The sequence below is a fragment of the Pangasianodon hypophthalmus genome, chromosome 15 (assembly GCF_027358585.1).
Source record: "Pangasianodon hypophthalmus isolate fPanHyp1 chromosome 15, fPanHyp1.pri, whole genome shotgun sequence".
Taxonomy (NCBI): domain Eukaryota; kingdom Metazoa; phylum Chordata; class Actinopteri; order Siluriformes; family Pangasiidae; genus Pangasianodon; species Pangasianodon hypophthalmus.
This window is the reverse complement of record NC_069724.1, coordinates 13234175-13306263: the sequence shown is the minus strand read 5'-3', so window position 1 is coordinate 13306263 and position 72089 is coordinate 13234175. Positions and strand designations below refer to the sequence as shown.

At 38.7% G+C, this 72089-nt stretch overlaps 1 protein-coding gene across 8 annotated transcripts; it reads left to right on the top strand.

The window, feature by feature from the left end:
• The first annotated feature begins 22213 nt into the window (after positions 1-22213).
• On the top strand, positions 22214-59543 carry cpeb4b (cytoplasmic polyadenylation element binding protein 4b). 8 transcript variants are annotated; one of them, XR_003404381.3, is made up of 13 exons: positions 32463-32917; positions 33581-34724; positions 46523-46613; positions 50323-50373; positions 51910-51933; positions 52710-52880; positions 52969-53058; positions 53872-53990; positions 54935-55049; positions 55218-55399; positions 55678-55946; positions 57767-57838; positions 57959-59543. XR_003404381.3 is itself a non-coding variant. In XM_026940936.3 (12 exons), exons 2-11 carry the CDS (start codon positions 33621-33623, stop codon positions 55903-55905), a joined length of 2175 nt encoding a protein of 724 aa, XP_026796737.1. In that variant the 5' UTR covers positions 32463-32917; positions 33581-33620; the 3' UTR covers positions 55906-55946; positions 57959-59543. The 8 variants fall into 8 exon arrangements, 6 of the variants coding, with proteins under 6 accessions (XP_034166967.1, XP_026796737.1, XP_026796736.1 ...); XR_003404380.3 differs by having other exon boundaries at positions 55678-57838; XM_026940936.3 differs by lacking the exon at positions 57767-57838.
• The last annotated feature ends 12546 nt before the right edge of the window (positions 59544-72089 follow it).

Below are 72089 nucleotides of genomic sequence, written 5' to 3'. Positions count from 1 at the left end.
TATTAACTTCCTTCTACTTAATTCTGACAAGACAGAAGTACTTGTACTAGGACCGTATGCAGCTAGAAGTAAGCTTTCTGATTACATAATATCTCTGGATGGCCTTTCAGTTACATCATGTACAGCGGTAAAAGACCTTGGTGTGATTATTTACTCGTCTTTCATTTGAAGCTCATGTAGAAAATATATTTAGGATAGCCTTCTTTCATCTCAGAAATATTGCTAGGATAAGAAATATAACGTTACTACCTTATGGAGAAAAACTAGTTCATGCTTTTATTACCTCTAGGTTGGATTATTGTAATGCCTTGCTGTATGGATGTTCCAGTAGGTGCATAAACAAGCTCCAGTTAGTCCAGAATGCAGCAGCCATAGTCCTTACTAGAAGCAGAAGATATGAGCACATCACCCCATCACCCCTATTACCCCACACAGCATTGGCTCCCAATCAAATTTTGCATTGATTATAAACTACTTCTATTGATCTATAAAGCAGTAGGTCTTTGAATGGTCACGTGCCACAGCACCTGTACACCACGACTACTTTGATCAAAAGGTGCAGGCTGTTTGCTGGTACCTTGAATAGTGAAGGATACAGCAGAGGCAGAGCTTTCTTTTACAAAGCCCCACAGTTATGGAACAGCCATCCAGTTAGCGTGCAGTACTCAGACACAGATTCAGTGTTTAAGACTAGGCTAAAAGCATATTTGTTTAGTCCAGCCTTTTGTTAATAGCTTTTTTCCCTTAGGTAAAGGCACAGATCTGAATGGTTCATGGGCATAGAGAGTTTTGTTAAACTGGGATGTTTTGGATTCTGTTGCACCCCCCCACTCTCACACATTCACTCAGGTTTGGAGTGGTCTCAGAGTGCCCTCATATCTGTGTTACCTTCTGGCTCTTTCTTTTAGTTATGCTGTCATATCTAGTATTGCCAGAGTCTGGTCTTTAACCAGACAGATTTCAAATAGGACTGATACATACAGATGCCACACCTCCTCCCAGGGACTGACAGATAGATAAGCCATGTCTCCTCCTACAAGACTGACAGACAAAGAATCTACTCCTCCTCCAGTTGGAGCTGAGAGACAGAGAAATCATGTCTTCTCCAATAGGAGTAACAGCAACAGAAGCCACATCTCCTCCAATAAGACTAATGCCATATCTTCTATAGTTGGACTGATATATAGAAGCCATGGCTCCACCAATAGCCTCCTGCATATAGAAGCCAAACCCCCTCCAAGGGACTGACAGACAGAGAAGCCACACCTCCTCCTGTAGGATGGGCAGGCAGATCACCTATCAGATCAGTCCTGAGGACTGATAGACACATGACTCCTCTAAAAGGACTGGTAGACAAAAGCCACACCTCTTCTCTTAGGACTGATAGATACAGGAGTCACAGCTCTGGCAATAGGCCCGATAGATAGAAGACAGAAGGTGGTGGTGGTGACATGAATGGCTCTCTGATCCAGTCATATCTGGCAATGTCATCCAGAAGGAAGTGTTTCAGGAAATAAGTTTTCAAGGCTGAGGTCTCTCACACATGGAAGCACTCTGCTCTTGCTCATTGGTTTCAATGAATGATTCTCAAATGTATCAATGTCTCTTTCTTCAAGTCTCCCACCCCACATGTCCAGTGTCCTTGCGAATGATTGTATCCTATCTGTCTGCTGTGGCAAGTGTGTGTGGTACTATGAGACTGGAGATTCAACTCATTGAGATTGTCAAACATGCCAATTCAATTCAATTCAACAATGGACATTTTCATAAAGTAGCTTTAGAGAAATCCAGATACGCATTTAGATTTAGATCCTTAATGAGCTAGCCAGAGGCAACAGTGGCAAGGAAAAACTCCCTGACATGACATTGAGACAACATTTCCCGAAGAAACCTTGGGAGGAACCATTCTCTTCTGGGTCATTACTCTTCCACAACTGTATAATGTTAAGTCAAACAATACTGAGTATTTTGAAAGGATCCTCTGTATGAGCATCAGAGTCATTTTTGATTTCATTAGAGTTTTAGCTATAAGTCTATTGTATTCAAGTGAAGTTATCCACTGAATAATAAAAGAGACACTGGCATAGACTGTTTTCAGGCTATCCAAGTAATAGCATCCACAGCAATCTTTATGGTATCCATGTGACCACAGCAATCTCATGGCAAACTGAATGCCTGTTTCATCAGGCATTCTTCATCAATAAATTTCTTGCAAGTTCATTCCCTTCCTCTTCCAGAAATATTCAGAATTCTTCCTTCAGTGTGAATACCTTGGACAGCATCTTTCCACACGAGAGCCACCGGGACTCGCTGTGAAGCAGCACAGCAGTGTACTCTCCACCTACATGATACTGCCAAAAGTATGTGCACACCTGACCAATCATACCCATTTATGCTTGATGAACACCTCATTATAGACTTAGTCCCCCTTTGCTGTTATAAAAAACTCTTCAGGGAATAGGAAATTTGTGCTCATTTGGCCATAAGAGCATGGCATGCACAAGAAGTCCTGGCATGCAGTTAGTGTTCCAGTTCATCCCAATTGTATTCAGTGGGGTTAAGGGCAGGGCTCTGTGCAGTCCTCTTGAGTTCCTCCATATCAACCTTGGCAAACCATGTCTTTATGAACCTCGCTTTGGGCACAGGGGCACTGTCATGTTGGAACATGTTTGGCCCCTTAGTTCCTGTAAAGGGGAATTCTACAGCATACAAAGACATTCTAGACAATTGTGTACTTCTAACTTGTGGCAACAGTTTTAGGAAGGCCCACATATAGGTGTGATGATCAGATGTCCACATAATTTTGGCAATACAGGTTATTTCCTTGCGTAATGCAGAAAACATGCCAGCTTTCATTGGTCTTGTTTTAATGTAGTTTATGCCATTAATTACATCATTCAGAGCATTTTTAAACTCTGAACGTAGCTCTGTTTTGATAGAAACACCTCATGGTGGATAATACAGTGTGTCTACTCAGCTCCCAGTGCAACACACTTCATAAGTACCCTCAGACCTCCTTGTCTCCCCGCCATGACCAAATCCCCCGTTGGTGTAGATCCCCACACAGTCTTCCCATCTCAAATCTGCTTGCCTCACATACAGTGGATATTCACCCCTGTTACAACTGCAGGTTTTTTGATGTAAAAAAAAAAATGAAAACAAGATAAATCATCAGATCTTTTCCACCTTTAAGGAAAAACACTAAATTGATTAGGACCATAGTTTGATGACATAGACAAGCCTAGTTTAGTGATAGTGAAGTATAGTTGGCACAAACACATCCTTTTGGCTTCAGTTGTCTCTTAAATCAATATGAATGCAGGACTATTGAACCCTGCTCTATTTCAGCATTACATGCACAAACTCAGGCAGTGCAAGAATGTCCTTGACAGAGGCTATAAAATAAGCCACTAGAGGTCATTAATTTCCTCAGCTTTTAAGTTACATAGCAATTACCACATAGTCTAAAATAAGTCCCTTGTTCATAGACAAAACAGATCCATCATAACATAGAATCTGGATTTGACATTTAGATGCAAGGGAAGTTCTGAATGGCACTTGAACACACACTTAATGGCCAAAAGTATGTGGACTCCTGACCATCACACCTATATGAACTTGTTGGACATCCCATTCCAAAACCAAGGGCAATAATATGGAGTTGCCCCCACTCCACATTAATAAGCTAACAGCCTCCACTCTTCTGGGATGGCTTTCTGCAAGATTCTGGAGTGTGTCTGTGGGAATTTGTGCCCATTCAGTCAAAAGAGCATTTGTGGGTTCAAGCACTAATGTTGGATGAGAAGTTTACTGGAGTTCCTCCACACCAGACTCCTCAAACCATGTCTTCGTGGACCTTGCTTTGTGCACAGGGGCACAGTCATTCTGGACCAGGAAAGGGCATTCCCCAAACTGTTGCCACAATGCTGGAAGCATACAATTGTCTCAAATTCTCTGTATGCTGTAGCATTAACATTACCCTTCACTGGAAATAAGGGGACCAAACCCTGAAAAACAGCCCCAGACCATTTTCCGTCCTCCATTACACTGTTGACACTATGCATTCACTATGCATTCACTATGTATCACTCCAGAGAACACGTTTCCAAGGCTCCAGAGTCTAGTAGTGATATGCTTTACATCACTCCAGCCAATGCTTGGCATTGTACATAGTGATCTTAGGTTTGAAAGCAGCTGCTCTGCCATGGAAAGGTATTTCATGAAGCTCTTCTTGTGCTGGTGTTGCTTCCAGAGGCAGTTTGGAACTCTGTAGTGACTGATGCAACAGAGGAGAGGAGATTTTTATGCTCTATATGCTTCAGCACTCAGTGGCCCCACTCTGTGAGTCTACCACTTTATGGCTGAGCACTTGTTGCACCTACATGCTTCCATTTCACAATAATAGCACTTGCAGTTGACTGGGGCAGATCTAGCAAGGCAGAAATTTCAGACCTGACTAGTGGTAAAGGTCGCATCCTAAGACAGGGCCATGTTTAAAGTCAATGAGCTTGTCAGTTTGACACAATCTACTGCCAGTGTTTGTCTATGGAGATTGCATGGCTATGTGGTTGATTTTATACACCTCTTAGCAATGGGTGTGGCTCTACCACCTGAATTCAATAATTAGTATGGGTGTCATACTTTTGGCCATATAGTATATGTAGTTGGATCATAATTGACCTTGTAGTGTTGCCATCTCACAGGTCCAGAGTCTCTGATTCTGAGGTCTGAACTGGTGTCCCATCCAGGGTGTTTTCCCACTGAAGATGAATGCATCAATGAATCACTCATTTACCTGGGCATAAACAGTTTAACTAAAATGGGTGATACAGAATTATGAATAATTTGCTTTTTTAACAAATTGCTCACAGCTATAATAACCAAAACACTAGAAAATGAAAGTAACATTGAAGCCTAGCCAGATGTTTTGATTATTACACTACATTAAACTGTTCAGCCCTGTCTATGCCTCTTTGTCTGGATATGACACTGTATATTGTAAAACACTTTGTTATAGAACCCTACTATGTCTATTGAAAATGACGTAATTTGTTATAAAACGTGAGACATAACACATAGGGCAAATGCAGGGTATAGTGTCACATCAACTTTAGTCCGACAATGCCCCCTCGTGGGAACCCTAGGGAGTTTTGATTCAAACACTGCATATAGTGTATGATAAGATTCAGATAGAGAATCTTTCTTGTGTATTCACTGTGTTAATTTCTGTGTGGAATCAGCCAATCATTTGTTCTGTCTAATGTTTTCATCACTTTCTCTGTTTCTTTCCCATCATTTGCTCCACTCTCCTTTTCCCCCTTGTGTTCCTTTATTTTCATGCTCTTTCTCCCTTTTCTCACCTGTTCGTCTGCAGACTAGGGTCTTTCTCTGCTGTGGGCTGTTCTAGAAATAAAGCCAAACTGGGTGGTAGGAGCTACTGTGCACAGCATATCACACTTTGGCCCGTGATATCATTTTGTCTTTTCATTACCATATGAATGGTATGTGATCAACATAACTGATTGCAGCATATGGTAAATGCTTATGTGTGTTTTACTTATCATGCAATGGCATTTCAGGGAAATTGTATGTGTGTGTGAGCAAAAGAGAGAGAGAGAGCAGTTTTCTCTGCCTCATGCATCTTTAAAGATGGGCGGGAGGCTCAGTTTTCTCATGCTGCACGACAGAGTGTGGGAGGGAGGGAATGAGAGACAGGTGGGAGGGGGAGGCAAGAGAGATGACAAGAGAGAAGAAGTAGGTGTAAAATGAAAGCCCACTAAAGAAACATTCACTCCCTCTCTCTGTTTTCATCCCTCTCTCTCTATCTCCATGAGGGTATTCCCCCGCTTGCTTGTGCTCTCCCCTGCAAATCATGCTCTCTCCCTCTACCAGCATCATCAGGCTTATTATTTACTCTCAGGCATCAGAGGCATGAGAATCTGGCTATCCTTCTGTTGACCTCCACTCCTCTTCTCCTCTTCTATTTTTCCACCTCCTCTCAGCTGTTCTGTCCTTACCTCTACTCTGATGCATTTCCTTTGAGGGAGAGAACTGTTAAATCAAACTCCCTGATAGAAGGAGAGTGGGAGAGAGCGGAAGAAAGAGATAGTGTTAGTGAGAAAGAGTGTTAGTGAGGTCTGGAGAGGTACACTGTTTTGAGGGTTGAGAGACTGTGGGAATGATTAATGAGAGAATTAATATTTGGCTGGTGAAAGAGCAAGAAAAAAACTGGTGTAGTAGTATCAGAGCACAAGTATCATCCATCCATCCATCCATTTTCTGTACAGCTTATCCTACACAGGGTCGCGGGGAGCCTGGAACCTATCCGAGGGGACTCGGGGCACGAGGCGGGAGACACCCTGGACCTGGTGCCAATTCATCTCAGGGCACAATCGCACACACACTCGCACACCCATTCACTCACTACAGACAATTTAGAGATTATATACCTATCAGAGAAGCCCTAATATTAATAATATATCTAACCTCAAAACACAACAACTGTTCCAAACTGTAGACCTTTCTGTTGCTTGCAGAATTGAGAGTAAGATTTGGAACATTCTAGATAAGTATTAAAATGCATTATTCCAGAAAACTGGCAGTTTTAGTCACATAGTAGTTGCCTCATTTCTCCGGCGACAAGCCATTTACACAATGACATCAACTGACCACAGTATCAGGTTACATGCTTCGCTGAGTCTAGAATCTCATTGGCTCCTGCTCCCTTGACTGCTAAGTCAAGTTTACTCAAATCAATTAAGGAAACTGATTGCCTTAAACCATTAAAGTTTAAAAATTGATTGCTTCGATTACAGCTAACATAAATATTTGAGTTTACTTGACTTATTCTTTGTTACACTTACTTAAATCCACTAAGTTAAGTGTAAAGTGCAAATTAAATACACCACCGTGCCACCAAAATACAGCTGTAAAATATATTTGATGTGTCTTATTTTATTGATTAGTAGCCATTAACTAATCATTAATGGTCAAGCATTAAAGGTAACTGTTGTCGCCGTTCAGTCATGAAAGTCGTATATCCAGACCTTTAAAAGGAAGGTCTGGATATCTGACTTTCATGACTGAATGGCGACACGGTTCCATTTAATGCTTGATCATTTATTCATTTTATTTGAATATATCTGACCTATATTGTTCACTATTTATTAACTAACTGAATTGAAGTGAAGGTAAAGAACACACCAACAAGGATTTTTTTTGTATGAGGTGTTTAGGTGAAATTGGAAACAAGAAGGTTGGTCTAGGTTTAACCTAATATTATTTGAGTAAATAAAAAAATCTTTTTGTTGATGTTGCTGCTTTCAGGTTTGGTAAGTGGTCCATATTATATGTTGTGGTTTTTGCAACACTCATTAAAACGAAGCAGCTTTATAGAAATGATTCTTTTAAATCACATGGATGGGCAATGTGTCACTAACAACAGTTTTGGGAAGTGGCCGGACAAATCATGTACACGTCATTATGTATAGGAATTAAGAGATTCATCATTTGTCACAGACATGCTTAATGATGTTTAAAATAACGATCATAAAGAATGTTTACTGACAATGTAATATAGATAAAGACAAATGCACAATCTACATCTCTTGTCACTAGCTCTTTGTATATGGCCTAATATGGTAATAAAATATACTACATAGTGTAATTCAAAGAGGATGTACTTGTTCACTCACTCTTTTTCTGCTCACCTGAATGTCGTGTAGAGTCAAAAACAACTAAAACTAGCATTACAAGTCAGTGGTTTCCAGTGTGGAAATCAATAGGGTCCACTGATTAGTGTGTGTGTGTTTGTGTGGGGGTGCACACAAAGCATGAGTCAGAACTGGAGGAGGAATCGATAGGGGCTGTAAGTGATTGCCCTAATGGGGACTGTCTGCTAATGGAGACAGCAAGACAGCAGTAGAGGAAAAAGGGGGGGGGGGGGGGGGGGGGGGGGGGGATAGAGAGAGAGAGAGAGCTATCACCCTGTCCTGATTTCTCTTTCTCTCTTTCTGTATTAGGGTAAAAGAGAGGATGCTGTGTGTGTATGTACTTGTATGCAATGGGTGCCACAGTGTGTGTGTGTGTGTGTGTGTGTGTGTGTGCACACATGCATGTGGATGCAACATAGACTTAGCATAGGTGTGCATATCTATTCTAATCTTGAGTGCCTCATTGCATTTCATTGTGCCCAAGCTTGAGGTAACACGAGCTCTAGTTGGTCATTTTCATCCCTCTCCCTCTTTGCAGCTTCTGATGAATAAATGAAGGAGGAATGAATAATTGACATGGCCAAGCACAATGTTTATTGGATGATTTGGCAATGCAGTTCAAAGGTAACTGCATATATCCTGCCAACCTATTCAGGTCAACACATGATCCTCTATAACATCTACTCATTTGTATGTACTCATACAGCAAACATACACATGCACGCACACACACACACACGCACACACATACACAGAGTCTTGTAATACTAACCTTGAGGGGTGCTTCCAATGACTGTAGTTAAATAATGCTATGGCTGACTTTATATTTGAAGTTAGTTATGCAAGCACACTATGTTGATTGTGAACACCTGACCATCACACCCATATGTGTGCCTTCCTAAACTGTTGCCACAATTTTGGGAGCACACAATAGTCTAGAAAGTCTTACTATGCTGTAGCATTACAATTTCCCTTCACTGGAACTTACAGCCCTAGCCCAAACCTGTTGACAGTGACACCAGCATGACAGTGCTCCTGTGCACAAAACAATGACCATGAAGACATGGTTTGCCAATGTTGTTGTGTCATTTGAGTCACCTGACCGCATCAGACTTCCTTGTTCAACATCAGTGTCTGACCTGTCTAATGCTCTTGTGGCTGAATGGGCATATCCTTATAGCCATGTTCCAAAATCTAGAGGAAAGACTTCCAGTGGGGGACCAACTCTATATTAATGCCCATGGTTTTGGAAAGGGTAGTTTAGTAAGCACATCTTACATCTTATCTGTGATGGTTAGGTGTCCACATACTTTTGGCCATATATGTTATGCAAGGCGATGGCAAGGGAAGTGAACAGGGGGTCTGGAGGGGGCCTAAAATTGCCAATAGGATGTCTAAATATATTTAATATATACAAATTAAAGGCAGTGTGGGACCCAGAGCAATACAATCCTAGCTATGTCCTAGACGCAAATATATTAATGTGGATCAGTTCCAAAATAACAGTGAGGGCAGTATAGCATGGTGTGTGTCACATACTAATATACTGCTATATTGCTATATTGTTCACATTACTTTAACATCATTTCTACAATAAAACATTTAATGTTTGAATTTGACCATCTAAAAATATATTCTAGATACTACTCTTCTCGATCTTCTAGATTAATATATAGTGAAAACTTTCGAGCACAGGGTCATAGCATGCAATCTGAGACACAGATTATGAAAACAATCATGACAATGACTGTAATTGGAAGAGAAGCTAACAGAGCATGTCCACATTTGAATGTCATTTCCATACTGCTGTATTGTGAGAAATGTTCATCCCTGAATAGTTGGTCTGAAATGCTAATTTTACAGGTCCTCACATCAAAACAAAGAGCAGAAACTAGCTGGCAACTTTCAGCTCTGAGAACATATTTCAGTGAATTAAACTCATATTTGTGTGTGGGTGTGTGTGTGTTTAATTATACTAAATATTGTTTTAGGTTTGTTAAAACAGTCCAAATCTATTACTAGACTTGCATGCTATGTTTTCACAACACAATTGGCTGTCTTATTTCAAGTAGGACAGTCAAGATTTTGCACCAAAGATATTTGTGTGTGTTGCTTTGGTGAGCAAACCCATGAATTAGTCAAACTCTTATCGCATATTTTCCCTCTCCCTCTTCCTGTCTCTGTCTATGTATCTCTCTGTAACTATGCTGTAATTATTATCACTGAATGGATGAGAGCCTTGACAATGTTATGAGTAAAGGAAGACTCTTGTTCTCTGGCTTCTTCTGTCTACTTGTCTTTCTCTTTCTCTGTCTTGCACCCCCTTGCCTGTCAGTCTCACACACAGACACAGAGATTATCACACTGACACCACATGCAAACAGAAACCTTGTTTATAGACACCTTTCAACCTTTACTTTTCACATTCACTCCCCCTTATTCACTCCATTGCACAAATATGCATGCAAGCCTAACCCCTGTAGGATAAATGAGCAAACCCCATTTGCACATGCATGTTGACTATGTGGATAATGCAGACACGCAAGCCTCTAAACATGGAGGCCTGCCCACACATAGACACAACAGGACTAGGTGCATTCCAGCAGCTATTTTACTGTGAAAACAAGTGGCTTCAGCACTGTGTTAGTCACAGAGCTGATGCACGTGTTCCGTATGTGTGTGTGTGTGTGTGTGTGTGTGTATGCCAGGTGGCTAAAGGGTGAAGTTTAAAAGGACTCCTTCCTGCCACGTCTGTCTAAAAATCTACCACAAAATAAACAAGCACAGGCCCATGAATTACACTGCATCTCATTTATTTACACTCTATAGTTACAGGTCAGTCAAAAATGGCTTTCCAACATGACACTAACTATAATCCTTCTTTCTAAACAGCAGTGTCTCTCTCTTTCTCTCTCAGTTGCAATTTCGTGGTAATGTTTTAGGTTTTTCAAAGGAGTTGAATCATGGTTTCATTTTCTATACCTCATTCTTATAGCCACCCAAGCCATCATCCATCTTTTGTCAGTATGAAATTGAAGAACACTTCAAATTCCACTGTTATGAATCTTTAAATTCTTCCCTTCTCTGTGCAGTCAAACTGTGATTGATCAGCTTTGTGGCCTTTTTTTATGCTCCTGTTCAGGAGATTTGTGCAGGTGTAGTCTGCTCTGCTGCACCACCAGTGCATCTCTCTCTGGCAGTCACACTCTGTGGTGTTATCCTGCAGGCGATAAGCCATTAGCTAGGAATCCTCACCCTGGCAACTGAAGTGTTCCCACAGCAAGTGTTATAGCCTGCCATAATAAAAATATACCATAATGTAGTATCTGCTGTAATGTCTGTCTGATCTTTGCTCTTATTTCCCACCTTATTAATTGTTCACTTTGCTCCAACACTGTTGGAACTAAAGAAGAGGCAGTAGTTATTCCTATTCTTAAGACGCCTGACCTAGATTCCACTGTGCTAAACAACTACAGACCCATATCTAATCTACCTTTTATAGCTAAGGTCGTGGAATGAGTTATAACTTCCCAGCTGCAAGGCCACCTTGTCTTCAATCTGGTTTTCATCCATCTTATAGCATTGAGACAGCCACTCACCACTGATTGGTGCCCTTAATATTCTTATCCTCCTTGATCTTAGCTAAACTTTGACACGGTTAATTAAGACATACTCGCCGATTGTCTCTCTGCAATTGGTATAACTGGTCTTTTGGTTTAATTCTCTTTATAATTTATTTGCCTCCCACTGGCAACATTATCCAGCGGCACAGTCTCAATTTTCACCTTTATGCCGATGACACACAGAACTACATTTACACCTGCCCTTTTTCAGCCATGTCACATCCCACATTAAGTGCCTGTACCAGCAACATAAAGCACTCCAAATTTCTCAAAATTCTCATAAAAGAAAAATCCTATTAGTTGATCCAAAAACCTTTGTTAACAGCTGCTTTGATTTAAGCATTGACATAGATGGAATGCTGCCTAAAGCCTTTCAAAACTTTCAGAACCTAGGCATAATTTTCAAACCACTACTCACTTTCAAAGCTCACATCAACTCCCTGGTTAAGGCTACATTTTTTCACCTTCATTACTTCATACTTTGGTACGTTCTTAAAGAGAATGATGTGGAAACTTTAGTTCAATTTCTGCTAGTACACATCTTTGCACCATACTAAGATACTGCCATTTTTGTATTTTTTTATTTATTATTCTAACTATTCTTCTTATAACCATAAGCTCTTCCCTTGACTATCACAATGACTTTTTTTTTTACTGGTGTACCATCCAAAACCCTTGGCAGATTATAATATCTTCAAATATCAGCAGCTAGAGTACTCAGACATACCACGTAACATGCTCGCATGCATGTCTTTTATAACATACACTGGCTACAGATTACAGTTCAACCTCAGTTCAAAATTATTCTTTTTCTTCAAAAGCACTTCATAAGCTCCTCAATATCTGACTGAACTGCTGTATTTCCATTGTACCATTTGTACATACCCACTTGGACTCTCAAATCCTCTAGACATAGTTTGGATTCTCGTGGGTGATCTATCATCTAGCATTGGCACCAAAACTCTGGAATTCTCTCCCACAGAGCCTCAACATCTCCTCTATCACAGCGTTCAAATACCCATTAAAGATGTACCTTATGTCACAGTCCTCAGCTATTTCTGCTGCTGTATATTCTCTACAATCACATTTGCATGTGTAGTATGTATTTTTGCCGTGTGGTTTGCACTTTTGCAGTCTGTTTGTCATTTACATGTCATGTTGATACCCTTGTGTTCTGCGTATATAATTTGCCTGTCCTTGGGAAAGGTGCTATATAACCAAAATGTAACAACAAGAACAACAGTCATAATTTTTACCCATCCATTTTCCATACCGCTTATCCTACACAGGGTCACGGGGGCCTGGAGCCTATCCTAGGGAACTCAGGGCACAAGGTGGGAGATACCCTGGATGGGGTGCTGACCCATTGCAGGGCACAATCGCACACACATTATGGACAATTTGGAAATACTAATCAGCCTGAAATGCGTGTCTTTGGGCAGAAACTGGAGTACCCGGTGGGTATCACAGGGAGAACTTGCAAACTCTGCGCACACAGGGCAGAGATGGGATTCGAACCCCCAGTCCCAGAGGTATGTGGTGAATGTGCTATCCACTAAGCCACGTGCCTTAATTAATTAATTAATTAATTAAGCAGTAATGGGGTCCAAGTACCATAACACCACTTGGTTTCTCAATGTAAAGCACTAGACATTTCTGGCTTCCTCTCACCCTCTCACAAATACCAGGTGCAGAGCTTATCTGAGGAGGTTGAAGTACGGGTTAATGCAAGGGTGTGCTCATTCTATAATTACACTTGGGAGAGCCCTGGTTTGTTTTCCACTCTGTCGGTGAGGGGTGGCTTTTTTAAGGGGCTGGTTTGACTCGAATAGAAACGAATTTCCATAATTAAAATACAAATTAGGGAAGTATGTGGACTGTATGATCTCTGTTATCATTATTGTAGTGTTTAAACAGCAGAGATGGGTGTGGATTAAAGTGGAATATGTTTTTACAGAACCAGTCAAGCGAATGACTTTGGAATGTACAGAAACAGTAAGAGGAAGAGAGAGAGAGAGTGTAAAAAGACACACACAATTATATGCACTGCTTTCCTAAAGCTGACTCATGCTGTCCAGTCACAGCAAGCTTGGCACTTGGAAAGGCTCAGACTGAACACCAAAACAGCTTAATGTCTGCAAGTTATCTGTCTTAGCTATTATGAGGAGGGCTGTACAGACTCCCGTTTGCTCTCCTCCCCATACCCACACATAGGCATACACTCCCCCTCCCCCATTAACCCATAGAGTATTGGTGAGTATTCCCAATATTCTCTCCTCTGTGTGTGTGTGTGTGTGCGCGCAAGCACTTGTGTATGTTTGTGGGTGTGTGTGCATGTGTATGTGTGCGTGTGTGTTTGTGTGTGCCCTCATGCACGGGGGTGTGTGTGTGTGTGTGCTCATATCTGATTGTATCCTGACACACCCATGAGGTATAGAGTAAATTGGGAGTGACCCTTCAAAGTACAACTTTAATTTCAGTGTCTGTTTTCAAAAGTTTGCAAATCTTACAGCTAAACTTCCAATCCACAACAGCCTATGTAAATTTTGCCAGTAAATGTAAAGAAATCCTCTAATACATTTATGAGCCATGATGCTAGACTGGGTAAACCAGTTTTTGTCTATAATGCTGTGTTCGACTAAAGATTGTAACTCATAGTTTCTGACCACTGACTAGGAAGAAACAAAGAAAATGCCCCCTCAACTCGGAAATCCTATGCAGGAACTCGAGATAGTCTTCTCAACCCTGAGTTCAGCAAGTGACATCAAATCAACATGGCTGCTCACAGCATGAACAGTAAACAAAGTGGTTGCATGACCTTTAAATGAGTCACGCTATATATAGAAGTATCTGCTTTAGATCAATCAACATACAGACATATTCACTTGTTAAATCTGAAACACTGACTACACATTCGCTGTCTTGAGGAGGAAAGTATATATCACGCATCACATTTAGCTGGTTAGCTTGTTGCTACCAAAACACGAACACGAAGGCATCCATAGTTTTTTCCCACATTGTAGCTTGAGCGCACGGAGGTAGAAAATGATATAATTCTGAGCTCCCACATCCCATTTTCGAGGTAAGTTGAATGCAGGATAAGTATCAGGTGCTTTGACTCATATGCAGTACATTGATGGCTGCTGACACAAGTGGGCAAGAGAATGCACATCATGACTGTAATGAAAGTGGATTTTTTCCATTCCATTTGTGATATCATGCATTAACAGCCATGCAAACCATGCCTTTAGGAATTGACACACTGACTATGTAGAATACAACTGACTTAACAATAAGCATAGGGCACACTTAGGTTTTTTTTGGACTGTGGCATAGTGATTGTCCACCACCAGTCCCTATGAAAGATCAAGAGACAGTCCCAGCCTATGTGGAATTAGTATTAGTATGGTAGTATAGCAGCTTAATGGTAGGCTATACATTTGAGGTTAGACGTCATGTGGCACACACACACACACACACACCCAGGGTGTCACCCGCTTGCTCCTCATTCCACAACAGTGTGTGAGGGAGAGGGCACTTATCAACTCTGGTTATCATGCACACCACACACACGCACACTGTCATGTGACAAGGCAAGAATGATAAGACACAAACACACACATTCCCACTCATATATAAGCAGAAATGGAAGTTAACACACTTCATTACTATACTTAAATATAATTTGAGGAGATTTCTAATTTGTCTGCATATTAATACTTGTAATCTTTTTCAATTATATTTCTATTTTGTTTAAACATTCATCTTACTTCTTTCATTTTCCTTATATTATATTAAGTCCTCATTTCAAATCTCAAATATCTTTTACCAGGCTACTGATCCAGTAAATTGTGTTTCTGTGCATACTGACTTTATTAAATTTTTTTAAACTATAGATATATGTTTATTTTTGGAGCTAAGTATGCTACTGAAGCAAACCATGGAGCCAAAAAAAAAAAAAAGAATCGTGTGCCTCTAATTTGTAGTTGAATGTTCTCTTTGTCCCTGCAAGCTTAATAATAATGCCTTTAGTATGTATGAATTATTAAAGTAAAAATCTCCCACTTTTGTGACTTTTTTTGTTGCATCCTGTGGGATTCCATTCTTAATGCACACATCGAGTGTCAACCAAACATCCTGCAAACCTTTCTGGCAAGCTTTATGAAAACAAACTCTATTCATAACTGTATTTTTATTCAGTTACAATGCATTATTTGTCAATCTGAATAATATTTTCATATTCAGTTACACCCCTAGTACGTATGTATATGTGTATTAGGGGTGTAACTGAACACGAATATATTATTAGGATGGAACAGATAATGCATCTTAAACGAATATAAATGCGGAGCCGAACAGTAGGTGAAGTGTTTTTTTTTTTTTTTTTATTTAGAAAGCTTACCAGAAAGCTTCACACTAGGTGTGTACAATGGGATTCCACAGGATGGGGACCACACAAAAAGACATGAAACTAGCCCAAGGTGTTTAGGAATTGGAAAAAGTGATGTATTTTTCTTATTTTCTGAGTCTTTTTCAGGGGAACAAGTTAACAGTGGTATACCAAATACCAATTATTACTCTAATTATATGAATGGGAGATACATTGTTCGGTTTTAACCCTGGCCTAAACACTGCCTTACTGAGGTCCAAAATAAAATGACATTTCTACCATATTTGTGTACAAACAAAAGAAATATGCTCAAAAGTCATTGCTCAATATAGCTCAGGGAGATTGCACAAAAAAAATTAATTCATTTCTAAACAAAATAAAAACAAATAAATCTGGTAAAATATTATTAGATAATTCTCAACTGTAGCCTATATAACAGTTTCTCGATTTGGGAAAAACATCAGTGCTTTGAAACAATCACATTAAATAGAAGATATAAAGCTTGCTAGAAATTTCCACAGAGTGTCTGGTGCACAAATTCAGTAGTTTTCAGTTGTGAATTTTGTTAATTCCTGTTTGTTGTAATAATTTGTGAATGAAAATGATTTCTTTTTCCAGCAATGTTTCCAGGGGACAGTGGCAGGATTAACAGCAACAACAAACAAACAAACATACATACAAACAAACAAACAAACAACAAAAATCTGGTATAGACCATGCCCACTTCCAGTTTAAACCTGAATACAGATATGAATATTTTGAGCACTATACAGATACAGATACAAATACAATTTATAATTGTGTTACACCCCTAGTATGTTTGTATGTATGTATGTATGCATGAACTGTATGTGTGTGTATATATTTATCCAGCCATAAATAATAATGTAATAATAATGTACCTTACACATATTGTTCTATTATTAGTTATGAGTTTGCATTATTAGGTGTCATGAATATATCATTTGAAGCTCAACTGATTGCCATATAACACTTTTTGTAGCACTATTGTGTTTACTTAAGGTATTGCTCCCTCTGTTCTTCCTATAACTATCTTGCTTTTGCTTCAGATTAATTGCTGAAAGTTGGTTTATATAAAAGCACCTGCTATAAATAAATAAATGTAAATGTCATATGCATTTTATTGGCCACTTCTAACTTATTTGCATTATAAGAATAATTAACTGTGTAAATAAACTTAATCTATAGACTGGCCTATTAATGTGCATTAGCCGGTGTGGGATGTAAGGTGTTGGATGGGATGCACAGCATGAAACTACAGTAATGCTCTTTTTGTTGGTCTTCCTGCTAAACTCCAAAGTAAATTACAATATACTAAAAACTCTGCTAGGGTCCTCACTCACACCAGAAAACCAGCCTACATTACACCTATTATACATAGACTGCACTGGTCAACTACCCCTTTCCATACTCCATACGAAGAGCTTATATTAAACTTTAACACCGTCCATGACTTGTACCACGGTACGTTGCTACATCCTCATACCCCAGCCTGCATTCGTAGATTCTCTGCTCCAGTCTTCTTGTGGTTCCCTATTGTAGACTGGTGTCAGTAGGTAGTAAGGCATTTAGCCCCCAAACTTTGGAATTCATATTTCAGATTTTAAAGGTGAACTAGCAACACATCTTTTCACTCACTGCTGTTGCAATTCATTTCCATCTAATGCTGATGTGTGTGGTGGCCCCCTTACTGTATGGGTACTGCATATGTTTCCTCTGTCCTTTGGTTTTTGTCCAACACATTCTATCCTTGCTTTGTCGCTGTGTTTATGGATTTGTCATATTTAATTGTCCTTTATTTTGTTCCTTTTATTTTACCCTTTTATTTTGCCACAGAGTAAGTCAGGCCTCGTTACACAGAATATGGTGATAATATGGTTATTTATGATGATGTAATATGCCAAATTGGTTAATTGCACCAGACGGACATGCAGATAGTGTATATGATTTGGGCATCATTTGCATTCACACATTCACTTTAAGTTTTAGCTATGATCTATGACACGCCTATAATTATGTTGTGTGATGATAGAGAAGGCTGTATTTTATATTTGTGTGCGTCTGTGTGTGATTGAGTGACTGAGTGTATATATCACTGTTTGCAAAGAGTTTTTCCTAAACCCTGCTGCTACAGAGTTATTAGTTTAATTTTATTGAGGCCAGAGATGTTTTGATTTCCCTTAGGTAACAACAAGTACCCTCTTCAAATTTCCAAATTGATGGAGACAAAGCCGCTTTGTACATAGTGTACTCTCCCAGAGGTCAGTAAAAGTGAAAGAACAAGCTGTTCTATATCTCTCATGTAACCCTTTCCCACTGACCCAGGCTGGATCAGGCTAGCGCTTTATCAACCCAAGCACTAATAAAGAGTTGCAGTGCAATGACACTGAGGTTGAGAGTCTGTTTTGTGTGGAAAAAATATACTCGATATGGATACAATTAGGTAAATATATATAGATAATTAAAATATAGATAAAGAGGCAATTCAGGAAGAAAGAGGCAATGTATACTTTTGCTTGCCTAGTCTTTGTGTGTGTGTGTGTGTGTGAGTGTGTGTGTGTGTCTTTCTTTCCTTATGAGAGTTTGAGATCGCTGGTGTTTGTCATGCTGCAGGCTATGCAGGCTGAGAGAGAAAGACAGGGAAGGGAGAGACTCACATGGCCTAACTGTATGGTCACATGGGCCCTCCATGTGCAGCTGCTGTGTGTGTACGTTTGTGCACATGAGTATACACACAGGCACATGAGCAGCAGAGTCTGCAAATGTGTAAGATGATGTTCATGGAAACTTGGCTGTCTGGGGTCAAAGATCTGACTATCACTTGCCCTACACAGCATTAACCCTTTCATCAGGTGGAATACTATGCATGCCAGTGCAATCATCCATGTCTCCTTACCTGAAAAAAACATTGTTTCTGTTATGTCAACAGCTTGATGATGTTATCAGTATTTACTGTTGTGTCCTATTCAATTACCTCTTCAAAACATAGTTACTGATACTCTGTCTCATTGGGTGATCCAATCATGATTAACTTCACAACTCTGTGTAGCATAGCTGCTGTAGCCTGTGCTACGAATTTCAACTGATGAGGTGGAAATAAAAAGTAGAAGGCTGTGTGTCATAATAAATGTTTTTTGCTCTGTTGTTGCTGCTCCTGTTCCCTGCCAGCATTAACAGTCCCATGGTTGGCAATCACATAGACTTTGCCTTTAGACCTTTGTGTTCACACGAAAACAAAATAAAAAAAAAAAATCCAAACATGCAAAATACAGGTGGCAAAAGGAGGTTAGTATCCTTGTAGGCTCTTTTTTTTAAACCTTATGTTATTCTGTTCATCCAACCAATGCTACTGTTGCTAATAATGAACAAAAACTACTAGAAATATTTAACCAGCAGTTCACAAATGTTACAGATAATAAATTCAAACCAGGTAAGGCACCATTAGCATTATCCCAGCTAACAATTTCACAGCAGAATGGTTTCCAAATGTTATGCTTATAGGAACTTTTGGTTCAAAGAACCTTCAATTTCTGGATGTTTTGAGAACTTTTATATGTAACTTTATAAATGTACCTACAACCTTTCAAGAACATTGTGGAGGAAACTACGGTATCACTTTTTCAGAACATTGCAGAAACTCCCATCCTGAATTGTATTTGCCAATGATTACAGTTTATGATTTATTAATAAACTACGTCATACTTTTTATCAGTTTATAGTTACATTTAATGTTGTAGAACGTCTATGAGACAAGTTAGTTCCTGTTATCACTTGCAGTATGTTATAGCAGATCTAAACAGCCATTTCATCAGCAGCCTGTATTTTTTCTCTTACTTGAAGTTCATCAGATAAAAAACAGAGCTTGTCATGTTACTGAGAAAAACACAAAGTGTTCTGTCATGAAAACTCTCGCATGGGAGAAAAAGTACTGACTATTACAAAGCACTGACACCCACATCTCCTTCCATAAATGTGAACAGAATCGCGTTCACCGTGTCATCTGGAGATTGCTAATTTGAATCCTGGTGATGCCACAGCCACCCATGCCCTGTTCCTCTCTGGGTGAGAGGAATGGGATACTCTCTCTCCCTTGTCAGTCACAGCATCTAATCGTGGGTGTCTTTGAGGTCATGTGTGCGGAAGAGGGCAGATAGCACTTTCCTCCGAGTGTGTTACATTGCCCTGTGACGCTGCATGAGCAGCAGTTCGAAAAGATGCCGAGGTTGGCTTCACATACCTTGGAGGAATTATGGGTTTACTCCACCCTCCCTGGTATGTAGCTGTCATGTGATGGGGGAGCTGTTAGCTGTTGGGTGTGAATTGGCAAGACCAAACATTTTCACATTAGATGAAATGCTGAGTACTAGTGTAATATCATATTCAACTCCAAAATTTCAAGAGAGGTGGGTACATGATTACATGCAAGCTGGTATGAAGAAGCTGTAGCAATTATGAAGCAGTTTACTACTATTATGCAAAGCTAAATATGCCAACATAATTCATGCTCATACACAGCTTAATGTTGGAGAATTAGAAATGGCCTTCACACAGAGCAGGGTGTGCTTAGAGTAACAACAGCACAGAATAACGCAGAAGTGTGAGCAAGTTGTTTCCAAAGAAACAGTCTTTGCTAGTACCAAAACCTGAAAACAGATATTTTTACTGTTATTTTTGCTATCTATATGTACATAAAGGTTATCACCTGATAATGTATACAGTTAAATAATGTAATCTGGTAGGCCTTCTTTTAAGAGTCTAGATTATTGATCTACACTTGTGTTAATCTTTGTTATAGTTTATAACCCATCAAGGGCACACAAAATGGAAATGTGCCCCAGCCAGAGATTTTAGGAATTTTTGACCTGATGCCATAAATGGTATATGTAAATAAGGGTATCTTATCTATCTATCTATCTATCTATCTATCTATCTATCTATCTATCTGTCAGGCCTTTATTTTAGATTAGCCAGACAGACGCCACTTCTCACTAAAAGGCACCAAAGGGTCTCTCAGGACATGAATCTCTGGAGAGACCTTGAAGATAGTGATACAACAACAGTCTCCATTCAGCCTGACAGACCTGGGAGAGGATTGCCTAGTCTGCTTTTGCCGTGTTGGTACTGTCATACCCAAGAAGACTTAAGGCTGTGATTGCTGCCTAATGGTGCTTTAACAACATAATAAATAATTTTTAACAATAAAATTTACAAAACAAGTACTTTTTGATTGTGGAGAATTTCTTGCAGAGTGATACTGCCATAATGGAACAGAATGAGGAAAGAGAGAAGCACTCTGAATATTTCCTGGCAGGCAACACATTGTTGCTTCTCCCTGATATATGAAAGATATATAGGGAAAAAAATAGAGATATGTAGAGATCAGAGTACTGAGAACATCAAGGACACAGGATTCAATTGCTGTCTTATTTCTCTAATGTGCATTCTGGCCTTCCTAGCTCTTTGTGTATGGTGGGATAGGGTGGTGTTGTGAGGTGTTGTCCCCACAAGGATAGGAATATCTGACAGTTTTGACCTTGTAGGGATATGTTCATTTAAAAACATGGTTACTGGTTAAGGTTAGTTTAAATTAATTAATCACATTAATAATGTCAATTGAAGGTTTTCACAAGGATAATAAGACAAATGTGTGCGTGTGTTTGTGTGTGTGTGAACAAGGTTGACACAGAGTAAAGGAAAACAAACCATGAGGCAGATTGTAAACAGCAGCTGTCAGTAGGCTCTACACTGAACACAGTAGAGAAATCCTTTCAAACAAGCTGGACTGTGTGTTTGTGTGTGTGTGTTTGTGTGTGTGTTTGTGTGTGTGTGTGTTTCTCACATTACCGACACACTCTGTCCCTGCTTTGAGCCAGGGTCCACCTGCACATTACTGTTATCTGCCATTGTAATTGTCTAATAAAATCTCATTCCATAATTCTACCTGAATCACACAATACAGTTGCAGTCCTTAATTTGTCCCCATGTAGTCCATACTTCCTCTAATGAACAATTTAAAAAATCATATTTATATGACAGATTGTGATCATGTCATCTAAAAGTGACAAAGTGAAATAAGAGTTAAAATGACTTTTGATATTCTTGGTAAATCTATAAAAAAACATGACTGATTTCTGTCTCAGCCACATGACCTCCACCTTATTTACACTCTGACCTGTAAAACATACAACTGGCATCAGGAATACCCCATAATAATGTGAAATTTATTAAATGTGTTTTATATTGATAATAATTGAAAATCAAGACAATCTGAGTCTGAATCTGAGTAATGTTATCACGTCTTATCAAGATTGCAGCAAGTGGAAGAGAACCACTGGTATATTACTCACAGTTGTGTCCTATTAAAGCTCCCCATCTCTACACCCTACTGCCTCATAGGGTCGCATATTACATAAGCAGATGAGCTCCAGGTGTTATGACAGAAGCCTCCTCGGCCTTTGTACTTATTTCCGACATGGCTGTTTAGTTTTTCTGCTCTCACAGTGGGGACTCTGGTAAACAGTAACTCAATCTCTGTGCCATTCAGTAGATAGCAGCACTTAATTGTGAGAGCTGAAGAACCATTAAGGAGTACACTAGATTAAGTACTCTACATCTCAATGATGGTAAGTGCATTTTGTGTTGGAGTACAGAAACCTCCTGTAATATTTGAGGACTGGAGTTAGTTATTTAGTGTGGTGCATGTGTGTGTGTGTGTGTGTGTGTGTGTGTGTGAGAGAGAGAGAGAGAGAGAGAGAGAGATAGATGGGAGTGAAACACATTCCTCAGGGCAGAGTGAGGACTGTGTATGGAGTTGATTGTTTCTAATCTGGTCATGAGAGATACTGGATTACATGAAGCGACAGGATTCTCTTGGACACACACACACACAAACACACACTTACTATGCTTGTAAGGACCTTCCACTGACATAATTATTAAAGCAACTAATTAATAGTATGCCTACATCTAACTATAACCCTAACCTTAACCTTAGTAACCAGGTAATCATTGGTACCAGCTAAATATCCCCACAAGTTCTCCAACAAGATGTAACACACACACAGACACACACACACACACACACACACACACACACACAACTTAATTATAATTTAAATTATAGTTTATAATTTAATTATATTTTAAAAATGTCTCAGTACTACTTCTACATTCATAGCTGTATTAACTTAAGGTACCTTTGGGCATTGTTGGATTATTTGTGTGGATTATGTTTGATACAAAAGAAAGATAATTGTTCTAGTGAAGAAATTGAGGAAGGGTTCTATCTGACTATTAGCCATCTGCTGTATCAAACTGCTGCTCAACCAGTATTCTGGTATTCAAACACGTGTCACTGTAAACACGGGTCAAAATGACCTTTCATAATTTTTTTTTAAACCAAAAGTTGAAACTTGAAACTTGGCTTAGTGTTTCTAATGTAAGTGAGAAAATGTTTAAAACTATCCTTAATATACAGAGATTATGCTAAATATAAGTCATATAGGAATATAGAAATAAGATAAAATACAAATCTAGCACCTGAGGTTGAGGAAGGGTTCTATCTGACTATTAGATGTTACATTAATGTTGTATATTTTGCTAATAATTGAGAGGAATATTTTAGACAAGGTATTTTAGAATAAATATTGCTATTGTGTTGCTCAAAGGCTTATATCATTCCTCCATAATCATCCATCATCTTATTATTCATTGATAAGTAGGGAACAAAATATGGGTTAAGAAACAGGCTGTCAAGGGCAGATGTGTCAACCATCTTCCCTCATTTTCATTTCTCTGCTTGTGTCTGTTGAGCCGAGTATTCTGGATGTGGACTAGTGCTCCAGTTGCCATGGAGAACAAGCTGGGGGATGGCAGTCGTGTGACCTCGAAGAATTTGGCGTCAGTGGAGTGACTTTGCTGGAGTGTGACGCTTGTTTGAACGATGACTCACGCAGGGGCCGGGGCCACAAATACACTGCTCACCATCCACGTCGCTCCACTGATATTGTAATGCTAATTATGGCTTTGCCAACAGACTCCCTCTGCTCTCCTAACACACTGTTGATACACCATGATAGAGACACACAACACATTCACGGCTTTCTCGGCATGATGCATGGGCATGTCAAACACCTGTGAGAATCCGTTTCTTTCCACAATGCATTGCTCTGCCATGCTGATGTTTTTGAAGTTGAAAGAGTTTATAAAGTGTTTTTAGGGTGTTAATTAATGCAGGCTGAAACATTCTTGGAGAGGAGTAACTTAGTAGTGAGCTTGACACACTACACCAGTGAAGCATGACTCTGGAGACAAAATAGCCTTGTTGTTGAGGATGACTGTGCAGTTTCTTGGCCACAGTACTGTTTGTAATGTTTGTCTCTGGTGATAGGCCTAGGTGACAACTGTGGTCAGTAGAGATGGCGTGAAACTGAATTGGACGTTTTGTTGAGACGATTGGTGCTGTTTAAATACCTTTTCTAAAGATAAAGATCTTTATATTCCAAGAAAAGCAATGTCAACCTTAAATATGTCTGTAGTATGAAAGCTGCTTGGGAACAAAGAGCCCTTTATAATTCCATAACCATATCAGAAATAAGGCTTTTCTAGTTACTTCTGTAGTGGTTGGCCATAGAGCTTGACAGGTTACTGTTGGAAAACTGTTTCACGCAGGTCCCTTTGGAGTTGAATTTAATGCCCCTGATTCCTCAGTTCAAAAAGAATTGCAAATTGCCTGATTTTTTGGTTTCTATTTTGTCAAACAGCATAGCAGAGCAGCATGATGCAATAAAAGCACTCTGCTCTTCCATCTCACTGTGTGCAGTGAGCCTCTACTTCACTATCTAGCTTTATCTTTCCTTCTCTGTACACCAAAATGTCTGTCTCTTTCTCCTCCTGAACTACAATTAGGCTTATGTGAGGGAAGTTAGTCTTGTTTGTCTTGTGTCTTGTACTTACTGGGTTCCTTGTAAAGTCCTTTGCATGTCTGGAGTATGGGCATTTCAATAACACAGAGGTAGTCAGATGTGTAGGTAACTGAACTTTCCCATTTTTACCATTTGATTTACTTAATAAGTCTACATTTGGAAGAATTTTTTTTTGTGAAACAAAGGTTAATTAAACAAATAAAGCAGACATCTGTTGGTTGCGTAAGTATTCAGTCCCTTTGTCAATATTTGAGCCACCTTTGGCTGTCTTCTGGGATACATCAGCAGGGGTGGAAAAAGTACTGAGGAATTATATTTACTGAAAGTATAGATAATGTGTCAAACTCTTACTCCATTAAAAGTGGAAGTATCCAGCAAAAAAAAAATCTATTCTACTAAATGAAAGTAGAAAAGTTGTGACCTATAAATTAATTATTCTTTTCTAAATTAAAGTATTTCAAGTATAAACAGCAATAAGAAAATGTTTTAACTGGTGACATTACTGTATGTTAATGTCATATTTTCATGTGAAAAGCAACTTTTATTACTGATCTAAAACTGTTAAATGATTAGTTTCATTTCGAAGTGACTGCACTATTTTGCCTGAAAACATCATCTCTGTATGTTTGCTTGTCATACGCATGACTAACACTACATAATTTGCTAATGAATTAATCAGAAGTAAAATATCCAATAAAAATAACCAGTATTTACCCTTATTTAGAATCTGAATTGTTGCCTAGCCAATTTATGTTTGCTACATTTTTTTTAAGTAAGAGTACAAGTATTTAAATTGAATAATACTCAAGCTAAGTATAAATATGGCAAAATAATACTTAAGTATAGTAACAAAGTACAATTACTTAAGCATTTTCCACTCCTATCTATCAGATTTGCACATCTCGATCATTTTATTTTGCCCAATCTTCTTGGCAAAATTGCTCAAGCCCTGTCAGACTGGATGGAGACTGTTGGTGAACAGCAATTTTCAAGTCTTTCCACAGATTCTCAATTGGATTGAGATCTGGGCTTTGACTGGGCCGTTCAAAACACATTCAGGTTCTTGGTTTTGAACCACTCCAGTGTAGCTTTGGCAGCATGGTTATGGTTGCTGTCCTGATGGAAGCTGATGGAAGCTTTCCCACCTCTCATGTACACTGGAACAGGTTTTAGGATTGCCATGTCTTTGATTCCATCCATCTTTCTCTCAAACCTGACAAATTTCCCAGTCCCTTCTGATTAAAAGCACTGCCACAACATGATGGTCCCATCACCATGCTTTACTGACTCATGGTTGTGCAGTATTCTTGTTACAATTTTTTTTAGAACTAATCTCTGATTGATACTTTTCAAGAACATGTCCTGGACTTGTTTTGATAGCTTGCTTTTGATTAGGCATGTTGTCAAACAAACTCTGGGGCCTTCCAGGAATATGTGTATTTATATTGAGATCACATGACACTTTTGCTCCCGGCTGCACTCCATTCACATGATTAAGTGAATTCTGATGGCACCTGGATGCAGCACAACTAATTCAGGGATTTCACAGCAATGTGGGAGAATACTTATGAAATCACAACTTTTATATTTTATATCTATAAATAAATTGGCAAACAATATTGATTCCCTCTCACACTTTAATATTATGGGCAATTTTAGGAAGGTTCATGACATATTATCTTAATTTCAGCTCCTAGTTGTAACACTACAAAATGTGGAAAAAGTAAAGGAGGTGAATACTTATGCAAAGCACTGCAAGTAACAACTTTGGGACCTTATTGTTGATGTGCTTGATGCCTTTGCTTGTTGCCTTTACTTTGAAATGTACTCAGGTACTGGAGCTGAAATAATACCCTTCCTCAACAATTTGATTACAGTTACGTTTGTCACGATAATGGCTGCATGTGAAAGAGAGCTGGTCACTTTTGTCACAAAAGCCTTTAGTAATAGAAATACATCCTAGCTTTTAATAACCTTGCAGCTTTCGGCTTGTGCAAAGAGCTACAGAGGTTTTGTTCCTGACAATATTTGAACCTCAAATACAAGTAGGATATCCTTCTTTTATTGTTTTAATGGAGAGGTATTAATGAGGTTTGTGGACTTAACCATACAATGGCTTGGCTTGCACTTCATTTATAGTAAAGGAGCATTCATGTTTTTATAATGTTGGCTGCTTAAGCCACTTTCACTTAGTTGTTCTTGGCATAATTAGTCTATACACAGAAGACCTGGAGCAATTGAAGCTGGCAAGCCTTTCTTCAGTGCCAGGCAGCTGACATGTACCACGCACTGTCCTCCTCTGTGCCGCTTACAATGGTCTCCATCCTGCCGTTGGCACAGAAGTCTTCAGCAGCATCAGAGACCACTCAGTGCCTAAAGGGAAGGACACAAAGCCTGTAGCCAATATTCTGTCTGACAGCAGCAGGGGAAGCCAGCCAGATAGCGATATACATTTTAAAAAGTGTATTAAATATGTATCAAGCATTTCCCTGTCTAATAAATTCCAAAAATAAAATATATGATGCATAGAAATAAAAGGGAAATAAACTATTCAACAAGGGGATCATGTAACACCACTTCACTTTAATACATTTCATATTTTAATGGAAGATTTATTAACCATGAATATATTCTATAGAATACAGAAGAGGGTTAAACTGTATGTTGTTAGGCTGCCTGCATGTGTATCAAACTACAATGCACTAATGAAGTTCATATTTAGAAATGCTATTTTTCTTTAAGTTATTATGCGGCTAATGTAATTTCATAGACGATTGTGACTATGCTGGTAATTACTGAAAAAAATGCTCAGTTCCAGGATGTACATAGTGTATGCTTGCAAATGAAGAAAAGTGTTCTGAAGATATTTTAGCCTTGTGAAAGACTTTTTACCCTTGTGAAAGAAGTTATTTCAAGCAGTAATGGCAGTTGCTTTTTTATTGATTCTCTAATTAGTTATTCTCCATCCTGCTACTGAAGGATGGAGAAAATGGAGTATGCCCAGTCCTATGGGTCAATATAGATGCATTGATGACCACCTATTGTGATCAATTTGATAGCTTTAAATATTGATCTAAAGCAGGGTGACCTTTGAATGACCCATCCATGGCAACAGCTACAAAGGAGGGTTCAATGTGTCTACTTCCCAATGAAGAGGAGATGAAAATATGCATGAATGCTGGTGGGCGGAATGACAGGGGGTCATTCATGGAGATCCAGAGCTGTTACTGATTATGAAACTGGGATGAGTTGGGAGTGCAAGGTATTGTATGCTTTGATTAAAAAAAATGGATATGTTCTTGGAGTGTATGTCTATTTGGGGACTGAGGTTCATTTGTAGGGTTCTTTATGTTATGTTTTGTAGGGTTCATGGATTTGTGTGGTTTATTACATATTGCATTGTGCTAAGGTAATGACAAGCTTGTGCATTGGCTAGCATCATTTCAGGTCCTATTATATTATATTGTGCTTGAGTTCTCCCCAAGCTCAAGCATAATACAAACCACCCAAGAATTGATGTCACTTGTGGTGTCATATTTGGGCCTGGACCATATAAATATGATTCTATGTGCACACTAGAAACTGATAAATGATAAAGTGATTTTCTGCAGATATAACATTGCAGAGAAATATCTGTTTTCATGGCAACAGGAGAAGATAAAGAACTTGTTTTCTTTCTTCATTTGCTTCTTTGCCTTCATTTTTGGGAGCACTGAATTTGTCATTAAAAATTTGTTTAAAGGCTTCACATTGATTTTTCTGGTATTGATCTTAATTGACCAAGAACAATGGTGTTGTGATTTATTTTTGCTTGTTGAGAAGGTGTTATTTGATAACCCAGTCATTGTATGTCTCATTATCTGAATTTTTAACCCATATGTTATTTGCAATTTCAGTATATTTTGGTCAATCTAATGGACCACCTGTTATATTTTTAACTGTTCAAAAAAAAGAACAGAAGGATAGGACCAGTATGGAAAATCAAATATGGTTTCTGATTTTTTTTCATATGCAATTTTTCCGAGAAGTAATTTTAAAAGGTAGACTGTATACTTTTTTTCTATTTTTTTGATTACTTTTAAATCTTTTTAAAGCGGTAACAAACACAGTTATCCATGCACCAGTGAATGAGCTGCAACATTCTGTGGGCAATGAGGTTGTGTTAAGTCGACATCAGGATTATTAGGAATGCACGTTAACTCTGGAAAAACAGAAGGACTTGAAAATGAAAGCTACTGAAACGTCCATCTTTGTAACAGTCTTTTTAAACAATTTCATATCATCATCAAGACCTAACCTGTTTTTTAACTGTTAGGAGATCCATCCTCATTCTGTTCTCTTGTATCAGTTCTCTTGTATCAAAATTAGTTTGTCAATAATAGGATTGAATTTTAATCAGAATGGTATGATGGTATGGATATGCATTAGTCCTGCTTTGGGCCTTTTCACCTTCCTAAATGCCAGCATACACTCAGTGGAAACCAAACACTGCAGTAGGTGATGATAAGGCGATCTTTAGAGAGAGAGAGAGAGAGAGAGAGAGAGAGACAGACCCTGGCTGGAGCAGTTTGACAGGATGTTTCATTATTGATGAGGCTGTACACAGTGCACCTCTGCTGTGGTGGAGGATGGTGCAGGCTTGCCTGACTCAGCATTTTACCATCTGAAGCCTGGGCTGTTTAGCTACATCAGCACTATATATAAGAGTAGGGGGTGGCGTACACAGCAGAATGGATGAGGCCTGTTCGAAAGGTATCTCAATAAGCTGCTAACTATTTTTTAAATGTTTTATGTTTACAGTATGTGAGTTGGTGTAACTATAACACAACAAATCAGCTGAGAAAACCTGGGCTTTAATTTTCCACCAGATTTGGTTTTCTTGGGTGGCATCATATTTTGATGCATATAGAAATGCACAAACATGCAGCTTCCTCCCAAGTGTGAACATAGACACACACACACACACACACACAGACACACACACAAACACATCCAGCTGCTCCTCTATCATTTATCTATCCTTCACAGAACCCAGAGGACTAATGAAATCACAAATGCCTCTCTGACACGTGTACAAGCTGAGCCACATTCCCTTTTCCCCACAAACGGGCCGACGTGCTGCCTCTTTGGCTTAATTAGGATTGTGTCCCTCAGGGAACCCTGGGAGAACAAACATACAGAGAACAATATGCATAAGTTCAGAACACTGTGGTGAGCAATTTAGCCAGACAGATAAATCACATAACCTTTGAGTGACCAGCTCTGATGAACTAGGCTTGAGTGTTGAAGATTGAGTGTTGAACCTCTAGGAATAAATAAGAGATAGCAGTTCAGGACATAAACTGAGCTTCTGTGAACTCCAGATGATTAAGTGAAGAACACAGAGCCATTTCTGTTGCAGCAGCATGGAAAATGCTACCTGCAGGGCAGCCATTTTGGCTCGCCCCCTCCCTTTGGCTGAGTGATGATGGTGGCTGTTGGAAGCAGGAAAAGGATCTGGTGCTGTTTGATTCGTATTGCTTTGTTTTGATTCGTGTACTCTTCCTAAATATTTCAGACCACAAAAACGAAATGATATTACACAAAACGATGCTGGTTTGTCATATCTCTGCTCTCCCCTCTCCAGCAGTGTATCGCACCATAATTATGCCTTAGGTAGGGATGATTAATTTTTAAATTGATTTAATGTATTATTCATAGTTGCTCTGGATCCGCAGCCACATAAAAACAAAGCTGCATCTGCAATGATGGAATATGGGCTTTGAAAGAAACAATGCAGACACTCCAAGCCCCATATCACCAAGCTTACGTATTCAAATAGTCCAGATGCATGTAAATGTGCTTTACCATCTGCATATGTTTGCATGGAAGTATTCCAGATGGGTTGGTGAGGAGAGATGTTCCTGTGTCTAAAGAGAAATATCCATGTGGTTTAGTCTACCGCCTTGCAATATACACCTCACATGCATTCTAACCCTGGAGAGGAATATGGATTTCAAATAGCCATCCTTCAGTCATTACAATGAATGATTAATCAAGCTAGCTCTGGCTTGGAGGGAATTAGAAACTGTGTTATGTGATATAGACTGGCAGAAGTGATTGGTCTATTAATTGTCGGTTTTAATAAGGTGACTATTAAACTCACCTATAACACATTGTATGTAGTTAATGCAGAGAAAACACAGAAAAAAGTAGAAGGAATATAAAATGAACTAGAGTAGAATTACCATAATGGTGATGGATTTACACCTTTTTAGTTAAATGACAGTAATAACTACACATTATACTAAGTTCACAGACTTTTCTCTATGTGTCCATAGATTTCAATAACCTTGAACCTTATTTCATGCGCATTGTCTTTGGACCAAAAAATGCAACCAACACACTATTTTAAGAGCCTAGCATGGCAGTTCCAACATGCCATTCCGGGATGAAAATAGCAGCGGTGGCGGCAGTTCCAGGCCCTAATGAGATCTCTGTCTGTGAACACAGCTGTTGTGCATGGAACTCCTGTTCTTCCTATTCTTTTTCTCTCTGAGCCATCCATTTGGTGGAAATGAGACTGGTCCAGTTTGCATAAAACATAGCCAAAGAGCACAAACAGAGGGCTACCCACTCCCGCTGTTTTACTTCTAATGCCATAGCAAAGCACACACATACACACACATACACACACACACTTATTATTAGAGGACAGAAACATCTGCAAAGTCAAATCATTCAAATTGCAAGATTATGTAGGCAAAGATACATGGATGTGTGAGATAAGAGTCTTTTTATCTGGATAAAGAATTCTTCTTCAGACAGTCACTTAACATAAATTGAAATGAGCAGGAGTACAATAAAAATACTTTCAAACATTATAAGTAAGCTTTTCAATCATTTTTGTATGTAATGTAAAGACTGTAAAAATAGCCTACACACTGTAGCAGCTTGGCAGATTTTAAATTGTGCATTATATGATTTTATCTTGCATTAATGCTAACAAAGTCATACACTATATGGCCTAAAAGCTTGAGACCGCCTGACCATAACACCCATATGTGCTTTCTGAACATCCCATTCTAGATTTATTCCCCCTTTTGCTGTTATAATAACCTTTTACAAAGCCTTTCCGCTAGATTTTGGAGCATGGCTGTGGGAATTTGCTCATTCAGCCACAAGAGCATTAGTGAGGTCAGGTACTGGTGTTGGGTGAGGAGGCCTGGGGTGCAGTCAGCATTTGAATTAATCTCAAAGGTGTTCGGTGGGGTTGAGGTCAGGGCTCTGTGAAGGCCAATGGACTAAACCCTGTCTTCATGGAGCTCAATCTGCATACAGGGGAATTGTCATGCTGGAACAGGTTTGTGCTTCTTAGTTCCAGGAAAGTGAAATTGTAATCCTAGAGCATACAAAGTTCATTCTGTACAATTGTGTGCTTCCAGCTTTGTGGCAACAGTTTGGGGAAGAAGCACATATGGGTGTGATGGTCAGGTGTCCACATACTGTTGGCCTTATAGTGTATAATCATGTCATATAATCATGTCATAGAAGCTTATCTGAATCCCTTTAAAGTGGAAAGGTCCCGTTAAGACCTTACCAGGCGGAGATTTAAGAAAGAGGGGCGGGACGTCAGTAGTCAGATTACCTTAAAGGGCAGAGAGCTCTTTATGAATCGCCACTATGTTAGAAATAGATGGGCGTGGCTACCTTTTGCTCTGCCCAATCAAAAACGAGCGTGGGGGAAACAGAGCGTCTCGTGTCGATTGTGGGAGGGGTTTTGTGAAGGGGCGGGGTTTCTACCGGAAGTGTCTCGCGACCAGTCTCCTTGTCATTTTGGCTACAGCAGGTTTCTGAGACGGACAGCAGCGGCGTAGCAGGAAGGGAGACAGACCGCTGGCTCAAAAATAGAGAAAACATTTAAACAATGAAACCATCGATGAATTTGACTGCAGCTCATGAATAAAACGAACTCGACTATTTATATCGTTAATTCAATGACGTAACGCTGTTCGGTGAAAGCCTGAGGTTAGCAGCCTGCTAGCGAAGAGAAGGGCTGTGTCATTGAGAAGACAGGACACGTCAAGACGAGGAAGAAAAATCTGGGAAGCTGTCGCTAAGCCAGACTGCTGGAAGATACAAAAGACCTGTTTGACTAACTCGTGACATAAATCGAGCTGTCATTGAAGAAGCACAGAATAGTCTGCGCTTGTCGCATTGGAGCGGATCTTTCACAGTCATCGCCTTGGACCAAGGGTAGCCAGTAAGGTGAAAAGTGAATTTAATTATTTACTTTATCATCGCAGTGTCAATATTCTCTGTGTCAATCTTCCATCTGATCACGGGGCAGGTGCTGTTATATGCGTTAATTCTAAAAATTGTGCTACGAAATGCCTGTGAAATTAGAAGACGTCATCATTTTTCTGAGCTCGCGAGATAACCAGCGTCGCTCGCTGTGAAAAGGGAAGGAAAAGGACCCTCTCAGGACCCGTAACGCTCTAGCTACCTCAGTATTTCTCTCTCTCACTATATAATCTAAAAGTACAGTAATAATGAGTCGTAGTATTTGCAGCTAGGTTTCGTGGTCCGGCCTTTTCTCTTCAGCTAGCCTATTAGCAGGCTAGTCGTGTCGAGCTGCCGGGTCGAGGCAGTTAGCCGGCTGCTAGCAGCAGCAGCGGAGACGTCACGAGCCTATAATTAGCGCTACGAGGCGACGAGCAACCTGCAAATTTCAACAAACTCTATAAAAAAAAAATATTAATAATGAGTGAAAAAACAAAACTACTGCTCGGGATTAGTTTTAGTATTAGTATTTTCCAGAGCACTCTACCAGGATGTTATGTGTTATATGTTTATGTCAACGTGGACCAGCGGTTGAGCTGCTCCTAGCTATTCCTGTGGAAATTAACTGAACATTTTGATTTGTTTTAGGATAAGAATACCGTGTGGCAGTCTTGACTGGAAAACATAAATGGGGGATTACGGGTTTGGAGTCTTGGTACAAAACAACACTGGCAACAAGTCTGCTTTCCCTGTACGAATTCACCCACATCTGCAACCTCCTCACCATCATCAGAACGTAACGCCGAGCCCTGCTGCTTTTATAAACAGCACCACAGCTGGAAATGGCAGCACCGCCGGGTCTCCCTGGCTGTTCCCAGCGGCCACAGCCCATAACAACATGCAAGATGATATGGGCACTGACAAACCCAAAGCCCAGCAGCAGGAGCTGCAAGAGACGCAAGACAAGCAGCAGCAGCTCTCCCCGGTGCACCAGGAGGGCGGCATCATCTCAGAGCTTGAGAAAGCTCGCTCTGAAGAGAGCAAACCTGAGAATGGCACATCCGAGGGCACTAATGGTAAGGAGAAGCTGCGCCTCGAGTCCCCTGTCCTGTCACCCTTTGACTATCAAGAACCATCCGGTCTGGGCACAGCTGTCCAGTCCAGTACTTCCTCATCCTCCTTGACCAGCTTCAACAACTGGTCCGCTGCCATTGCGCCAACCCCATCCGCCATTGTCAACGAGGATGTGGGTTTCTTTACCCCGGCCAGCAATGGCCCACTGCTATTCCAGAACTTCTCTCACCACGTAGGCCCAGGCTTCGGCGGCAGCTTCTCTCCTCAGATCGGTGCTGTGTCTCAGCACCATGCTCCTCCGCCCCATCCGCACTTCCAGCAGCACCGTCGCTCCCCAGCCAGCCCTCATAACCCTCCACCCTTCCCCCATCGTGGTGCCACCTTTGGCCAACTTCCTCATCTCTCCAGCGGCCTGAGCAAACCACCCTCCCCCTGGGGTGCGTACCCGAGCCCCTCGCCCTCGCCTTCTTCAGCCTCCTGGAGTCCAGGCGGTGGTGCATATGGCTCCGGCACTGGCTGGGGAGGGTCTCGGGGTGCTGACTTCCGCCGTGGCTTGAATGGTGCCGTGACTCCACTCAGCTCTGTCTCACCACTCAAGAAGACCTTCCCAAACAATCACTCAGCCTCGCAGAAGTACACCCGCCCTGGCACCACATTCACCCCGAAGACCTGGATGGATGAGACCGTTGGCCGTAGCGACAATGTCTTTCCCTTCCAGGTATGTGTAGGAAAATTAGTGAAATCGGAATTTAAACAGATCATTAAATACGACTAATCCACTCCTTTTTTTTTTTTTTTTTTTTTTTTGAGTCAATTTGCCGTTTAGTTTCCTGACAAAGATTTAACTGTTTTAGATGGTGGTCTGAAGACAAAGGCATTGATGACTAATGGAGCTCTGTCTTTCTAGTTTTGCAGATGGCTGAATTATGACTGACGTCATCTCAAAATACAAACCCTCTCACTAGAGATTAGACTAGTAAGACAGTGTGATATCATGAGCAGTAAATGAGTCCTCATCTAATTTCGGAGAAATTTAGGTTTGCATGGATATAAATTAAGGCACAGTGGGTAGAGTTGCCACCTCACGGCTCCAAGGTCCCCACTTCCAGCTCAGGTCGATGTCTGTGTTGTGTAGTTGAGTTGGCCTGAATAATTTGATTACTTGAGTATTCATTCGTTGAACTGGTATTCGTTTCTCTATATACTATCCAGAGGCTTTAGTTTTATATTCCTACTCCGTGTATAAATGCACCCCATAGGCAATGAAATAATGGTTTTCCACCATATACAGTGCACTGTGTGTTCAAATTTGGATTCAAATGTATTATTTCTTAAAATAGCTGTTGACAGGTGGAAGAGAAAACACAAAAGTGTAATGTTGGGTGGGCTGAAGTCGGACATGCTTGAGGTTAACACCTACAGCCCTTATTTTTATTTCTCGTCTTACTTTACTTGTTGCACAGCTCTTGAAGTTAGTTTGTTACAATGTAGGCTAAGTTCCCTGAAAGTAAAAAAACTGATTATGTTTATTTATTTATTTATTTTCCCCTTGTTTTAACCACGGCTTATATACTGCTGTGTGAGACGCAGTATCTTGGATTATTATTTTTATTAAAACATGAGTCTAAATAATGTTATTATTATTTAGACTCATGTTACTGACTTAATGTTTTGTGTAGTAATTAAAAAAAAAAAAAAAAAAGGTTTGTGAAATAACTTGCCATTATTGGCGTATCTGTACAGCTGATTTAAGTTTGTTTTTATACTATCACATGTATACACTATTGATACACGATTGCTGCTTACTGGATATATATTTGAAATGCAGTTATGAATGTATTTGTAATTATAGAATATTTATAGAAGGTTTCAGAACAATTTGTGTGAAGCCTGTAAAATGCCAGCCCTAATATTTAGCTTGTCAAAATGGGGACGTAATGAACTGTGAGACCAAGGTGCATAGTAGTTGTAGAGTCTACCTGGAAGCACCGATGCGTACAGCCTTTTAAGGTCCTGCAATATAAATCACCAACGTTAAGGCCGATTGATTCTGGTTCAGTAATCAGTAATCTGTTTAAACCCTCTCCTCTTGAGTCCAACCAGAGCAGGATTTGTCTGTGGATGCTGGGGGTGGGGTGAAGGTAGAGAGAGCGAAGGATACAATAAGATGGCCAAAAGAGCTTGACAGACGGGCAACATATTTTGTTATGTTTTATTATTATCATTATGTAATTTTATTAAACAAACATATGCATTTATCAGACATTGTTGTATTCCTTTCTAGGGGTTAGGTTACCTTCTGAACAAACTAAACTGACGTCACTGTAACAATGCAGGAAGGGAAAATGATTACAATTTCTAATTGGTCTAATTTTGCAAGTCAGTAATTTATTAAATCATTATTGCCTCTACCAGTTCTAAACTTTGTTTCTGTTTGAAATGCATGTAAACATACTTTGAAAGGTCACTGGTCTCACATGTCTCTTGCTGCTCTGTGCCTCTTTAAGTTAGTTCCAATGCTACAGTTCATTACAGTGGACAGCTTTACAGATGTTATAGATGTTCTTACTGAACTATTTGTACCAACTCACTAAACCCTGTGAAGTACATGCACATTATCATGTTAAAATAATGGTGACAGGGAGAAATATGTGTAAGCTTGATAAATGAGGCCCACTGTATGATTTTTTTTTTTTTTTTTTATCAAATATGAGTGGGGTCCATATGTTAAACAGCAGTGGACAAATTACTCACTTGGGCACCAGAGATAAAGTTGATCATGTGTCTAGCCTAATAATAATTTATTCATAGTTGTCCATGGGATAAGTATGTTCAATGGGGTGCTGATGTGGAGGTCACCAGTGTTATTTTTTTCAATAGAAAGACAAAATTTTTCATGTGGTATTTGTGTTAATGCACTAGTGTGATGCACCTCAATGCTGTAACTATAACATATGCTACTTGTTCCGAATCCACCACCTGCTGCACCACACACGTCGACTGAGGCACATTCTACTGTTTGTAGAACAATTGTTACTAGGTGGAGTAATTTGTTTGCATGGATGATCTTTTCAGAACTTTGCCGAGCGAATTAAAAGTGAAGTGCAACGCTGTCATAACTTCTGCTAGCACAATACACAAACACTATGCAGTTAAACATATCAAGGGAAAATACAGGTGCTAGCCAAACTCAAATAATATCCTTTATGTGTGCTGCCAGGAGAGTGTGTGCTACCACAGCTCACAGCTCTTTGGACGCTTTTTGTGAAGGGTGTCAACACAATGTGCTACATTTATAAACTTCTTTAGAAGATGATAAGGACCCTAGCTATACCAAGTCACCCCTCCCCTGGAATTTATATACTCGTTTGTGTCCCTTAGTCTGTATTAATGCACTTAACTAGCTAATTAGTAGTTCACCATGCATTACTAACTTAACTTAAATGTATATATCTGTAGTATGTACGCGAATATCTAGTTTTGAATTTCTCTCCACAAAAAATGATAGTCTATGCAAATTGTTTCATAGGTGTAAATTTTGTACAGGCAATGAGACTATTTGCAAGTCAGTATGAGTTCAAATGTCATGTCCCATCACATACACACATGCTGGTGCTGGTGAAATGTGGAGCTAATTAAGCATTTTTTTTGGTGAGAAAATAAGAAATGGGAGATGCAGCTATCATTGCAGTGGAGACAGATCCCACAGGCTAGTGGAGCGAAGACACTGTAAAGGCCATAAGAGAAAAACAAATATGGTTGACAGAAAGGGTGTCTCTCTTGTTCACATGAGAACCAATTAGTCTGACAGCAGGTATAGAATATGGAGTAAACTGTTTAGGGTAAATCGCAATAAGATTCTATATGATAACTGTGAAAAACGTTTAATATCACCAGGCCCAACTTTTTAATCATAATCTGTGCATACATTCTGTGCATGTGCATTTGCATCACAACACACATTGATGGACAGGCAAGTGTAAAACAAAATAATGAATACAGTATGGAGTATTTTTCACTAGATATAAACAGTTCATGAGGATTGATAAATCTTTGGAACATAGCTGGTGAGATCTTTTAACACTGCTTATTTTGAAGACAGATAATTTATTTGTCTGTTGTAGCAGGGGTCCCGGGTCAGAGGGCAAATAATTTGTTGCACAGGTCTTTTCACAGTCCTCAAGTTAGGTGTACCTAGCTTGGCTGTGCACTCAGGATGGAGTATGCAAACATTTGTCAAGGCAGTTGTGCTATTTGCATGCCATGTTCCACACAGTTAGTTAAAGAGATGATTTCTGCTAGTCTCCACTGTTGAAAAATGCTGGGATGCAGAGCTGGGACCTAGTCTGTGACTAGTGTAGAGGGGCAGGCAGGATATATACATAATAAGCTGGTTTGTTTGTTTATATGTATAAAACTATATATATAAACACATTTATATATACTGTAAAATACAGTCTCCTCTGAAAGTATTGGAATGGCTGGGCTATTCACTGAAGACATTCAGGTTTGAGATCAAAAGATGAATGTGACGATAGATCAGAATTTCACCTTTCATTTCCTGATATTTACATCTAGATGTGTTTACCAACTTGGCAGCATGGCACCAACTCTACCAACATAGCACCTTTTGTTTGAACCCACCCATTTTTCAAGTGGTCAAAAATATTGAAACACGTGACTGACAGGTGTTTCTTGTTGCCCAGGTGTGCCCTATTAGATTGATTGTTTAAACAATTAATAGCTCTGAATGTCTACTCTTAGACTGAGCCCAGGGCTTTGCCTGTGAAGACTGCATTTGTTAAAAAGGAGAAACCAACATGAAGACCAGAGAGCTGTCAATGGGGAAAAACGCAAGCCATTTCGAAGCTGAGAAAAGTGGGAAAATCGATCAGAGCCATTGCACAAGCATTGGGCATAGCCAGTACAACAATTTGGAATCTCCTGAAAAAGAAAGTACACCAGTGGTTTCTATCAACCAGACAATGAACAGGACAGCCAAGGAAAACAAGGAAGTTGATGACAGAAACATTGTGAGAGCTGTGAAGAAAAACCCAAAACAATAGTCAGTGACATCACCAACAACATCCACAGGGCAGGGGTGAAGATATCACAATCCACTGTTTGAAGAAGGCTTTCATAACAGAAATATAGATGCCATACCACAAGATGCAAACCACTCAACAGTAAGAGTCATCATGGTCTGATATGAATTCACAAAGAAATACAGAGATGATCCAGAAAGGTTCTGGAACCAAGATTAACCTCTACCGAAATGATGGAAAGGCCAGAGAGAAAGTGGAGAAAGAAAGGATCTACTTATGATCCATAACATACAAGCTCTTCAGTCAAGCACAGTGGAGGTAGTGTCATGGCTTGGGCTTGCATGGCTTCTGCAACAGGCTCTGGAACAGGCTCATTAATCTTCATTGATGTAACTCATAATGGTAGCAGCAGACTGAAAAGTCTACTGAAACATTTTGTCTGCCAATTTATGGAGAAATGCATTGAATCTAATTGGGAAGAACTTTGTCATGCAGCAAGACAATGACCCAAAACACACTGCCAACACAACAATGGACTTCATCAGGGGAAAAAAAAAAATGAAAGTCAATCATCAGCCCTTACCCCAATTGAGCGTGCATTTCAGCTCCCGAAGAGGAGACTGAAGGGACAAACACCCCAAAACAGACAACAACTGAAAGAAGCTGCGATACAAGACTGGAAAAGCATCACAAAAGAAGAATGCAATAGTTTGGTGATGTCAGTGGGTGGCTGGCTTGATGCAGTTATTGCAAGCAAGGGATATGCAACTACATATGAAGTGTCATTTAGTTTAATTAAAAATTAAAAGACTATCTGTTCCTATTCTTTTGCTCATCTATCGTCTCATTCATCTTTTGTCTTCAGTGTATAGCAGAAAGAAAAAAAAATTGGCCTTGCCGTTACAATACTATCAGAGGGAACTGTGTGTGTGTGATTGTGTGTGTGTGTGTGTGTGTGTGTGTGTGTGTGTGTGTGTATGTGTATATATATATATATATATATATACATATATATGTATATGTATGTATGTATATCACACACACACTGGCTGGGCCTCCTTTGCTTTCAAAAAAGCAAAAAAGCCTTTTCTCAGAACATCATCTTCTCAGAATTCTTCATGGCTTGGATTCCACAAGGTGTTGGAAACATTCCTTTGAAATTCTGGTCCATGTTGACATGATCGCTGTAGATTTGTGAGATTTGTGAGAGTCATGTTAGATTTGTGCAACATGAACAGCACATTCATGTTGCAAATCTCCTGTTCTACCACATCCCAAAGGTGCTGATATGGTGACTGTTGAGGCCAAGAAGTACACTGAACTCATGGTCATGTTCATGGAACCTGTTTGAGATGACTTGTGCTTTGTGACGTGCTGGAAGAAACCATCATTAGATGAGTAAATTGTGGCCATAAAGGGATGCATGTGGTCAGCAAAAATGCTCAGGTAGCCTGTGGCCAAGAAAACATTCCCCACACCATTTCGTCCCATACCACTTAAGCCCATCTGCCTCAAGTTCAACATGTGCATTTTTGACATGCTTTTCTGCTCACCATTGTTGTAAAGAGTAGTTAGTTTAGTTACCATGGCCTTTCTGTCAACTCTAGCCAGTCTGGTGATTCTCCTGTGACCTCAATAACTCAAACTACTCAAACCAGCCTATCTGGCACCAACAACCTTGCCATGATCAACGTCACTGTATGCGCTGCTGCTGCATAATTGTCTGGAAACTGCACGAATGAGCAGGTATACAAGTGTTCCATTAAAGTGGCTGGTGAGAGTATGTGTCTTTTAATAACACAGTTACTTATTTTTAATAATAATTATAACTTAGTAAATCTACCACTAAGTGAATCCCTCTGAAATGGGACTTGTCGCATGTCTCATCTTTTCACTGTCTCATCTTTTCATTGTCTCATCTTTTCACTGAGGAAAGTCAAGCACATGTGTACATGTTATTGTGATGCATCTGTGTTTTACTCTCAAACTTTGTATGAGGTCGAAACACGATGGCCAAGCAGCTTCCTATGGTACACTACATAGACTGTGGAAGTCGGTATTCCTACTAAATGTAGTGCACGTATGTAAGTAGTAGGGAGCCAAGTGGAGTCCAGTTTTTGGTTTCATTAATTTTGATGCTGTAATATTAATCATGCACATGGCAGCAATAATGTTGCACCCTACAATCTATTTATAGAAACATCTTGCTCATAAAATTGAGAAATGTTTGATGCAGATTTTTCTCTGGAGGGATTAATAAAGTTTCTGTCTATCTAATAACTCTGAGAGAACTGCTTGGCACGAATGATTAGACCGGCGGCCTTGGTGGTCATCTTGCTTTCCCCATAAGCCTGTGCGAGTGAATGCGAGAGAGGGGCAGATTATGGAGGGATCACATCCATGAACAGCACAAGACATAACCATAGTGCTGTAGTTACGACGATCTAATCTGATCAAATTAAATGGTATTACAAATGTTTACATTTTGAATAGAGAAAATAACATTACACTAGATGGGTAGCATTATCTAGTTACTGAAATTTATAACAACACCAAATCTACTACACTAAATCTAGCTAGATTTAATGTTAATAAAAATGTTAACATTATATTTTTGTTGATCACTTGTAATAAAAAAAAAATATATAACACTAATATTTTATGTGAATCTGTTTTCATAAAAAAAAAAAAAAAAAAAAAATTTGGTTTGCCATGCCATAGCTCGAAGCATACCTGTGGATGTAGGTCAGTTTCTCTCCTTAAATGATCCCTCTCTATTCCCCTCATGGCAGAGGCTGTTTTCGCCCTGATGGTGGGTGTGCTCTATTAAGGCTGTGTTAGAATTCAAGTACTGTGCACATTGGCCAGCCAGGTCTGTCACTTTCTAAACCTCAGGCATCCTCTTAACTCTCTATAATCTGTGCTAAAGTCTTTTGTGATTGCATGGGTTTAGATATGTGCCCGTCATGGGTCTTGGATTGGCTGTGTATGCAGAAGGCCTATTTTTAGTTGCAGCCTTTTAATATTTCACCTTATACCACAGCGTGTTTGAATGTTCGAATCTGGTTGGTCAGAAGGGATGCATTATTTTCGTATATCAGCACAGCTAGTTCCGGCTGTAACATGACTCTGCTTGAGCCTCATGCTGCACCACACACCTCGCCGTGCATTATTTTCATGTAACACCATGGTGTTATTCCTTCCTTAAATGTGTGGTTGTCTGGGAAAACCTGTCTGATGTCTTTGTGACTGAATTCTGGAAAACAAACAAAAATTGATGAAAAATCAGATTTTGACCAAAACTGAGAACATGACAATGGACAAAGTTTTAAAATGTTTAACTGACCTAATAAAAAGGCATTAATAGCACTGATATGTAAAACCTTACTGATATTTTTCATATGTTTAGTTTAAAAAAAAAAAAAAAAGATATGACCTAACTGGTTTTGATCAGTAATGTCTATCAAGATACCGGTTCAGTATTAAGTATTATTCAGAATTAAATTTTTTCAGAACCAACACATCCTGTATGTTCCTCACAGTAGCTTTTGTTTACCATCATCTGTTTTTAAGCATGAATTAGATGGAAAAGGTGACACACTTGTGAAGGTTACAGCTATTTAAACCCATCTCTGAGTGAGAGCTGGTGCTCCAGTTTAATTACTCTTTTTTCCCCCTGCCCTGGAAAAATATCTCACCTCCTGCCTTTGCACCCATGCTCGGAGACTGGATTAATAAGCTTTAGAATGATTTGATGTGGAAAGCTTTGAAATACATTTAACACAGGGTGTCCCAAAAGTCTCCGTACATAGGCGACGATGTATGCCAGCACCACGCCGGTTGTGCTTTCGTCAGTGAATGTTCGTGGAGATCAACTTCTCGATTGGCCCGCAACACGTCCAGTCTTTTTGAATTTGTTAATAAGTTTGGCAACAGTGTCATGTGTGATGTGCTTGCCATGTTTCCTGTTAAAGTCCAGCAACCTTGCAACAGCTTCCCGATTCAGCCATGAGAACGATTTCAATACGTTCTTCTTTTGTCAAAGGCATTCTTAAAGGATATCTGAAAAGAATAATATATAATATAAATTAAGTGTGAAAGATTTTGGACATTTTGAGACATTTTGCTTAAAAGTGTTAATTTCTCCTATGTATGGAGACTTTTGGGACACGCTGTAGACAACCAAATAGTGATAAAGCTCTGCCTAGCCCTTTTCCTTCCCACCATGATATTTTGGATGAATAGGATTTTTGACATCTCCTAATTATTTCACTGTATCCTTCTTGTCAAGGTCATCCATCAAGGCTGAATTTTATATGTAGAATTTTACATATAACGAACTTTGCTTGTAGAAAACAGGCTTTGCATTAAAGCTGGCTGCCTCAGAGAACAGTTGGACCTGTGTAGTCTAATTATAGTTTCACCTTGTTGAGACAAGAGACACCCCAAAATAGCTCCCAGCAGAACAAGGTGAAAGTGCCTATTATCACTTCTTTTTTTTTATTATTTATTTATTTATTTATTTATTTAAATAAAGATGTTTGTCATGGCCAAATCTGTCCATTTTTTGCTTCATGTGCATTTGACTACACTGTCATGGTTCTCTCAGCAGACTGTAGTGAGCAGTGATTCACAAGATGGTCTATGGCCTCGGCTAATATTCTGCATTTGCAGCAATAGCTTTAAGTGAAGACGCATTCTCTCTAAGCTGATTGGTGCTTGGGAAATCTGAGCAGATATCAGATCTGTATCTGAGTATGAGCCTGCAGTGAATCGCAACCGTTGTGCTAAGAGGCTTTATGCTCTGCTAAGCTGGGCTGGGCATGGTGTTTCAACTGCTCTTACGTCACCTTTGTTTCAAAAGTGCACAATGCAGAAAGTGCATATAAGAACATTTCTGCATAGTGCCAAGATAAAAAATGGTTCATACACCTACATTTTAAGTGCAAAGATCATCATGCACTTGATTTTGAATGGTAAATTTTTCTTATATTATGCCTGAGGATCAGGAAAAACCTGCTAAGAAGGTCATCAGCTCTGTTTGGGAAAACCTGTTTCAGTGCTTGGTAATCCATAGTGATGTCTTTTGTTTTTGTAAACTTTAGATGCTTTCACATGGCAGGGACAGTGTGGGTCAGTGTCTGTACATGGTCAAACAGACTTCCATCTGACCACCAGACCAACTCAGATCTGATTGATTGGCAGCTCTGCCTTTAATATTTACTATATATATATGTACAGTGTATTCAGTATATTTTGATCAGTGGATTGCAGGCAAAATATCACTATGAGCACTATGACCAGTCAGAGTATTAGATATGTTTTCTGTGTGGTTTTTGATACTTTTTTCATTGGCATCATCCTGAATAGGCCTTAACTGTGATACAGGATGGGTTCATTTGTTTTTTTTATTATACTGAAAGTATATCGCAAATGAACAGAATGTATTTTTCATACGTCATGCACTGTTGTATCAAAGGTTATATGACAATTTTGCAAGATTCTAGATTTTTTGTGCAGAGATTAGGAGTTAGTATTAGTAGAATAGAATGTGATGAATGTAGAAAAAACTCAGTGTCATAGTGATGTGATAAATATAAAATCTGAAAGGCTAGCTTCAGTCACATGCATTACGACCATATATTTCTAGAATTAAATAAAATATTTATAGGAAAAAGTATGAATCATATGACATGGGGATTTGGATTTAGATTGTTTTCAAATCCCCTTTTTACATTTAGTTACTGGTGTGATTATTTTCCCCTTTTTTCTTTTTTAAAATTATTCTTGTGTAATAAGATGTAAGGCTGCACAAGAAACATTAATCATCATCTTGATTCATTCACAATTCTGTTCTACCTGTGTTCAGTTGGGTTTCCTCTGGGTTCCCTGGTTTCCTCCCACTGTCCACAAACATGCATGTAGGCAGACTGGTTACACTGGTTACACTGGTTGCCCTTATCTGTGAATGTGTGTGTGTGTGTGTGTGTGTGTGTGTGTGTGTGTGTGTGGTGCTCTGGAATGGCGTTGCAACTCGGGTGGGTTCTCCCATCTTGTACCCAATGTTCCCAGGATTGCCTCTGACCCTTGCCTCGCCTACCGTGACCCTGACCAGGATAAAGCGGTTACTCAAGATGAATGAATGAAATATGTAATATGTATTGAATGTTCAATTGCATGTATGGGTTAAATTTCAAATTACTAAACAATGGCTAAATACACTCGCCGTCCACTTTAATAGGAACACCTGTACACCTGCTCATTTATCAGTTATCCAGTCAGCCAATCATGTGGCAGCAGCACAATGCATAAAATCATGTAGATACAGGTCAAGAATCAGGTCAACATCAGAATCTCAGTGATCTCTGTGACTTTAACTGTGGCATGGTTGTTGGTGCCAGGCTGGTTTGAGTATTTCAGAAACTGCTGATCTTCTGGGACTCACAGACAGGCACAGACTCACTGAAACTGGACTGGAAAAAGACCAGGTGATTTTTTTTTTTTTTTCTTTTTTCACTCTAATTTTCAACTGTCCAGTTTGGGTGAGCCTGTGCCCATGATACCCTCAGATTCTTGTTCTTGGTTGACAGGAGTGGTCTACTGATGTTGTAGCCTATTCACCTCAAGGTTCAATGTTTTGTGGATACTGAGATGCTTTTCTGCTCACCACAGTTGTAAAGAGTGATTATTATTTGTTAGTTATAGTTCTACTCAAATAGTTATACTTATAGTTCTACTATATAGTTCTATATATGTACTTCTGCTCAAATCTTCCTGGCAGCTTGAAGCAATCTGGACATCTTCCTCTGACCTCTTTTATCATCAAGAGAGGTCCCCCCACAGAACTGTCACTCACTCAGTGTTTTTTTTGTTTTTTTGCACCGTTCTGTGTACACTGTAGAGACTGTCCCAGGTGATCAGTGGTTTCTGAAATATTCAAACCAGCCCATCTGGCACCAACAACCATGCCATGGTTAAAGTTACAGAGATCACACTTTTCCCCCATTCTCATGTTTGATGTGAACATTAACTGAAGCTCTTGACCTGTATCTGCATGATTTTATGCATTGTGCTGCTGCCACATGATTGGCTGATTGGATAACTGCATAAATGAGCAGGCGTGCAGGTGCTCCTCTTAAAGTAGACAGTGAGTGTAAACACAGTGAATTAAGACTGATTTTCACCCACAAGTGGCTTATGAGTTGCTATCAGCAGAACCAGCTTTTTGGCATTCTTGACATTATTTACCCCTTCTACCATTTACAGCCATTTTGTTTTAATTTAGATCTTAGCTTGTTTGCAGCTCACAATGCCCCTTGCAACAGTGAGAACAAGTTGAATGAACCCCCGGCTTGAAACACAGTGAGGATGAAGGTGATATTCCCACTGAGTTGTGGGAAATGAGAAATGCCTTTATCATTTTTTTCTGGTACATTAATGGTCATTCTTCCCCTCTTTCTTTTTTTAACAGGAGCGCACTCGATCATTTGATGGCTTCAGCATGCACTCCCTGGAGAACTCTCTAATTGACATCATGCGAGCCGAGCAGGACACCCTGAAAGGTAAGATAAAACACTAGCAGGAGTGGCATGGCCCAATGGGTGTTTATAAAACTTTTTTTTTTTTTTTTTTTTTTTAATTAAAGTTTAGTTATATTAACCATGTATTAGCATTTAAAAAAAATTGTACTATATGTATATTGCTACATTGCTCAGCCATAACTTTAAAACCACCTGCCTAATATTGTATAGGTCCCCCTTATTCTGTCAGAACAGCTCTGACCTGTCAAGGCATGGACTCCACAAGACAGTCTCCACAAGATTTCCAAGATGTTAGCCGCAGATCCTTTAAGTGCTGCAAGTTGTGAGTTGGGGCCTCTATGGATTAGACTTGTTGTCCAGCACACCCCACAGATGCTTGAGCGGATTGAGATCTGGGGAATTTGGAGGCCAAGTCAACACCTTGAACTCTGTCGTGATCCTCAAAAGATTCCTGAACAATCTTTGCAGTGTGGCAGGGCGCATTATCCTGCTGAAAGAGGTCACTGTCATTAGGGAATACCTTTGCCATGAAGGGGTGTACTTGATCTGCAACAATGTTTAGGTAGGTGGTACGTGTAAAAGTAACATCCACATGAATGCCAGGACCCAAGGTTTCCCAGCAGAGCATTGCCCAGAGCATCACACTGCCTCCAACAGCATGCCTACTTCCCATAGTGCATCCTGGTGCCGTTTCTTCCCCGGGTAAGAGACGCACACGCACCCGGCCATCCACATGAAGTAAAAGAAAATGTGATTAATCAGACTGGGCCACCTTCTTCCATTGCTCTGTGGTCCAGTTCTGATGCTTACTTGCCCGTTGTAGGTGATTTTGGCAGTGGACAGGGGTCAGCATGGGCTCTCTGACCGGTCTGCGGCTACGCAGCCCCATACGCAGCAAGCTGCAATGCTCTGTGTGTTCTGACACCTTTCTATCATAGCCAGCATTAACTTTTTCAGCAATATGGAGCTCTTATAGTAGCTTTTCTGTGGGATCAGACCAGACGGGCTTGCCTTCGCTCCCCACGCGCATCAGTGGGACTTGGGCGCCCATGACCCTGTCGCCAGTTCAACGGTTGTCCTTCCTTGGACCACTGTTGGTAGGTACTAACCATTGCATACTGGGAACACCCCACAAGACCTGCCATTTTGTAGATGCTCTGACCCAGTCATCTAGCCATCACAATTTGGGCCTTGTCAAAGTCTCTCTAATCCTTACGCTTGCTCATTTTTCCTGCTTCCAACACATCAACTTTGAGCACTGACATGCTGCGTAAAATATCCCACCCCTTCACAGGTGCCATTGTAACAAGAGAATCAATGTTATTCACGTCACCTTTCAGTGGTTTTAATGTTATGGCTGATCGGTGTATATGTACATTGATGTCATATACCAAGCGAAGTTGTAAGTGAATGTGTGAATACAATCCACCTCCACCCTTGGGATTTTTCTTCTTCTTTTGTTTTCTAATTTCTGAGGTCATCAGCTCCTTATCCCTTGCAGATTTTAGAGGATTTTGGAGGATTTTAGACTTTATTCACATCAGTCATGTGTGTGCACATGAATGTGAGCAAGCAGCAGTTTATAGAGAGATGACCTACATATGTCATTGTGGTGGAGCATAACGAGGAAAATCCACCCTGCCCACTCTGGGGTTAAACATTAGAACCTTATTAACAGGTTTTACAACATGGGCAATAGAATAGATCTTTATATTGCACATTATAATACCAGTGATGGCTTGAGAAATGCAGTAATTAATATGGTATACAGGATCATAAATAGTGAAACAAATGCTTTTGTGTGACTGGTTTTAGCCTCACTATTTTCGTTAAATGTCACCTTATGTGAAGTGTCAATATAAAAGATGCATGGCATTTAATGTCCTTTAATTGGCTTTTATAAACTCTCCTACGTTTTATAAACCCCAATATAATCAAAAGGCTTTATCAAAGCAGAGCTTTTGGTAAATCACTGTTAATTTGAGACTAATTTACTTATTCCTGGGCTCTGAGTTATCAACCTTGTGTAAGTTTGAGCGTAAACCGTGCATATGCATGTTTCTATGCATAGAATGTGATTTGCCAAGTTATTCTTGTCCGTGGGGAAGTGTGTATTTTTGAAACTATAATAGATTGCACACTCAGGCATAAAATCAACTAGGAAATTGTTTACCATGTATGGCAAATTGGAGGCAATTCTTTGTGTAAATGTGTGTGGCCATGCATGAGTAATTTTTAATGTGTAGTATGTATCAAAATCCGTCACAGGTCGCTGTGCATACACACTTGTGATAAATGACAATTTTCTTGTGCATACTGGTGGTTCTTACACGCAGGATTAGAAACTGTTCTATGCACGCTTTGATTGAGACCTCACGTATTTCTGTTTTCCTGCCTTGTATTGCTCGCCTTTTACTAAATTGTTAAGCTTATGAATTGCTTCCAGCAGTGTGCCATCAAGGTTTGGGATTAAATAAGTGTCTTTATAATAGGAGCTCCAGTAATTAAAACATAATTGTCTCCACTGTAGCCCTGTTTCCATTTCCTTACTTGGGCAGCAGGGAGGATGCACCCACTGTTGTTGGAAAATACATGTTATACAAGTGATGGGATGAGGCAGAGAGAAACTCTGGTGTTAAAAGCTTTGAAAGGCTTCTGGCATTGTCAGTACTGTCCTGTGCCAGTAGAAAGGGTTTTCTGTTCTCTCTGCAGCAACAAAACATTGTTCTGTCTCCAGCATTGGCACTGGCCTCGCTCCTGTAGTGCCTTGCTGGAGGAGGAATGGGTACACTGGAGCATTATTAAAGGGGAATTTCACTGGTAATTCCATTGTTTCCTTTCTGATGAGTGAAGATGGTTATTCATATTGTTTTGATGGGAAAAAATTCAGAGAAACTGACTCATTGAGAGAGTTCACCGTGGCAATAATAGGAATGAGCCTTTGAAAGTTGTTACACTAATTGGTTATAAATGTTGTTAATCCCTTAGAGACGTTTTTGGCTACAGCAAGTTTTTGGCCTTTTTAAACTAGCGTTCTCTAGGGGCTCTACATTGTTTCTATACCGTATGTAATCTGTAGAAAAGAGCCAGTCAGCACAGTATTGTGATTAGCAGTCTACTCTTTCATGTTTATATTTAGTTATAAAAAGATGGGGAACAACTTTAGAATTTCAGGGTCCTGTAAAGCTTGCCAAAAAAAAAAAAAACATACCGACTACTTCCTCTTTTTTATGTTTGCGATAGATGCATGGGAGTTTTCAATAGCTAGTCCGATTTCTTGCAGAGCCTCTAATTTATAAAAGTAGCCTCAAGTAAAGTAGCTTCTATTTTTATGTGACAATTCTCTGACAGTGTGCAACAAAGACCCGTTGATGGTAGCTTGGGGAAATAGATGCAGTGTTTTGTAAAGAAATGGAGAAATTTAAGCTATAAGCTCTCTCTGCATGACTTTTCCCAGTGGGCAAATAATGCTGAAATTGTTCGGTATCAGTACAATTAGTGATGTGCCTAAATAAGAGGACAATTTTTAATGATTGATGACTGAAATATTTAACACCTTAAAAGCAGTATTAATGACAATTTTTACAGCAGGCAGGCCTAAGTACATATGTTTATAATGCAGTTTTTCCATTCGAAGTACATTCACAAACCTTAACTGGCCAGTGGACACAGATGTTCTGTACTGCTTGTTGGACATGGGCTAAATGATTTATACCCTCCTTTTCCAAAGGTCGCCTTGGATTCACCCATCCAGGAGGAGACAACCCTTTGCCTATAAATGGTGCGTAGATGATTTTATTGCTTTATTGTGCTAGCAGCATAACCCAGTACAAGCAGATGGACTGACAGGCCCAGCGAGCTCGGTGTTGACAGAGTCAGCAAGATTAACAGTATGTTTGTGCCTGGGAAGCACTATCCCAGTGTTTTAGTGCTAGTCATTGTTGCTAAAAGGGTGGGGGGTGTTAGCCCATGCTCCCTCAGCTAAAGCTTATTTGCATAGATTCAAGACATGTGCTGATGCAAATATTTATAATTACCTAACCTTGCCCCATGATGGAGGGTTAGCTGAAATCTACCCATTTCCCAATGTCATGAGAATGTAAGAGGCATTTTAAGAAAGCTAATAATTTTGTAATTGTTCCTTATTTACTGTATAATGTTCTATAGACAAGCCTAAACCTGCATAAAAACATCGTCTAAACCCTTTTGATTTTCTAATGCTATGATTTCACTCAGCTAGCAACAGCTCTTGGCATTTTGAGCTAGTGTGGACCAAATAAGCTCAACATTGTGTATAAAATATCACATGACAATTGGAACAGTGTCAATTAGTGAAATATAGAGGGGGGAAAGATTTTGGATTTTTCTGTTTGGTTAGGTAGGTACTCTTCAGTACTCACTCCAGTTTGCACATATCTGATGCGTGTGAGTGAAACCAGTTGGTATTCGAGCTGTTGATGTACATAAGGATGTATATGCTGAATTATGAATTATTATGAAGCAATAAGAGGACAGGTACCATCTCAAAGGATTTTGGCTAACTACATTGGTAGGAGAATCCATTGCTGGGCCAAATAGTTATATATAGTTTCTTGGCAGTACAGACACTTGAGTATATTAATATCTTTTTCCGACTCGAAACTGCAGTAACAGCATGAACTGATGAATGTATCAGCGTCCATGATAAATATGCAGTAGTAGTTAAAATATATGTGACTAAATTATGCTTGTGCATCTGTAAAAATATTTAATTGACTCATAAGATAATGTGGTATTGAGAACAGCAGTACAATTTGCTGGAAAAGTGTATGTATCATACAGGACTGTTAATGAGATGTTACTAAACTGTTGGATGATGCTACTAAAGAAAATTACTGTATATTAAAGCTGTCAAGCACTAATTTGGTCAGGAAGCACACAACAAATAAATAATATTCTGTGATGAGTAGTGGTCTATCATGACAACACAATAAATGCATGTTTGTTTAATTAATTAGCATTAATTAGCAGCCAAATTGTGGTGTTTCTTTAATGCGGATTAATAAAATAATGCTAACAATTTTTTGTAATGGGTCGAAATATATTGGAGAGGCTCCATATACCTGGAGGCACTGCCCAAATATAACCTGTGTGTGGGAGACACTAAGAAGTGTTGATGTAGTTTGATATGCATACTGCTCCATCATATTCTTTGTGTTGCTGTTAATAAAAGAGAACGTAAAGTATATAGACCATTTTAACCTGAAATGTAGGTAATGTAGAGGAAACAAAAACATTTTCCCACGTTACCTTACATGTGATCTTATTTTACATGCAGCAAGGAATTATGGGAGGCGACGAGGTAAAGAACAATCTTTTTAAAAATTCTAAGTAAGGAGAAAGAGTTCATGAAAAAAAAACTGTTATTGAAGAGTGTAGAAAATGATGCCAGTACCAATGAATGCATGATGTGTTGTGGGAAAAATTATGCATGCACATGTGCAATGTTCATCTCCATTTGTGACTTTGTGACTCCTTGCATATTTTATACCTTATTTCCCTAATTTTAAGTGAAAAACAAATAGAATTCAGGCTTTTAGTTCTTTTTGAAGTAGCAAATATGCATATTCATTCATTCATTCAACTTCAGCAACCGCTTTATTCTGGTCAGGGTGGCGGTGGATCCGGAGCCAGTCCCGGGAACACTGGGCGTGTGGCAGGATTACATATGCACACTCTTTGACATTTGGGGCCTGCATTCTGTCATGAAAGTAGCAGTTGTATTTTAAGCTCAGAAGCAGCCAGCATAGTATGTGGCCAACTGTAACAGGACTACACAGCCGTACTGTGGCATGAGTCCCAGCTAGGAATTCAGCTAACATTTTATTAAGCTTAAGGAAATTTCCAAAGTGATATTAAACTTTTGAGATAAAACAAACCTGTTTACAGTTCATGGCTGATGTAAATGCTGAAGAAAAAAAAAGACCTAAAATGCACAATTTATTTATAGTGCCTGCCTCTGAGTAGTTTATGGGCCTGAAAATAATTAACATTTCATGTGTGTTTCACTGGTACTTTTAAGTAAACCTTAGTTAGAATAGCCAGACAGCTACTGATCTCTCAGTGGTTCTTTTCCAGGTCACTCGTCCCTGTTCCCAATGGAGGATGGCTTTCCAGACGAGGAGAGGGCGGAGCAGAGCCTGCCTGGCCTGGGCTCTCCCCACTGCTTCCCTCATCAAAATGGAGAGCGAGTGGAGCGTTACTCGCGCAAGGTCTTTGTGGGTGGTCTTCCCCCAGATATAGATGAAGGTATTAACCCATTTGAGTAACAGTTGGAAAAAGTAGCCTAAGCATGAGAAGTTTGGCATGTTTTTATATGTGGTGTCATCCTTTCTAGATGAGATTACGGCTAGTTTCCGTCGCTTTGGACATCTGTTTGTGGACTGGCCTCACAAGGCTGAGAGCAAGTCTTACTTTCCACCAAAAGGTATGTGAAGATTGTTAGGTATTCCTTTACATTTTAAAATGTTAAGTGAATTTCAAATTATGAGTAATTTTACAAAAACGTTTGTCAAAAATGTCTGTTTTATAGGTATGGGCAATATTCAGAACCACATGCTATTAACATACTGGCATTCGATTTTTACTAAACTGACTTGTTAACATAGATGACATACTGTTTTGACACATTATCTAGTTTGGCATAATGCAATTTTGAATGTAGGCATGGGCAGTGTCTAGCTGTCATGGTAGCTAGGAAAGCTACTGCTGTGCTTTCTACCACAAGTGGCATATTATATTGGCCTGAAATTGAGATCAATGGTTTACAGCTTTGAATGTGTGGATAGAATGGATACAGCATTAACTCCGTTAACAATATATTTCCATTCTCTTTTCGACGTGTCTTTAACAAAACCTTTCCACCTTATCTAAAAAGATTAGCAATTTTTTTTCTTCATTTACATACTTGTTATGCTATTCAAAATTTAAACAAATTGATGGAAACTGTAACACACCAGAGGCATGGACATTTCAACATTGTTCCTGGCAATTTTTTTTTACAGATTTCTGTGGACAGAATGTAGACTTATCTCACCTCAACAGTGCATTCATGCACAGTTAATGGCCCTGATTATTATTATTATTATTATTATTATTTTTATTATTTTTTTATTATTATTATTATTTATTTATTTTTTATTTATTTTTTTTTTTTTTAATGTACAGATTGTAGTAACTGATTAATATATAACGTACTTGGCACTACCATGTTAATGAATTTTTTTGTTTTCCCTTAAAGGTTATGCATTCCTTCTGTTCCAAGATGAGAGTTCTGTCCAGGCTTTGATTGATGCTTGCATTGAAGAAGATGGCAAGCTATACCTATGTGTGTCCAGCCCCACCATTAAAGACAAACCTGTAAGTTCTTTTATACATGAAACATCATACCATTTTTAAAGCTAAAAAGTATTTCATCTTTCTTGGAACATAGCTGTATGTGTATAATGATGGTTATACAACCATGACAGGTGACCATGGCCTTGACTACGATAAAGCAGTTAGTGAAGATAAATGAATAAAATCAGTACATGCGTCATGCAGCATCATGCAAGCACCATATATGTTCTCATGTTAATGAACATAGCCATAGAACATAGAAGAAAAAAAATACTTTCCTGCAACTTTTTGTTGGGTTCCTGTCTGGGATACACAACTCTAGTATAAAGCCCATTTCACACGGAGCACAGGCTGTGGGATGTGGAGCACTTGTGTCTGTGCTTTCTTGCACTGATTTTGTATACATGAAAATATTTGTACATCAGAATTTTATAAACATGCATTACCACCGTATATTATCACAAAGTTTATTAATCTAATGAGACTTTCACACTTACAATCGTATTTACAACTTGCATGAAGATTAGATTTTAATGAGTGCCAGAGCGTGCACTTCTGCAGTAAGATAGGGCCTGAAATACAGCTCATGTGCTGTTTAGATTATGTGTATAAGTTGCAAAGCAAAATGCTAATATTGTATTTTGTAGTGCTTACAGCTAGAAATCATGCCCTTGCTTTGCATGGCAGACAATACTGTGTTTTCAACAACACTGATTAACAGAACGTTGGACACAGTGCTGCTGTGCTCTGGGGAAAATATGCTTAAGAGGAGCTCCAAATTGAATAAAATCCTAAACTAATGAAATGCTGGCAATATAATTATTGGTTGGTTTTAATTATTATTAGTAAAATTCTATACGTCAATTTTCTGCATAGAACTCCATAATAATTGATGGAACCTATGGCATTTGGCTTTCTATAAGCTATAAGTGATTTTACAGAGCTGATATTCTCTACAACAACAGGTCCAGATACGTCCTTGGAATCTGAATGATAGTGACTTTGTGATGGATGGATCTCAGCCACTCGATCCTAGAAAGACCATTTTTGTGGGTGGGGTACCACGCCCTCTACGTGCAGGTATTCTGGATTTCAGGGCGATTTCCCTGTTTTAACAATGCTTACTTTTCATGTCGTGTATTTATGTAATTCATAATTTTACTAAATTCACAATAGTAGTTTTCCTTTATAAAGTCTTCCGTGATTTTCCACTCAAAAGATGTCTGTGTTTGTTTTTTGTGATCATAGTGGAGCTGGCTATGATCATGGACAGGCTGTATGGTGGCGTGTGCTACGCAGGGATTGACACAGACCCTGAGTTGAAGTACCCTAAGGGAGCAGGGAGGGTTGCCTTTTCTAATCAGCAGAGCTACATTGCTGCTATCAGTGCTCGTTTTGTACAACTGCAGCATGGAGAGATCGATAAACGGGTCAGATCTGGCTCTCACCAAAACTACACTATCCTCCCTTCATAAAAGAAGCAAAATATACCATTTTAACTAACATAATGTATTCACACAGTGCCATTTTTTAATTGTTGCTTTGTACTGGAAAGTTTAAGTACTTTGTTAGGCTGCACACTAAATGTATTTAATCAGTTTCAAGAGTTATATGCTATTATATACAGTACTATTATATGACGTTAGTTATTAGTATGCGTTTATTTCACTTTAGATCCCTGACTTAAGCTCTCCCGCTCTCTCGGCAGGTGGAAGTGAAGCCATATGTCTTGGACGACCAGCTGTGTGATGAGTGCCAGGGCACACGGTGTGGAGGCAAGTTCGCTCCTTTCTTCTGCGCCAATGTCACATGCCTCCAGTATTACTGTGAATACTGCTGGGCGGCCATCCACTCGCGTGCTGGCCGAGAGTTCCACAAACCACTGGTGAAGGAGGGTGGTGACCGACCTCGCCACATCTCCTTCCGCTGGAACTGAGGTTACACAGGCAGGGAGTGAGAGAGACGAGGGAGAGAAGGGTAGGAGTCGCAAAATCATTGTCTAATAAATGCACTTTCTGTTGCTGTTTCCTTTTTAATTTAATCTAAAAAAAAAAAAATGTCATTAATTTTAATTTTTAGTGGATGTCAATCCAAAAATGTTCAGGAAGAAAATACAATGTGTGATGCATCTCTACTATTTAGGTAATGCCATTAGATTTCATTTTCTTGGTGCACAGACATGAAATATTGAGTATTGGTAATTTGTTATTCAGTACCTGTTGTGGCTCAATTAGAAGTATTACATTTTATTTTTATTTGATTCAAAAGGCTACAGAGCAGACATGAAAAGGTGTTGCAAAGAGTGCACTTATTTCTTTTCCGAATAGAGTGCAGATGCAGTGTAAGAGCCCAGTGTTTAACCAAAGCTTAATTGGGTTTTAAGAACAGCAAAATAACAATTTTATATATATATAAACACACACACTAATCTATAATCAGTAATTCAGAAGAATCGATTCCACATCATATGTCTGGGCTTGATCTCCATTTTTGCAGGAAAACTTATACCTCAAGCATAGCTGCTAGTTTGTTGAGCAAGATGTAGAAATCAAGCTGGTCTCCCCTTTGCATGCTGACCACAGAAAAGGGAATTGGCAGCAGAAAAGACAGTTAGAAAACATGTGTTGTCACTTCCTGAATTAAAAATAAGATTAGCAGTGAAACAGAGCATCCTAGTGGGGAATGTATGGTGTGGAGGATGCAGTAGTCTGCGTACGAGCTGGTTTAACAGCAAGGAATTTTAATTCCATGGTGCCCTGCAGAACTAAAAATAGCTTTCTTCAGCTTATCTTAAGGCTGGCAATTCTTGTTTTGTCCAACAATGTATGCTAACTTCCAGGTCTTTAGCCAGTTTTTGACACATTCAACCTAACACAGGTTTGATGGCAAAAAAGTGCTAAAGATATTTAAGAAAAAAATATCCCATATACCTCTTGTTCTGCAGTATCCACTCAGCCGAAGTTTTGAAGCATAACTGAAGGTAGTTCACATTACCACTCTACTTTATCCACTTTGACTTGCAGCATAGGTTTTTTTTTTTTTTCTTTTCTTTTTTTTTTTTCTTTTTCAGATGTTAGGGAACCAAAGATGGCTGTGCAGTAGTGAGCAAGATGGCTCACTCTTGTTTTTCTCCTTCAAGTGAAAGTCTCATTTCAGTTTATTATTTTTTTGCCCCTCACTCCCTTCGATATTTGAGACCAGATGAACTCCAACGAACCAAAGATTGGCCTTGAACTGATAAGCATGCAGTCAAAATCCAGAGTAACACTAGTGAAAAAAAAACAATGAGCATAGTGCATGCTGGCTTTTCCGCAAGTCCACCTGCTTCTTTTCCAAAGGTCAAAAAAGGAGACGTATGTAGTTCAGCAGTCGGGTATCATTTTGAGAAACTGCTAGCTGTTAAGGTTTTGGAACTGAAATGTTGTACTTTGAATATAGCATCCAGTTCAAGTAATGATTCCAGACTTTGACCATCTGATAGTGCTAGCATAAAATGTCAGGGACATAGTGATGAATTGTAAACTTCATACACTAGTGAGAAACGTATCCTCGCGTTGGCTTGATGATGTTCCAGCACACCCACGCAGCACCACCACTTAAGCTTGTGGGTGTTATGGTTATACATTTTAGAAGTTAAAACACTTTTTGAAGAATTTGCTGTTAATGAGATGATAAAGATTATTTTCTACATGGCCTAATGATTTTTGGTACAGTGTTTTCTAGCTAAATTATTTTGTCATGCACATATGAACATTTATTATGCACTACTTTTCTAAATACTTTTGTTTTTTCAACAGTCATTTTAGGCACATTTTTCACAGATGGGAAAACTCCTTTTTGCAATACCTCAATTTTTCGCATTGTGAAAGGTAGCTTTTGTACTTTTGTTACTGAGAGATCTGCATATATGGAAATTTTCTTTTAAGAGAAAAAAAAGTCAAGTGATTTTAATATATATTATTTTCAATTATGCTTTTTATACATTTCAGTGCTGAGGAATCTTTACAACTAAGCGCACACTTGAGTTGATGCGACTTCAGATCTGCAGAGGAAAGATCAAAGTATAATGCTTAAGGTCTTGGATCTTGTACACTAGATTTTAATGACAATATATATTTAAAAAAAAAAATTAAACAGCATGGCAAGAACAAGTTGTCATTAAATTAATGTTAATATTCAAAATGGTTATCCTAGTTGGAAATACTTGTCATTTTGGTTTCCTCTCCATAGCTGGAATATAAACTATAATCTAAGGAGAATGCTAAATTTGGCTGACTCTCGTATCACAAGAATGGATGTTTGATGTTTAGATATTTTACCATTTAAAAAATATATATTCTTGAACTGCCAAATAGCTCCTATTGTAATCCTTAGCATGCATGATGACAAAAATAAGTACATGAATTAAATATGAAAATTAATTGTTGTGGTTGTGCACCAGATGTTTCTAAACTTTTAATTTGTTAAGGACACCCTGCACCCTCTTGTATATTACTCTTTTATGCCTTCCCCATATTCCAGTACATTCAGGACGCACAGGAAAAAAAAGCTAACATTTAAGCAAAGAAAGAACTTTCAGAATAAAAAAATTAGCCGTGCAGAACGAGCAATTTATCAGACACTGTTGAAAAGACTTGAGAACTTCATCCCTACTGTCTGTCTGAGGTAAAATCAGAAACCTATTTGGAGGAAGGGGAACTTTAAGACTTGAATGTGGTAAATGTTGCAAGTTAACTTCGAGTTGTTATGTGCAATACTTTTTTTGAACCTTTTTCCAGATAAGGACTCTTTGCAATGTAATTCTTTAATGCCATTTTTAATTGCTGACATTTAAAAGAAGATGTTAATATGTTTTTCACAGTCATTTTCTACTGTTATTGTAATCCTTTTCATGCTGGTGTTTGTAAAAAAGAACAGAAATCAAAACTATTTGTACTAATATAAAATAATTGAAGTTATTTTTAAAACATTAAAGGTTTTTGTGCTCATTTGCTTATTTTATTTCAAGCTACTGTGATTGCATTGTAATTATTAGGTCAATAATGTATTTAGCTGTTTATTGGTATATTTTTAATTGGAATGTATAATTAATTTTTATAATTTTGATCAGATTTTTGTTATATTTTTGAGGTGAAGCTTTTAATATGTTAAAGTGTCTAGTTTTTACTAATTGCTATATTGTGCTCCACAATATATGGTTCACATTTTCTGAAGGAAAAGAAATATTTAAATATGTCTGTTAATGATGTTACTTAATGGCAAAATTTCAATAGTTTTTAACTGTGTATGGGAAGGTTGTTGTATTTATTAATAGCATTTTTTACTTAAGATATCACCTTAATTTGTATTGTCATTTCACTTTATAAGTTCCTATTTTTGTATTTTCCTTTGTAATTAAGTTATGTTATACAAATGTCCATATTCTAGGAGTTGGTCTGTAAGTGCTAGTGAAACAAAAAGAAAAATCTAATGTTATTTAATTGTTTGCAGCCAACTATTTATAACAATATGCATAATTTTTAAATATTTGTAATGTGAAATGTTGAATGAATAAATCTTAACTGTGACAAGGCATTATGTTTGCTTCTGTGATTTTCCTGCATCATTCCTGATGTTCTCACAGTGAACCTTTTCTCTACTGAACATGTCTTTCTTCTTTCTACAACTTGCCACCTCTCTGCCAGATGTAGGTAAGAAATTATTCGAATGGCTCCGTAGCTCACAAATTAGATGGCTCTGACCGGGATTCATGTTTCACGTGTGTGCATGTATATGCTTATCCTTGTACATTATAAACAATTCACTGAAATAAACTACACATCAATGAAACATTTCTGCTTATGCATCATTTGGCCTGTGGCAGGGAAATTTACTCATACTAAAAAGAACTAGGAAATGTAGATTATCACACTCAGTAGCACCATCTGGTGTACATTAACATGTTATGTTAATGTAATGTAACGTTATGTTAATGTAAAAAAAAAAATTATATTGTTCTACCATACATAAAATCATTTAAAAGTGATTTAAAAGTGAAGCAGATTGCAATCCAGTCATAAAACTCAGCACTGGATGATTAACCTGCCTTTTATATTTCATCTCCTTTCTGACAGGGACACACCAACCCTTTATTATTTTCCATCAACTGGGTTTCAGTTGGCTCAAAAGAAAGAACAAAATAAAGGTTAGTAACTAGTAGAACTTGATGCCAACGGCGTCAACGGGGATGCCTCTGCCGCCAACAAGTCTAGTCCTTCTCGTTGCGAATTTGCATGCCTGAAATACCCTTCAAACAGATAACATATGTTTCAAACAGGAAGGAAACTACTGAAGGAAAACTATTTCAGACATTTGACCTGCTGTGATCTTGACCCTGTTTAGATCAATTCCAAAATCTAATCAGTTTATCTGCTGGTTACAATGATAATTCCATATACACTGGATATAAAAAGTCTACACACCCATGTTAAATTGCAGGTTTTTGAAACCGAGATAAATCACTTAGGATCTTTTTCCACCCTTAATGTAGCAACCAACAAAATTCAAGGGAAAACAAATGTTTTAGGAAAAAAAATCTCCATGATTTCCTCTGTCTTGACTAGATCCCCAGTCACAGCTGAAGAGAAGCAGCCCCATAGCATGATGCTGCTCTCACCATGCTTCACTGTGGGTATGCTGTTCTTTGGGTGATAAGCTTTCTTGTTTTTGCACCAAACATATCTTACAGAATTATGTCCAGAAAGTTCTACCTTGGTCTCAGCAGACCATAACAGACTTTGCCACGTTTTGGCAAAATTTAGGCTGACTTGGATGTTTTTTTTTCCCCATGAAAAAGGGCTTCCATCTAGCCACCCTACCCCATAGCCCAGACATGTGAAGAATACAAGAGATTGTTGACACATGCAAGAAGTGATCAGTACTTGCCAGCTATTCCTATAGCCCCTTTACTGTTTCCATAGGTCCCTTGGTAGCCTCCCTGATTTTTGTCCTTTCATCAATTTTGGAGGGATGTCACTTTTTTTTAACAGTGTAAGTATTTGGACTGAAATTTTTCGTAATTTTGCCTCTGTACACCACCACAATGGATTTGAAATGAAGAAGTCAAGATGTGATTCAAGTCTAGACTTTCAGCTTTAATCCAAAGGGTTTAACAAAAATATTGCATTAACTGTTTAGGAATTACAGCCTCTTTTTTTTCTTTTTCTTTTTTTTTTTTTTAAACATAGTACCTCCATTTTTACAGGCTCAAACGTAATGGGACAATTGACTGATAAACAGTTTAATGGCCAGATGTGGCCTGTTTCCTCAATATTTTATGACAGATTAAGGAGATAAAAAGTCTGGAGTTGATTCCAAGTGTTGAATTGCATTTGTCAGCTGTTCATGGGAACTCTAAATATGCAGTCCGGAGGTATTGATGCAAGTGAAGGAGGCTGAAAAAACAAAACAGACCTATTAGGTAGCAGAAACTTTAGGAGTGGCCAAGACACCAATTTGGTAGATTCTTAAAAAGAAGGAATGCACTGGCAAGCTCAGCAACACCAAAAGGCCTGGAGGACCATGGAAGACAACTAAAGTGGATCATCACAGTATTCTTTTCTTGGTGAAGAAAAACCCTTTCACAACATCTAGCCAAGTCAAGAACACTCTGGAGGAGGTAGGTGTATCATTGTCAAAGTATCATTGTAAATACACAGGGTTTACCTCAAGATGTGAACAACTGGTAACACTCTGGTAACAGAAAGGCCAGATTAGACTTTGCTACAAAACATCTAAAAAAAAAGCCTGCCCAGTTCTGGAACAAGATTCTTTGGACAGATGAAATCAAGATTAACTTGTACCAGCATGATGGGAAGAAAAGAATATGGAGAAGGAAAGGAAGGGCTCATGATCCAAAGCATACCACATCATCTGTCAAACATGGTGGAGGCAGTGTTATGGCATGGGTGCATATGGCTGCCAATAGAACTGGGTCACTTGTGTTTATTGATGATGTGACTACTGATAGAATTAGCAGGATGAATTCTGAAGTGTATAGAGCTATACTTTCTGCTCAGATTCAGTCAAATGCTGCAAAACTGATAGCAAAACATACTGCAAAAGCAACCCAAGAGCTTCTTAAGGCAAAGAAATGGAATGTTCTTAAATGGTCGAGTCAATCACCTGACTTTAATCAAATTGAGCATGCTTTTCACTTACTGAAGACAAAACTGAAGGCAGAAAGACCCACAAATAAGCACCTGCAGTAAAGACCTGGCAAAGCATCTCAAGGGAAACTCAGCATTTGATGATGTCCATGGGTTCCAGACTTCAGGCAGTCAATGACCACAAAGGATTTGCGTCCGAGTATTAAAAATTATCCTTACATTTATAATGTTAATGTGTCAAATTACTTTTGAGCCTGTGAAAATGGAGGGACTCTGTAAAATGGCTGTGATTCCTCAATGGTTAATGCAATGTTTTTGTTAAACCCCTTGAATTAAAGCTGAAAGTCTACACGTCAATCACATCTTCATTTCAAATCCATTGTGGTGCACTGGGGCAAAATTACGAAAATTGTGTTACTGTCCAAATACTTATGAACCTGGCTATACATCTACTGTAAATCCTACAAACATTCACCCACTTATTCTTGAGATATCATATTCCAACAGCCACTGTCCAAAATCTAGTGGAAAGCCTTCTCAGAACAGTGGATGCTGTTATAGCAGCAAAGGGAGGAGAAACTCCATATTAATGGCCATTACTTTGGAATGGGATATTCAATGGCCACACTGAATATCCACATACTTTGGGACATATAGTGTATACGCATTCTGTGCCTATAGATCGTGTTTATAATTGGTACTTACCTTGAGATGCAGTTGAAGAGTTACGGCATTGAATCACTTTTTCCTTGTAAACCCTAAAGACATACAGTCCAGTCAGTCAAGTGTCCATTTGCTTTGTTAAATGAAGATACAACATATTTGGATATTTGGCAAAGAGGATGGGATGGGTGGCTGTTGGATTCTGGGAAAACATTGATCTGACATGACTGCAGTTCCTGGCTAAGTGATGGGATTGGTGGTAGGACTGTTTTTCACAGTAAATACTTGCAAGAAGGAGGAAGAAAATGTCTAGTACAGTTGGCAGTGGCTAGACAATTTGCATCTCAACTGTGAAATTTTAGAGCAGTTTTTTAAGCCAGTGATATTGATAACAAAGGCAACAGGCAGTGAGTCATCCTCATCAGTGTATTAGGACTGCAAATGTACAGTTTAATGAGAAACCACCTCAGTCTGCCTAAACCATAAGCATAATTAACTGGTGTTGCTGATTTCAAGCCAAAGCCAAGTGAAACTGTGCAGAGGTATAAATTTGATTCGTGTTGAAGCCAGTCCACAGAGACTGTAACTGAATTAACTGAATGAAAAGTGCAGCGTTCCAGACATTCATGAAACTGAACAGAATACAGCATGTTAGTTCTGCTCCATTTCACTTGTATTCCAATAAATTGGCAGAGAGGGCAGTCCAAATCTTCATGGATGGAATGAAAAGATAAATGAAGGCACTCTTCAGACTAGATTATTCTGATTTCTGTGTAATTGCTCAATGACACCTAAAACAACCACTTGCAAAAAAGCTAGATCAAGACCAAGAAAACAAAACAAAGCAGAAACAGACATGATCAATACTATAAACTGTTGATAATAACATTTAAAGTTTCTTACCAAGTGATGATGTACACATTCTATGAAGTACATAGAATTACAGCTGCAGAAACAACTGGATACTGACTGTGACTGAAAGCCGCACTGGACTGTTCGATCATTCACTGTCTCATACACTGTTGTGTTGGGAAATGGACAATCCATGATTGTGGTTTCTAGACTTTTTAGATCTAGAAACAGCAAGAATGCATTCCACTGGAAGACATGTCCAACCACCTTCCTAGTTAGCACTAATTTGGCACAAAAATCCTCAGTTAATGGCTGTACTTTTGCATTAATTCATAAAAAAACATAAAAAAACAAAAATCAATGGTTTTGTGAGGTGTATAAATGCTGTAATCAATGTGTTCATGAATAATTGTTCCTTTTTCAAAATATTTGGAAATGTAAATTCAGTATGATCTCTTTTCTCTTTGTTATTTATTAAAATAATGTGTTTCAATCATAAAATACAAAACTGAAAATGTAATAATGAAAAATATCCATTATAATCTTTTTCTTTGGGCTACTCTGTTGCAGCCTGGAAGTAATTTAGGCCCTTAGCCTTGGCTAGATTTTTTCCAGTGAGAATATGAATGCCTTCAGTTTAGGATCATGGCTTCACTTGAACCATATTCTAGTGTCTCTGAAAATATGTTATTGTCTCCATGTCACAAATATTTTCTCATGATGTCAGAATGCATGATTAGGAATACATCCCTTTTTACTTTAATCAGGGACTGGCTTAAGAGAAAGTAGCTGGTGTTCTCACCACTCTCAAGCGCAAGGCTCTCCAGAGAGTGGTGAGAACAGTAGAATTCATCACAAGAAACAAACTTTCAGCCATAGAGGACATCTACGGTCACGGTGCCTGAAGAAAGCACACAGAATCACATCAATCACCCAGCACACAGTTTGTTCTGTGAATTGCCATCCGGCAAATGTTTCTGGAGCATCCAGCTGACAATTCAGTAGCTCCTCATATATTTATTTCAGCTTTTTAATGCAACTACAATATAGTTTCCCTGCTGCACCTGGCTCCATTAGCTCTACCATATATTTTTTTTTACATTTTTAGAATCAATATTTTGCTTGTTGATGTTTATTATTTTATTTGAAAATTTTGGCACAAAATGAACTCCCTATAGCACACTCAGCTCCATTTCCACATTCAAAAGCAGGTCAGAACAGATGTAATTATATTAATTTAATTAATATGAACATTTTGATAATAAAAATAACCTGTTGGGGGAAAAAAAAAAAGAAAATGCATCATATAATGTATTTGTTACTTTCAATAATCATATTTTCTGAAAGCAAAGGCCTTAATGGTTGCTGTATTTATTCTTATGTATTGGAAAAGATAACAGAGACCTTTTCCCAAATTTCATTTCAGATTTAAAAAAAGAAAACTGAATGAAAGTAAAAGTACACAGACCTAGTTCTAACCTTAGAAGAGCATTTTTTTGTTCTCTTAAATAATGAAACTTTGTGGCAAACAGAAAGCTCCAGTTTCATAATTAGGTACTACTGTGTTGTGTATTGACTAGCTGTTGACGTCACCGTGTAGTCTACGTGTAGTCTGCATGTAGACTGTTGGCAAGGCCAATATAATATTATTGTTTACAATAAGGCTTAGTAATCATGACCTGGGAACTAAGGCTTAATAATTATGTCCTGGGAACCCACAGCACAGCACATTTTGGATGTCTCTCTTATCTGACACCCTTTTCAATTCTTGGAGCCTTCACTAATGAGCTGAGCTCATGTTTTACCTGACAGGCTTTAATCCTTTAGATATATATGATGATGTTGTAATTTACACTCATTTGCATTTTAAGATAGAGAACATTATGTGAATAAATGACTTGCTAGTGGCTCTTCAGCACAAAACTGATCTAAACAGCACACTTCTCTGTGTGTATTGCTCCATGTCATTACCTGTGCATGCCATGTTTAAACACAAAAAATACCAATTAAAATAAATCTCATTTCTTTGTTGGATCAGCATTTATTTATTGCCCTTTATTAATTTCTTTTTATTTGCATAATTAAGTATACTCATGATATTATTTCATGATTATTTATGTATTGCATTTCAATGGAAACTTAATGTTTACTGTTGACACATTACACGAGCCAACAGAAGTTAGAACTTATTCCACTGCAATAAGATAAACTGAAATTGACAGCTTTTAAAGAAAAACACAAACTGTAGACATTAACTGAAGGAGCTGCTCAAGGTTGTCAAATGATAATTTTATTTACTAATAAGCCATGTATTGTGCTTTTCGGACATGATACCATGGAAATAATATGGGGTTTTGGACATATGACATGGTATTTCTATTCATTTAAAGTACCTTAAGGTAAATACCATTGTATACTTTGAAGTATCTTGGAGCACTGTGTAAATACAATGGCATATAAAAATACAATAATATGAATAGGTATATAGGTATGAATATATACCTATATCATTCAGTATGGTGGCATATATCAAAGTACCATCTGATACCATCTTTGTACCATGGTACTGTCACAGTACTGTTTTGCATTGGATATTATAGTCCAGTATCAGCTGGAAGGAGAGAAGAGCAAGCAAAAAGGTAAGAGCCCCAACAATAATGTACTGTGGCAGTACAAAGATAATATCATAGTACTAAATGATTACCATATTTATATGGTATTTACTTCAAGTTACTTTAAAGAATACCATGATATTACCATTTCCAAAAAAATGTTATTAGCACAGGATCATGGTAATAGGCTGCTATGGCACTTTTTTGTAAGTGAGAGAGAAGTAAACAGATACAGTACATCACACATTTGAAACTGACCAACAATCTTAGGAGAACACAACTTCAATTTTAAATTCTTTAACATTATCACTTTTATCTTTCCTTGTCAGTTACACTATATTTCTTTCTATTATTTTTTCCTCTTCTTTTTCTCTTATCTTATGGACAGTATTATTTTGCACTTATATATCATACAAAAAGAGCACTTTAAAAACATAGTAAGTTATAGAGTGTTCACATCAACTAGGAAATGAAATTTTAAAATAATCCAATGTACCAGCATAATCGTTAAACTCATAAACATGATCGGTTTCCCGCTATGATACATTCAACTACATTGGAGAGTCCCACGACATGCATTTTCCCAGTGACAGTCCAGTCCATGCACAGCCTTCTCTGGAGAGTGACAGACTGATGATTGCTCAGACTCGACAAAAGTAAGTAGTTATCTCCTGTGTTCTTGTGAGCTAAATTATTCATCACATAACTACTAATATTAATATCAATCATTTTAAAGAATTCATAAAGTAAGTGCAGTATTTAGCCTTTTTTTTTTACTTTGGCCAAGAGGAAACGGAGACTGACCCACTGGTAAAATAGTAATGCTGGTATTTTGATTTTATGTGACATTAATTTTATGTCCATGGACAATACTGTGAGTAAGTGTTGTGTGAGTGAATATTGTCATGTTTGTGTAATTGTTCCTGTTAAATTATCAGTAGTACACAATCAGTAGCGATCCTTATTACTTTGGAATCCAGCAAGTCATGATATAGTGGCTACGTGCCTCTTGCCTTACTCAAATGCTAATATAATACAAAGCTTTGTGTTCTATATGAATATTGTTGTGTATTGTGATGGTGTAGTCCTTTAAGAACGATCACACTGCCATGTTATTTGATCAACCACAAGTCGCATTATACATGCAGCAGAAACCTGAAAGGTCTCGTGTCTGACAGGCTGATCAGCAAGTCCCTTTCAAGACAAGTCAGTTCACTCGGCGGCCATCTTGGGAATGCACTCGGGTTTCAGTCATGTAAGCACAACTCCTATCTAACCGAATGAGGAAAAACTGAATATTTCAAATCTACACACACTAACACATTCGATTAATTAACAGCTAGTCCATGAGCACAGCTAGCGTTTATCAGTAAATGAAAGCAACAAACCTTTCGAAAGGTTAATTTATTTATAAACCAGTACAGATGCTTAGCAAGTAATATAATTAGGAGTAATATAATTAGGAGTGAGGGAGTCAGCTGTGAACTCAGTAACTGCTCTGAATGATTCACTGAGTGAGTCTGATTCAAACCACTATCTCACAAGCAAGCTTGAGGCTGTTTTGTGAATCTTTCTGACGGGTGAAAGGTCACCACCTTATTGGGGTGTTTATAGGGGCCCCCACTGCCCAGGGGGCCCCACTAAATCCAGTAGTTATGCTATATAGGCCCCTACTCTATGAATAATTATAGTATATATCTTACAGCTTCAGCTATGCCTAAGAGTTTAATGAAAACCACAAAAACATGCAATTATGGGAAAGAAGTTTTCCAAATATCTGCTCTCCCCACCAGTCAGTGTTGAGGCCACTCTGAGAACAGAACAGTTGAAGTTAGAAGTAAAGTTACAGTGGAAGAACAGGAGACTGAGTGAGTGAAAATGTCGGGGGAAAAAACATAAATCTGGATACCTGAAAAACGAAAAAAAAGAAAAGAAGGAGAGGGAGGCCACGAGAACTGCTGCATTCCAGTCTATCAAGACTTGCTTTAAGAGGACAGGGTAGTGCACTGTAGGGATGTCAATGTGATGGGATGCTGTGCCCTGATCATTGCGCTGCCTGATTTACTTTGGTGAGAATAGGACACAATAAGAGCTGCCGCCGGTGCCCCCTGCTGGTACGGCCACATCATCCTCTCTTACTGTACTGGTGCGCACTGCCTCTTTTTTGCGCTATTATGTAAATAGAGTTGCTTTGTATAACACGTGGAAAAAATGGATATTCATGTCACAAGGATTACAGACCTGCTGGCTGCTGATGTGATATGTTTTAAGATAACAATACACTCAAGAAAATGCGATTACAATGCACTTCTCTTTGATGGATATATTTATTAGCTTGATTTAATAATATATTATGCAGTAGCACATTATCTTCATCAAAAATGAAGTCAGTGAGTAATTTAAGTGGTTTTATTTTACATTCGACTGCATTCTTTTCAATTTCTGAATGTTTAATTCGGCTGTGAGAAATTAAAAAGAAGTCAAATGTAAAACCACACAAACACACCCAGACACACAGAGACAAGCACACACAGACACACAAACCAAATGTCCCCACATGGACATGAATATCTAATCTTGTGGGGACATTTGGCCTGTGTGTCTGTGTGTGCTTGTCTCTGTGTGTCTGGGTGTGTTTGTGTGGTGAGCCTTTATATTATACTGCTGGTATTTTTTTATTGTTTTGTTTTATTAATTCATTTATTTCTTGTTTTTTGTTATTATTTTATTAGTTTATCTTGAATAATTGCTTGAGGACTTTAAACAATGTTTCATAAGAAGTTATTAATGGCTTAATACCATTGATTTGATGTGATATTTATATAATCATTTAACTGTTGAAATAAAATTGTTACAACAACATTACCATGTTCTGTTACAAGCAAATAGACTGCATCAAAGTGATATGATATTAAACGCTTAAAAAAACATGTCCTGCAACAACAGATTTGACTGTGGCGTTATCCGACCCACAACCCCATTCCAAAGATGACTTAGAGGGTGAGTGAGGAAGACACTCATTGGGTATACTGACTTGTCAGGGAATCACTTTATTATTTGTATTTAGTATTTACTAGTCTCATCTGTTTTAACTGAACTGAATAGGAAAGTATTGGTTTATTTTTGATACAACTATTTAAGTCATGGTACTTGTCGTCTACAGAGCCAGGTCCCTCAACCCAGCAAGGAAGGAAGTAGGCCAAGATCAGTTAGTAAAGGTCAAAGTGAAGAAGCTGAAAGTAGCACCAGTCAAGACACAGTCACAGACAGCCCAAGCTCAGCAAGTGCAGGGAGAAATGAAGGCAAGAGGGAAGGAGATTTTTTTGACAATTGACCCAGGAGTATGGCCAGAGAGGTTGACAGACCATGGACATGAGGTGATCGTTAGAATGCTAGCCACTGCCGTTCAGACAGACCTGAATACCATCATGCCATCATCAGGGATTCAGAGGGAAAGAAATTTCCAGAGTATCTTCAGTTTAGTAAGTCAGCAAATGGACAAGAAAAACAGAAGAGAGACGTACAGTCAGCAAATGGACAAGAAAAACAGAAGAGAGACTGGTTGACGTACAGTCAAAGCATGGATGTGTTATATTGTGTGCCATGCATGCTCTTAGGTTACATGGCACCGTAGATGTGGACCTCCATGCCCATATCTTATACTGTATATGATATGGGTAGAGGGCAGTGGGGGCCAATATCAATATTTTTTTCAGAGGGTCCAGAACTCCCTAGCTATGGCCCTTGACTGGAGATATAGATTTTCACTCTATCCAAAATCTCTTTGATCAGTGGGTTTTCAGACGTGTATTGGGCTATGGACACAATGGACACAAATGGACACAAATCCTGATTTACCAGTTGACCATACTGAGAGATTAACCAGTGCAAACAGAGGTATGATATGCAGAATTTGTAAGAGATACTCTGGAATGAATTGAGTAAATTTAAGCAAAAAAGTAATATACTTAAATGTCGTTTAATTTGAGGTGTAGAATGTTGTGGGGAGGGATACTCATCAACACATTTTGATCATATTTGTGTTTGGTTCTTTTTAGTGTCTGTCAGACTAAGATATGTAAAAAAAGACCTGCACCAAAAAAAGAAATAGAAGCAGTATAGAGGCACTACAAAATGCGTATTATCAAGGGGTATCTTACATTTATAAATGAGTGTCATGCATGCAAAAATGCAGAGCAAAACATTTCGCAAGGATGAACAGTCCAAAACATAAGGGACAGGAGTAACTTACAAACCACAAAATGGATTGTAAGAATGCTGATTTATTGGTGTCAGAGATACATATGGCTCTAAATCCAGAGCTTAGGTCCGGTGACTCATCTTAGTGGCAGCTCGCCTTCCCAGGCCACACCTTTCCTGGACTGGCAAAGAAACCATTGTGCATGCATGCGGAAGAGATCATTCTCCTCTGGAGATATGCACTTTACATTTAATGACAACAGGGAGTCAAGGAGTCATTGCCTTTGGTGTGCCTCGTCACACAGTGCCAGCAGGCTTCCCTTACAGCACCCATCCTCTTCTCTGCATGCTCCAATCAGAAGCCTAGCTGCAGGGCAGCGATTACTCTTTTATATAAATATTTATGCTGTGATATAACGATTGTTGCAATAAAGGCAATATATGTTGTCTAATGTGTTTTGTGTTTATTGCATAAAGACTTGCATCTGATCAGTTGCATAGATTTAGAAAAATCAAAACCTTAAGGCACAGACAAAAAAGATTTCTCACATTAAGATGGCACATTCAAATTTTGTTGTTTTGTACAAAAAATGTTCTGAAAAGTTCTGCAATTAGGTGTATATATGCTGATGTATAGCAAAAGCACATATCTACGAAAACTGTTTAAATTTGATTTTAATATTAATATTCATTCAATATTAACTTGATAATTCATGTCCTTATAGAACTGCAAGTGGTCAAATGTGTTTATTATAACATATTTCATAACCATGCTGTCCCTTTAAACAATGATTGTACTTTTATCTTATAAACCTGTAAAATTTCCGTAGCACTTTTTTCTTAATTATCTACACTATATGCTAAATATGAAGGGAGATATATCTTAGCAATCCCAAAAGTAAGCCTTTTTCATCACTGTATAGATATCTTGATTCTGGGAAAGGTGTGTCCTTGTAAACCATGGTGGATGATAACTGTCCATAAGTTGGATGAGCTAGCGAACGCAATCGAATAAGCAGTTCCATATAGTATAAGTATAAGTGTAGTGATACGAGGTCTTTTCATGTTCATGCCGCATGATGACTTGCAACACAGGCTATATGTACTTAAACAAACTGAAAATTTCATTTTCAAGTAGTTCTTTTACTGAATGGATGTGGCCCACTGCAGATGTGGACATTCAGCACTCAAGTTTAGTTTGAAAACCTTGTGCTCTATGACTGTTTTTTATGGATGTGGGCGAGAACAGGAGGCTGACAGCATCCTCCAATGTACTAAAAGATGAAAAAGACTTTCCTTCTCATGAAACCAGAACTGCTATTGTGAACTATGTGTGTGTATTCTTGTTTACTTGAGTTGAATGTGTGTGTAGAAGTAAATAAAGCCAACAAGCCTTAGTTGTTGAACCTTGCACTAAGCAGTTCTTGTAGTGATAATAGGAGGATTTTTCAGTTTTGATTCTACATGATGAGTTTCATTTAACCAAAGTTAAAATTGTATTTTCAAGTTGGTAGTGGCCCACTGCAGATGTAAACATTAAGCACTCATGTTTGAACCTCTTTTGCCCCATGGCTGTGTTTCAGGACTGTGAACGAGAGTGAAAGGCTTACAGGATCCCGAATTATCTGCCTGGCCAATCACTGAGT

Excerpts from the sequence above, each read along its gene's own strand:
- cpeb4b (XM_034311076.2), top strand. The coding sequence starts at position 33,621 with ATGGGGGATTACGGGTTTGGAGTCTTGGTACAAAACAACACTGGCAAC. Across the intron at positions 46,614-50,322 it reads CGAGCAGGACACCCTGAAAG|GTCGCCTTGGATTCACCCAT; the intron begins GTAAGATAAAAC and ends CCTTTTCCAAAG. Across the intron at positions 51,934-52,709 it reads GAATTATGGGAGGCGACGAG|GTCACTCGTCCCTGTTCCCA; the intron begins GTAAAGAACAAT and ends GTTCTTTTCCAG.